The 69,545-nt window shown below is 47.9% G+C and overlaps 20 non-coding genes across 20 annotated transcripts; all 20 read left to right on the top strand.

Moving 5' to 3' along the window:
• Positions 1-6,709: 6,709 nt before the first annotated feature.
• TRNAI-UAU (transfer RNA isoleucine (anticodon UAU)) lies at positions 6,710-6,801 on the top strand. The gene is given in 2 exon segments: positions 6,710-6,747; positions 6,766-6,801. It is a non-coding gene; the product is annotated as a tRNA-Ile (tRNA).
• A 3,628-nt stretch (positions 6,802-10,429) lies between these two features.
• Positions 10,430-10,521, top strand: TRNAI-UAU (transfer RNA isoleucine (anticodon UAU)). The gene is given in 2 exon segments: positions 10,430-10,467; positions 10,486-10,521. It is a non-coding gene; the product is annotated as a tRNA-Ile (tRNA).
• Positions 10,522-20,908: 10,387 nt separating this feature from the next.
• On the top strand, positions 20,909-21,000 carry TRNAI-UAU (transfer RNA isoleucine (anticodon UAU)). The gene is given in 2 exon segments: positions 20,909-20,946; positions 20,965-21,000. It is a non-coding gene; the product is annotated as a tRNA-Ile (tRNA).
• A 2,495-nt stretch (positions 21,001-23,495) lies between these two features.
• On the top strand, positions 23,496-23,587 carry TRNAI-UAU (transfer RNA isoleucine (anticodon UAU)). Its single transcript is given in 2 exon segments — positions 23,496-23,533; positions 23,552-23,587. It is a non-coding gene; the product is annotated as a tRNA-Ile (tRNA).
• A 5,189-nt stretch (positions 23,588-28,776) lies between these two features.
• TRNAI-UAU (transfer RNA isoleucine (anticodon UAU)) lies at positions 28,777-28,868 on the top strand. The gene is given in 2 exon segments: positions 28,777-28,814; positions 28,833-28,868. It is a non-coding gene; the product is annotated as a tRNA-Ile (tRNA).
• Positions 28,869-34,269: 5,401 nt separating this feature from the next.
• On the top strand, positions 34,270-34,361 carry TRNAI-UAU (transfer RNA isoleucine (anticodon UAU)). Its single transcript is given in 2 exon segments — positions 34,270-34,307; positions 34,326-34,361. It is a non-coding gene; the product is annotated as a tRNA-Ile (tRNA).
• A 106-nt stretch (positions 34,362-34,467) lies between these two features.
• On the top strand, positions 34,468-34,559 carry TRNAI-UAU (transfer RNA isoleucine (anticodon UAU)). Its single transcript is given in 2 exon segments — positions 34,468-34,505; positions 34,524-34,559. It is a non-coding gene; the product is annotated as a tRNA-Ile (tRNA).
• Positions 34,560-34,663: 104 nt separating this feature from the next.
• TRNAI-UAU (transfer RNA isoleucine (anticodon UAU)) lies at positions 34,664-34,755 on the top strand. The gene is given in 2 exon segments: positions 34,664-34,701; positions 34,720-34,755. It is a non-coding gene; the product is annotated as a tRNA-Ile (tRNA).
• Positions 34,756-39,010: 4,255 nt separating this feature from the next.
• TRNAI-UAU (transfer RNA isoleucine (anticodon UAU)) lies at positions 39,011-39,102 on the top strand. Its single transcript is given in 2 exon segments — positions 39,011-39,048; positions 39,067-39,102. It is a non-coding gene; the product is annotated as a tRNA-Ile (tRNA).
• A 105-nt stretch (positions 39,103-39,207) lies between these two features.
• Positions 39,208-39,299, top strand: TRNAI-UAU (transfer RNA isoleucine (anticodon UAU)). The gene is given in 2 exon segments: positions 39,208-39,245; positions 39,264-39,299. It is a non-coding gene; the product is annotated as a tRNA-Ile (tRNA).
• A 105-nt stretch (positions 39,300-39,404) lies between these two features.
• Positions 39,405-39,496, top strand: TRNAI-UAU (transfer RNA isoleucine (anticodon UAU)). Its single transcript is given in 2 exon segments — positions 39,405-39,442; positions 39,461-39,496. It is a non-coding gene; the product is annotated as a tRNA-Ile (tRNA).
• Positions 39,497-42,138: 2,642 nt separating this feature from the next.
• TRNAI-UAU (transfer RNA isoleucine (anticodon UAU)) lies at positions 42,139-42,230 on the top strand. Its single transcript is given in 2 exon segments — positions 42,139-42,176; positions 42,195-42,230. It is a non-coding gene; the product is annotated as a tRNA-Ile (tRNA).
• Positions 42,231-47,648: 5,418 nt separating this feature from the next.
• On the top strand, positions 47,649-47,740 carry TRNAI-UAU (transfer RNA isoleucine (anticodon UAU)). The gene is given in 2 exon segments: positions 47,649-47,686; positions 47,705-47,740. It is a non-coding gene; the product is annotated as a tRNA-Ile (tRNA).
• A 105-nt stretch (positions 47,741-47,845) lies between these two features.
• Positions 47,846-47,937, top strand: TRNAI-UAU (transfer RNA isoleucine (anticodon UAU)). Its single transcript is given in 2 exon segments — positions 47,846-47,883; positions 47,902-47,937. It is a non-coding gene; the product is annotated as a tRNA-Ile (tRNA).
• A 105-nt stretch (positions 47,938-48,042) lies between these two features.
• Positions 48,043-48,134, top strand: TRNAI-UAU (transfer RNA isoleucine (anticodon UAU)). The gene is given in 2 exon segments: positions 48,043-48,080; positions 48,099-48,134. It is a non-coding gene; the product is annotated as a tRNA-Ile (tRNA).
• A 105-nt stretch (positions 48,135-48,239) lies between these two features.
• On the top strand, positions 48,240-48,331 carry TRNAI-UAU (transfer RNA isoleucine (anticodon UAU)). The gene is given in 2 exon segments: positions 48,240-48,277; positions 48,296-48,331. It is a non-coding gene; the product is annotated as a tRNA-Ile (tRNA).
• A 105-nt stretch (positions 48,332-48,436) lies between these two features.
• Positions 48,437-48,528, top strand: TRNAI-UAU (transfer RNA isoleucine (anticodon UAU)). The gene is given in 2 exon segments: positions 48,437-48,474; positions 48,493-48,528. It is a non-coding gene; the product is annotated as a tRNA-Ile (tRNA).
• Positions 48,529-48,632: 104 nt separating this feature from the next.
• TRNAI-UAU (transfer RNA isoleucine (anticodon UAU)) lies at positions 48,633-48,724 on the top strand. The gene is given in 2 exon segments: positions 48,633-48,670; positions 48,689-48,724. It is a non-coding gene; the product is annotated as a tRNA-Ile (tRNA).
• A 9,415-nt stretch (positions 48,725-58,139) lies between these two features.
• TRNAI-UAU (transfer RNA isoleucine (anticodon UAU)) lies at positions 58,140-58,231 on the top strand. Its single transcript is given in 2 exon segments — positions 58,140-58,177; positions 58,196-58,231. It is a non-coding gene; the product is annotated as a tRNA-Ile (tRNA).
• Positions 58,232-58,336: 105 nt separating this feature from the next.
• TRNAI-UAU (transfer RNA isoleucine (anticodon UAU)) lies at positions 58,337-58,428 on the top strand. The gene is given in 2 exon segments: positions 58,337-58,374; positions 58,393-58,428. It is a non-coding gene; the product is annotated as a tRNA-Ile (tRNA).
• The last annotated feature ends 11,117 nt before the right edge of the window (positions 58,429-69,545 follow it).

Raw genomic sequence — 69,545 nt, forward strand, 5'->3', positions numbered from 1 at the left:
AGTTCCACGACATGTCATGATCAAAGAAAACACCTAAGGTTTTAATGGAATTCACGAGCATGATTTTTGAAGAGCCAAGTATAATGTCATCCTTCAGGAGACCATTCTTATTCTTTGGCTTGAAATAAAGTTGCTTTAGTTTTTTTCTGTGTTGATTTTCAACCCATTTTCGAGAGACCAAGTATATAATTTCTTAAGCACACAATTCGCAACTGTAAGCAGTGTTATAGCATTATTTGAGGAAAACAACGCGGTTGCATCATCAGCATATAAAATAAACTTGGTACACTGCAATATCAGGCAGACTCACTTGGGGAGCACTTTGAGAGCGTGTCAAGTCCAACAAATTATTCAGAATCCTTTCTCAAACACAAACAAATAGAAGAATGTAAGCCACTAATAAGGAAATGTCGAAAGAATGAACCATACAACTGTCCATTCAGTATTGCGGAGTTCAGAGCTGCCTTGAGATCATGCAAGAACTCCGCACCGGGTTCTGACAGAATCATGTATGAAATGATCAAAAACCTAAACAATGACACCCAAGTTACACTACTCACAATTTTCAACACTATTTGGGCTGCGGGATACTTTCCAACTGCATGGAAAGAAGCAATTGTGGTCCCTGTTTCGAAGCAGGGGAAAGACCCATCCATGGTGGCAAGCTATCGCCCAATAGCTCTTACAAGCTGCCTGTGTAAGGTTTTTGAAAAAATGATTAATCGCAGACTCATACACTTCCTTGAACTCAACAATATACTTGATCCCTACCAGTGCGGCTTCAGAGAAGGCCGGTCGACAACAGATCACCTTGTACGGATTGAAGGATATATTCGGGACGCATTTGTACATAAGCAGTTTTTCATGTCAATATTCCTTGACATGGAGAAGGCATATGACACAACATGGCGCTACGGCATCTTGCGATACTTGTCCGAAATGGGCATCTGTGGCAATATGCTGAAAATAATTGAAAGCTATTTGTTGAATCGCATCTTCCTAGTGAAAATCGACAACGTATTGTCGCGACCTTTCACACAAGAAACAGGTGTACCACAGGGAGGCGTGCTGAGTTGTACGCTCTTTTTCGTGAAGTTGAACACGCTTCGTGCTTCGCTACCACCTGCCATTCTTTATTCTGTCTACGTTGACGACATTCAAATCGGCTTCAAATCCTGTAACCTCTCAGTATGCGAGAGACAGGTGCAGCAGGGCTTGAACAAGATTTCCAAGTGGGCAGACAAAAACAGATTTAAAATCAACCCCCACAAAAGCTCTTGTGTTCTTTTTACAAGAAAGAGAGGCCTGTTTCCGGATCCTTCCTTAGAACTGTGTGGACACCAAATACCTGTCAACAAAGAGCACAAATTCCTGGGTATTATACTTGACTACATACTCACTTACATTCCACACATTAAATATCTGAAAGAAAAATGTCTAAAAACAATGAACTTAATGAAACTTCTATCCCATACTACATGGGGTAGTGACAGGAAGTGTTTAATGAACCTATACAAGAGCCTAATTCGGTCTCGATTGGATTATGGTGCTGTAGTATATAACTCTGCCGCCCCGAGCGCGCTAAAGATGCTAGATCCCGTTCACCATCTAGGTATCCGGTTAGCCACTGGCGCTTTCAGAACGAGCCCGATTCAAAGCTTATACGCGGAATCAAATGAATGGTCCCTCCATCTACAGAGAACTTACATCAGCCTTACATATTTCCTAAAAATCCAATCCAATCATCAACATCCATGTTTTAACACTGTTAACGATATGACCTGCACTACACTTTTCCATAATCGCCCCTCTGTAAGAAAGCCTTTCTCGCTTCGAGTGAGGGAGCTTAGTGATGAAGTGCGTGTCCCACTCCTCCAGCTTCGCCTAATGCAACCAACCAAGTTGTTACCGCCTTGGGAGTGGCAGGTCATAGAATGTGACATATCCTTTTTAGAAGTAACAAAACACGCACCAGAGATCGAAATACGAACTCATTTCCTAGAACTCCAGCACAAGCACTCCTGCGCAGAGTTCTACACAGACGCTTCAAAGTCTAATGCCGGGGTGTCGTATGCTGCCGTCGGCCCATCCTTCTCAGAATCCGATGTACTACATCCGGAAACAAGCATATTTACGGCCTAGGCCTACGCATTACTGTCTGCTGTGAAGCATATAAGAAAATCAAAACTCCGAAAGTCAGCGATATATACAGACTCCCTTAGTGTCGTGAAGGCCCTGATGTCACTCTATACACACAAAAATCCAGTACTTAATGAACTATATTCTGTCTTGTGTATAGCGTACCAATCTAACCAGCGTATCACTATATGCTGGGTGCCTGGCCATAGGAGCATTGAGGGTAACGTTCTTGCGGACGAGATGGCCACGTCAATCGCATCGCAAGCTGTTAACCCTACCGCTCAGGTGCCTGTCACAGATCTGAGGCCTTTCTTGCGAAGGAGGCTGCGAGATCACTGGCAACACATGGGGGACGCGGAAACGGATAATAAGCTCCACCTGATAAAACCACACTTAGGATTCTGGCCCTCTACTTCAAAATCGCGCCGAACAGATGTCCTATTCTGTCGACTCAGAATAGGACACACTTTGGCACCCATAATTATCTGCTTACTGGAAGTGAACCTCCATCCAGTGGTAGATGTGGGGAGAGGCTGACCGTGCTCCACGTCCTTCTGGAGTTTCGGGAAGCCGAATCTGAAAGAATGAGACATTTTTCCCTAGCATACAGGCAGCACATTCCTCTTCATCCTGTAATGTTCCTCGGTCCAGAACCGTTTTTAATACAGACACAGTCCTAGGTTTCCTAAGAGATGTGGTCTTACATCTTATTAGTCCCATGTATTCGTAGCGCTTCCTCACCTTAGAGAATGCCGCTGCGATAATTGTTTTGCATAGCACATGCCTCCACGCCCTTGTTCCTCAAGGGCTCTCAGGAGGCAGCAGTGCTCTAGCATATCTTATAACCATATGTATTTTTACACATCGTATCATTCGTTTTAAGTGCACGTTAACTGTTCATAGTACACGTCATAAGACATCGCCATAATCTTATTATACAGATTTTGCGCACATTAGCGCAACCATTTTTAAGGCCCCTCTACAGCCACGTCACACCAACTTCATCGAACTCATGATTTCACTGCAAACTCATTAACACTGACATGGCGCTCATTGGCCATACTTGGCCCTTGCGCCATAAAACATCAAACATTCATTCATTCATTCAGAGTCAAGTGTATAGACTGCTAGTGGAGCACGACCTCGACGTTTTAACAGTGAAAGAAACCAAGGTAGACGGCGAGGAGGAGACCGGGAGCATGGTGCAAAGGTTCACGTACAACTACTATACGGTAGTGAGCCACGCCTTAGGGACTTCGGCGGGGTGTGTCTTGTTCGTGAGGAAGCTTCCAGGCTTGGTTATAGACGGTTACTTCTCGTGCTCTTCCGGTCGACTTGTCGTTTGTGATTTCAGCTATTGCGATGTCCATGGCGCGTGCTGTGCATTTATGCACCTAATACAGTGCAAGGAAGGGTAAATTTCTTTTTGAACTTGAAGCACCACTTCTCTGTGCACAAAACGATAGCCTGTGTTGGAGACTTCAATTGTGTATTGAACATCGAGGATAGGTCTACGCGACGCGTAATTTACGACAAAAGCAGCGATATCATGGCGCAGATCATGCACGAGTTTGAATTAGAGGATATCGCGTAGTGTTTCGGGGCTGACCGAGAAGTGAGGTACACCCACTTCCAGGGAGAAGGCATGCACGATCAGACCGTATCTATCATATCGTTCAGTAGAACAATGCCAGTGCTATGCAGTTACTGCCGTATCCTTTTCTGACCATTGCCTGGTAAAATGCAGGGTGGTCCGCAATAAAGAACGAAAAGAATTCGTCTGGGAACTGTGGTAAATGAATGCTGAGATCCTACGGGATGATACTTTTAATGAAACGGTAGTGAATGCTCTGAATTCTTTTGGAAAAGACAATGAAGTTGATCGAGGAAAGGGAGTTGCTGAAACAAACTATTAAAATCAAGAAAATTGAAAGAAGTAGCGTACTACGATATGAAGACAACGCAAGAGAAAGGGATTGAAAAACATTTCTGCGAAAATTTGTGACGCTCGGCGCTTATCAAGAAGATATGCGTGCTATTAAGAAAAAGCTCGAGGTTTTCGATGAAGAGCGTTATCGAGGCGCGCTCGTGCGTGCGAGAGCAGAAAGACTAGCATGCGGGGAAATGCCTTCGAAAAGAGCACTGAGATTAGAAAAAAAGCACTCCAGACGCAAACAGATTAAAGCCATCGAATATAACGGGGTGGTAGTAACTGATATGAAGAATATAGGTCGCGCCTTCTTTGAACATTTCCAAAAGCTTTTCGCATTCAGGCCCGTCAACATGCAAAGTTTCAAGCACTTATTTTTGCAGCGAATGCCACAGCTGTCGAGTGACGTTAAAGAAACGTTGGAAGGACGAATAACTGAACAGGAAGTGATAAAGGCCATCGAAGACCTGAACCCTGGCAAGTCACCAGGTCCAGACGGTCTTTGTGCCGCTTGGTACAAATCGTTCAAAAGCCACTTAGCTCCTATCTTGACCGCAGTTTTCAATGAATATTACGAAATGAAAATATTTCAACCATCCTTCGGCCTGTCCCATACAGTACTAATACCTAAAACAGAAGAGACCGAGAAGCTCAAGCAACTTTCCTCCTATAGACCCATAGCGCTTACTAAATGCGACTACAAAATACTGATGAAGGTGCTGGCACGGCGTATGCAGTCAGTCATTAAGGAAGTAGTCGGCCCACACCAGACGTGTGGCATTCGCGGAAGAACCATCTTCACTAACATCCATAGGTTGAAGTGTGTTCTGGAGTGTTGTGATGCCATGTGTGATGCAGTTGCGATCCTCCAGCTTGACTTGGAGAAAGCGTTTGATTGCGTTTCTCACGAGATATTGCTCACCATCCTAGAACATGTTAATTTTGGCCACATAATCACTGAGGGGGTGACCATGGCGTACCGGAGTTGCTATACCAGACTTATAGTTAATCAAATGCTGGGGGCCCCCATTAACGTGAAGCGCTCCGTACGCCAGGGTTGTCCACTTAGCCCACTCCTGTTTTGTGTTTACATAGAAACGCTATGTCAGGCTATCATTGAAAATGAATACATTAAGGGATTTTGCCTCCAAGCAGCAGAGGTGAAGTTATTGTCATGCTGACGATGTGGCTGTATGTTGTAAAGATACGCAAAGTGTATTGAACGCCGTGAGTATTGTCAGACAGTTTGGTAATGCCACTAATAGCTTCGTGAACTGGCAGAAATGTTTGGGGTTTTGGCACGGGGGATGGGCGTCCACACCAGACCACTTTTCGAACGTCACCTGGGTCACGACGCCAGTTAAGTACCTAGGCGCACCCCTTGATGCCTACAAGGACAGTAGCGAGTACTGGAAGGAGCGGACAAAAGAAATAAAAGAAAAAGCCGACCGATGGAACGCCGGTCACCTGTCAATGTTCGCGAAAGCAACAGCGTGCAACATGTTTCTCGTGACAAAAATCTGGTACGTAATGCAGGTCCTACAGTGCTCCCGGATTAATGTGCAGAAACTGCACCGCGCGTTCGCTGTTTTCGTGTGGGCATCGAGCTGGGAGCGATGTAGCCGAGATAATCTCTTCCGGCGCGTGAAGGATGGTGGTCTGGGGTTGGCGCACCTCTTCTTGCGTCAACTACTAAACAGGTTCTTCTTTTTTCGAGACACAAACGACCTATTTCTACGCACCGTTATCCAAATGAGGTTGTCAAGATCACTTCCCGAATTCGTTGTAGGTACGGAAATAATGCCAGGACCAGTCCGTGGTTTCTTTCGGGAAATAGTTCAGAGTGTTTCCTTTTTGCGTGTTCGTTTTTCAAGTGCATATTTGTGGAGTGTAAAACGGCAAAAGTTATATCGTGATTTATGTGACAGTGTTTTGCTGGTACCCATGTACAGAGCCCCGTACAGTGGAGGCCCAGGCCTAGATGTATTGAAAAGGGTGAAGAAGATGCCAGTTCAACCAGCCACTAAATCGTTCTTCATTAAATTACACACCGGTACTCTACCTGTTAAAACCTTCCTTCAACAACGTGGGTTCTACATGCCAAGGGGAACCCACTGCCTTGTATTAAAAAAACAGAAAGCATAGATCATGTCTTCATCCACTGTTGGGAAGGGGTCTTTTTCTGGGACGTCTTACAAAGGACTCTAAAAAGGGAGCTACCTATAGATCCCCACGGAATCAGGTTTCTGCCAGTATACCACGACGAAGGTTTCCCGTACGACTTGATTATGCTTACGGGCCTCCACTGTTTATGGCGCTCAAGAATGTCGGGTTACGATTGTGACCCGGATGCCCGACCGGCGCGTCTGTACTTTTGTGAATCCATGCAACGGTATGTGGAAGTGATCAAGATGCAACAGCCTGTTCCTGAGTGGCTGTCGAGGGTTGAACCCCTTACAGCACTAAAGGAATTTTAATCCGACAACATCGTGCCACAGTAGCGGACGGCAACGAATGTAAATATTACTGTTCTTTGTTTCGTTTGTGTATTCATTCCTTTTTGCTTCTTTGTTCTTTGTTTATATCATTTAGGAATTTGTGTTGTGATATGTCGAGAACTGGCTATAAAGAAAAAGAAAGTCCCCAGTGGCGCAATTGGTTAGCGCACGGTACTTATACGACAGTTCTCGTGAGCCATGCCGAGGTTGTGAGTTCGAGCCTCACCTGGAGAATGTTCTTTTATATTCGAGAAAAAAGTCCTCATACGCCCGCCAATTTATCATTCCATTGTTACCCGATATATGCTCACTTAGGTTTCTGCTGCACTCAATCCCCAGTGACACCGCAGTTGACGAGAGGACTGTCTTTTTTGAATTTATTAAGCAACACCTGAACACGGAAAGGCAGCTCATTCTGTTGGGTGACTTCAATTGTGTTCTGAGCGCTGATGACAAAACTAGTGCGCGTACTTTCAGGGATAGTAGTAATGTCGTTCTTATTCGGTTAATTGATGAATTTGCTTTAGAGGACGTGGGAGAATGCCTGGTAAGCAGGTGCCCAGTTAAGTACACTCATTTCCAAGGTACCAGCCACACCCGACTCGACAGGATTTACGTGTCTCCATGTTTGGTCCCAAAGTGTCATGGCTATGACGTAGTGCCCGCGCCCTTCTCGGATCACTGCATGGTTCAATGTTTCATATGTGCAAAAAAGCGAAGCAGCTGTTTTCAGTGGGGTCTTTGGAAGTTAAACAACAAACTGCTCAATGATCAAGAATTCGGTAAGGGAGCGGAGGAAGAAATTAGTAAAGTCACTGGAGGGGGAATACATTAATTGGGCCAGGAATGGGAACTGTGCAACCAACAGATCAAAATAAAAGGAATTGAAAGGGTGAGCTGCACACGGTACCAAGAAAAACTAAATGAAACGCAGCTAAAGTCTATGCTAGAAAAATTATTAGCTCTGCAGTGCAAGGCACCGGGGTTATACATGGTCGACGTTAGGAAAATAAAACAAAAACTAGAAATTAATGAAGAAGAACGCTGTCGTGCAGCACTTGTGCGCGCGAGAGCTGCACATCTTGCCGTGGCGGAGACGCCCACAAAACGGGCGCTAGGGATGGAAAAAGCGTACGCATGAAGGAACCATGTCACTGAGGTACAATGGGCGGGTCGCACCGCAACAGATAAGAGAAATCGGGCAAGCTTTCTTTGAGTATTACCAGGCATTGTTCGATTTGCGCTATGTCGACCTGGACCTGTTTAAAGAATCGTATCTGCGGGCTATGCCACGACTAGACGAGGAACAAAAAGCAAGACTGGACACGCCCATTAGCGAGCAGGAAATAGAGCGTGCAATAGATAATTTAAACCCTGGTAAATCGCCTGGGCCTGATGGCTTGAGTGCAGCGTTCTACAAAGCTTTCAAGCAACACCTAGCTCCATTGCTGACTGTGGTATTCAATGAGGCATATGGAATAAATGTTTTACCTGTGTCGTTTGGAACGTCACATACTGTACTTATTCCGAAAACCGACAAAGTAGATAAACTTAAGCAGGTATCGTCATACAGACCTATCGCTCTGACAAACGTAGGCTACAAAAACTACATGAAGGTTCTTGCCAGCAGATTACAGAGTGTTTGTTATAGGCGAAATAGTTGGCCCTCATCAAACGTGTGGGATCAAAGGCCGTTCCATCGTTTATGACATTCACAAGGCGAGGTGTGTACTTGAATGCTGTGACGCCACATATGCACGTGTCGCACTACTACAATTAGATTTGGAAAAGGCATTTGATTGTTTGCCACATTGTATTTTGTTTTGTATCCTGGACTACATCAATATAGGGTCGGTCATCCGGGAGGGAGTGAGCTTGGCGAACCGTGACTGCACTACGAGGCTACTTGTTAATAAGTTGCTGGGGGCCACCATAAACGTACGACGTTGGATTCGCCAAGGTTGCCTCCTCAGCCCTCTGTTGTTTGATATATATATTGAGGCACTGTGTCTGAACATAATGCAAAGCGTTGAAATTCATGGATTTAGACTACAAGCAACCGAAGTGAAATTGCTTGCGTATGCAGACGATGTTGCAGTTCTTTGCAGGGACAAGGAAAGTGTTAGTAAAACAGTTGAAAGGGTGCAGTGTTTCAGTGAGCATACCGGAAGTCGGGTGAATTGGGATAAGTGCCTGGGAATTCGGCACGGAGAATGGCCTTCAACCCCAGAAACTTTTGCCAACGTGGCTTGTGTGACAACGCCTCCGAAGTACTTGAGGGTGCCGCTGCAATTTTATAGAGACACTGATCCGTACTGGGGAGCGCAGCGGCAAGAGACGCGAGAAAAAGCGGACAAATGGACAAGCGCTCATCTATTAGTGTTCGCAAGAGCTACGGTGTGCAATATTTTTTTTATTAGTAAGTTGTGGTATGCAATGCAAGTGCTACATTGTTCCCGAGTAAACGTGCAGAAGCTGCACCGTGTATTTGCTGTCTTTGTTTGGGCTCCATATGGGAGAGGTGCAGCCGCACGAACTTGTTTCGGCAGGTGAAGGCCGGTGGTTTAGGACTGGGACATTTGTTTGTGCGACAGATTGTAAACAGGTTTTTATTTTTCCGTGATGTTAGAGACCCATTCCTGCGCACCGTGTGTCAACAACGACTCCAGGAAGTTTTGCCTGAGTATGTTGTTACAGCGCAATGTATTTCAAGAAGTGTTTGTGGTTTCTTTAGAGAAATTGTTCAAAGTGTCAAATTTCTAAGTGTACGTTTTTCGATGCAGCATTTAAGTAGCGTTAAAAGGAAAACATTGTATAGGAATGTTTGTGACGCGCTGTTTCCAGTGCCTTTGTACAGGATCATACACTCTGGAGGCCCAGGTTGCAGTGTTCTAAAAAGAGTTAAAAGAATGCAGGTGTCGCCGGGAGCCAAATCTTTCTTTTTCAAGTTACACACTGGAACTTTAACTGTTAAGTCCTTTCTAAAGGAAAGGGGTATACTTCTACCGTGGGGTTCCCACTGCCTTATATGCAAGCAGCTTGAGACAATAGACCACGTTTTTCTTCATTGCTGGCAAAGGGTATTTTTCTGGGATGAGCTCCAAAGAAACATTAAAAAAGAATTACCGCTAGACTCTCACGGGATCCGGTACCTGCCAACCGATAATGAGGATGGCGTCCCCTTTGACTAGATTATGCTGATGGGTCTCCACAGTATATGGCGCTCCCGAATGGCTGGCTATTTTTGTGATTCGGACGCGCGACCAACACGTATGTATTTTCGCGAAGGCGTACACAGATTCCTGGAGACTTTGAAAGTGCAAACAGATGTTCCTGAGTGGATGTCAAGGCCTTTGGTAGAGCTCCGGGAATTTTAAAGATGACAACGCCAGGCCTCAGTGGCCGTTAGGCCACTTGTGCTTTCTGGCGCACTATATATTTTGTGTACTTTTGTCGTATTCTGTGTCGAAGACCGGCAATAAAAAAAAGTGGTGCAATTGGTTAGCGCACGGTATTTATACGACAGTTCTCGTGAGCCATGCCGGAGTTGTGAGTTCGAGCCTCACCTGGGGAATGTTCTTTTATATTCGAGAAAAAAGTCCTCATACGCACGCCAATTTATCATTCCATTGTTACCCGATATATGCTCACTTAGGTTTCTGCAGCACTCAATCCCCATTGTCGCAATCGGTTAGCGAACGGTACTTATACGACAATTCTCGTGAGCCATGCCGGGGTTGTGAGTTCGAGCCTCACCTGGGGAATGTTCTTTTATATTCGAGAAAAAAGTCCTCATAGGCACGCCAATTTATCATTCCATTGTTACCCGATATATGCTCACTTTCGTTTCTGCTGCACTCAATCCCCAGTGGCGCAATTGGTTAGCGCACGGTACTTATACGACAGTTCTCGTGAGCCATGCCGGGGTTGTGAGTTCGAGCCTCACCTGGGGAATGTTCTTTTATATTCTAGAAAAAAGTCCTCGTACGCACGCCAATTTATCATTCCATTGTTACCCGATATATGCTCACTTAGGTTTCTGCTGCACTCAATCCCCAGTGGGATTCCACTTCCGGCCACCACAGCTGCGGACGCGGAATGTCGGCTCCCGCAAGGGCGGTGTTTGCGGCCCAAAAGGGCCGCGGTATCAGGTTTATGGATGCTGCTACACAGCAGTACCAGATTATTTTGCCGCAATTGCCGAAAGGTGCGACCGTCTCTAATACCGTCTTCTTGCACGGGGATGTCAAGGCGAGGCCCTATCGCGTAGAACATTTTCGAGACGCGCTAGCTCGTCTGCAGTTGATGTCGGAAGTGTTGGCTTTAGGAGCCTATCAAATGAATCACGCATGGGCCTTCAAAGGACCTTCAAAGATGAAAAAGGAAAGCAGAAGTTGCTGTCTACGGAAGCGTTAACTGTGAAGGGTGAGCGATGTTTGGTGATTGAACAACGCAACCAAGACGTACGCATGAAGCTCTACTGGCTGCTGCACACCATACCAGATGAGGACGTGTGAGCGGCGCTGGCACCCTTCGGAACAGTGACCGAGATGTCAAAGGAAAAGTGGCGTGTAGCCGGATGCAGTGACAAAGGGTCGCACACAAGACTCGTGTCCTTATGCTTGAAACCTGGCCTCACCAGAGAAGATCTTGCGCCTCAGCTACGTGTCAGCGAGGACCATGCACTCGTGTTGGTGCCTGGCAGAGCAGCGCTCTGCCTCCGGTGTCACGGCACGGGTCACATACGACGCCAGAGCCGCGTTTTACGTTACGGGATCTGTCGTCGCTTCGGCCACGAAGATACCCAGTGCGTGCGAAGTTACGCGAATGTGACAGGGTTTGGCAAGAGCGACGTGATAAACGAACACCTAATGGACCAAGCTGACGCAGAGTACACAGCTGGGGAGGGCGAGGTCCAGCCTAACTCTAGACGAGGCGCCAGCCGCTACGAGCCATGACAAAGAGCAGCAGGAGGAAGCCAGCAAAGAAGAAAATATGGCACAGAAGCAGGCGACAGAAAGCAGCAAAGAAGGCGAAGCTGTGCTCGGAACCGCCGAGGAGACCATGGACGACAGCCCTGGAATCATTGGGAGCAGGGCAGAGGCGCTGAATAGCGGCCACTCTACCGCTGTCTCAGAAAAAAACCCCGAGACGAAAGCGTTGGAAATATTTGAAAACGAGAAGACCTGAGTGCAGCTGAAGGACCACCTGCCACGACTACCACCTCTCGGCGGCTTTCGCTGAAGCCCTAACCGAACGTGCCACCGGACAAGAGGTCACCGCCGGCAGTGTCCCTCCCTTAGGGGGCCCGCTGGTTGGTAGTAAAGAACGAATGAACTGAGGTTGGACGTGTTGGTTGCAGTTTCCATGATGTGTGCCGACAAGGAGGACGCGACGGCTTCGACCAGTGTGGCGGAGCCATTTAACGATGTCGTCCAGTCCAGGGCTGTAAGTCCGTTAGCAGTAAAATTGCATCAGGTGCCAAGTAGTCCGTCTGTCCCTCAGCTTTCTAAACATGGTTTCAAAATAGGTACACTCAATGTGCCTGGCCTGTCGACGAGAAAGCGGCAAGCTCAGCTTAAAAGGCTGTTAATTGACCATGACATTGATATTCTTGCAGTTCAGGAAACAAAAATTGAAGGTGAGGAACAGACGGATAGAATGGTTGAAGGGTTTAAACCCAATTACAATGTTTGTGTTAGTCATGCTAATGAGAAGTCTGGAGGATGTGTTATTGTTCTGCGTAACACTGTCGGTATTATTGAGGAGACTGTAGTAGCAATCCATAATGGCCGATTAGTTATGTGTGACCTGTCTTGCAATGAAGTAGACTGGAGAATTATCTGTATTTACGCCCCGAACAAAGCAAGCCAGCGAAAAGTGTTTTTTGAATATATGGCCACCTTCATAAGTTGTGATTGGAGAATTCTTTTATTAGGTGATTTTAATTGTGTATATTTGCCTTAGTACACCTCTACAGATGTGTTCATGAACGACAAGAGTGCAGAAATGCTCAGATCCACCGTTCAGGAGTATGACCTTGTTGATGTGGGTGATGTACTACGTGAAAAACAAGTAATGGTCACTCATTTTCAAGGGTGGAGTCACGCAAGGTTCGATAGGGCGTATGTGTCCGCGGAACTGGTACCCACTTGTAATCAGTACACGGTTAAACATGTTAGCTTTAGTGACCACAGTTTAGTGATGTTCACAATCGGTTCTAAAGTGAAGGAGTGTCGTTTTAATTGGCAGCTGTGGAAGTTCAATGAAAAGTTGCTACAGGACGAAAGATTCGTCGACGAAGTAACGGAAAGAATTAAAGAATTGCGCGCAAGAGAACCTAAACATTGGTTCTATGCGTGGGATCAATTTAAAAGCGAGGTTATAAATATAGCAATTCAAAGGGCGCGTGTATTAAGCCGCCAGGCTAAACAGCGCGAAAAAGAACTAAACAGTACGCTGAAGTATCTGGTAGATGTTGAAAGCGCAGTCCCTGGGCATTTTACAACTTAAATAAAAACAAAAACAAAAGAGCAGCTGGAAGCCATTCAGACTGAAAGATACGAGGCAGCGGTAGTAAGATAACGCGCCGAGCGAATTTGGTTAGATGAAGCCCCGACGAAACGGGCACTCGCAGACGAGAAGAGATATGCGACAAAGAAACAAATTAAGGAAATTTGCTATCGCGGCGTTCTTTCACGTGATCAAGAAACCATTCGAGGCGCTTTCGACGAAAGGTACTCTAATTTGTTTAACAGTAAGGCAGAAATAATTGAGGAGTGCAAGACATCTTTTGCCACTCGTGCCAGTACTGCAGGACGAAGTAAAGACGGAACTCGAGAAACCTATAAGTATTGAAGAGTTAGAACGAGCAATCGATGAGCTTAGTTAGACAAAGGCTCCGGGGCCCGACGGCCTAGGGCCTAGCTTCTACAAGTTTTTCAAGCGTCAAATGGCGGAAATACTCTACACCATCATAACTGAAGCGTACGAAGTTAAACGACTGCCTCCATCTTTCAGTTCCAGCCATATCGTCCTGATACCAAAGACTGATGAGCCTGCCAAGTTGCAGTCGACGGAAGCATATCGACCAATTAGTCTCACGAACGTTGATTGTAAGATGCACATGAAGGTCCTGGCCAAAAGGCTTCAGTCAGTTATTACATCTGTTGTTGGCCCACATCAGACATGTGGTGTTAAGGGGAGAACGATATTAACAAACATCCACACAGCCAGAAGTGTTCTCGAGTGCTGTGACGTAACCCTCGGACACGAGGCAATGGTACAGTTAGACCTCGAGAAAGCCTTCGATAAGGTTGCCCACAGTATATTGTTTCCTCTGCTCGAACACATCAACATCGGAAAAGTTCTTCAAGAAGGCGTGCGAATGGCATACGCAGACTACAGTGCAAGGCTGATAATTAACAACAAGCTGAGTTCTAGTATACCGGTTCGGTCGAGTGTGCGTTAGGGTTGCCCGGCCTCGCCCTTGCTTTTCGCAATATTTCTGGAGCCATTCTGTTTAAAGGTGTTGCACAACAAGAAGGTCAATGGATTCCGACTTCATATGCACGAAGTTAAAATCCGGTCATATGCTGATGGCATAGCCATTTTTTGTGGCGATCATGACAGCATTGTTGAGGCAGTGAAAGACGCAAAAATGTTCTGTAAACTTACTGGTAGTGCCATAAGCTGGTAGAAAAGCATGGGTTTTTGGCACGGAGAATGGGAAAGTACGCCTGCTTATGTGGAAAACATCAAATTCATTCAGAGGCCCTCTCGATATCTAGGAGTCCCATTGGAACACTACCGCGATGGAAAAACGCATTGGGTAGGTGAAATAGAACGAGTCAAACCACAGACGGTGAAGTGGGGAGGTCACAACCTGTCTATGCTCGGACGTGCAACTGTGTGTAATTTGTTTCTGGTTGCAAAGGTGTTCTACCTACTGCAAGTTTTATGTATGTCCAGAGTATGCGTGCAGAAGTAGCACCGAATTTTTGCTGTTTATATATGGGGATCACCATGGAAGCGCACAACTCGTTTAAATTTGTTCCATCCCATGCTCAAAGGAGGCTTGGGCCTATCTCATTTATTCCTAAAGCAGGTAGTTTCAAGTTTTTGTTTTTTACGAGACCAAAGAGATGGTTTTTTGCGGTCCGTAATTCAATGGCGATTGTGTGATGCGTTGCCCGATATCATTGTGACGTCACATGCTGGTCCTAAGGAAGCGATCAAAGGCTTCTGGTCAGAGGTGGTGAATGCTTATCGCCTCCTCAGTGCCCATTTTTACGCAGATTACTTGCATACTGCAAAACGAAAACGATTGTATAAAGACTTATTAGATATTATGTGCCCAGTGCCTGGGTACCAAGCTCTGTATAACTTAGGACACGAAAAGGACGTAATGAACCGGGTGAGAAAGATGCCTGTGCAGGCGACCACTAAATCATTTTTCTTTTGTTTGCACACTGGTCGCTCCCTGTCAAGCCGTGGCTCCAAGAGAAAGGATTCTTCCTTCCTTGCAGCGTTAACTGCAACATTTGCCAAAAGCCTGAAACAATAGAGCACATATTCCTAGACTGCTGGGATTCAGTATTTCTGTGGAACATTCTCCAGCGAACAATTAAGAAGGATTTACCGTTGACCACATTTGGTATTAAGTTCTTGCTGTTGACTGACTTAGAGGGAGTGCCGTGTGATATGGTGAGGCTCCTCTGCATGCACAGCGTATGGAAAACTAGGATGGCTGCAAGAATTGAGGAGGTGAATCCAAGACCAGCCAGGGACTATTTCATTGACAATATTATTTATGTGCGCGAAGTCTTAAAAACCCAAACAGAGCCACCAGACTGGCTACCTATCCTTGATCAGCTAGTGATGATCAAGCAATTTTAACTAAGCTCCACATTCGAATGCGCAGCGGTTCCTTTTTTGACATCACTGCATATGTGGAATTCAGAGATTGAATTTGTGCTTTATATATCCGTATATGTACAGTTCTCAAAACAGGAAATAAAGAAAAAAAGACTCAATTCCCAGTGGCGCAATTGGTTAGCCCACGGTACTTATACTACAGTCCTCGTGAGCCATACCGCGGTTGTGAGTTCGAGCCTCACCTGCGGAATGTTCCTTTATATTCGACATTCGCGAAAAAAAGTCCTCAAACGCACGCCAATTTATCATTCCATTGTTACCGGATGTATGCGCACTTAGGTTCCGGCTGCACTCAATCCCCTGTGGCGCAATTGGTTTGCGCACGGTACTTATATGACAGTTCTCGTGAGCCATACCGGGGTTGGGAGTTCGAGCCTCACCTGGGGAATGTTCTTTTATATTCGACATTCGAGAAAAAAGTCCTCATACGCACGCCAATTTATCATTCCATTGTTACCCGATATATGCTCACTTAGGTTTCTGCTGCACTCAATCCCCCGTGGCACCATTCTGCTTCCGGCTCCCGAGCTGAACGGATCGCGGGATCATGAGCTCCAGTGGAGCGGCTTATGCGGCTGTTAGCCGCAGCAACAGGCTTTCGACATCGGACGATCAGGATTACCAGATTATTTTGCCTCGGCTACCTACAGGACGCATCGTGTTAAACACAGTTTTTTTGCACGGCGACACTCGTGTTCCCCCGTTTCGCGTAGAGGATTTTCGGGACGCGCTTCAAGCTCTTGGTATGCTCTCTGGCGTCGTCGCCCTTGGAGCGTACGAAATCAACCACGTATGGGTGGTGACGACGAAGCCAGCCGAGGCGGCCCTAAAGCTGGCTGCACTGAAGGAGCTTCAGGTCAAGGGGCGTCGCTGCCTGGTCATTGACCCTAAAGAACAGCAGGTGAAGCTTCGTCTTCACTGGCTTCTTCATGGTGTGGATGATGAAGGGGTAAAGACTGCGCTGGCTTCCTTTGGCAAAGTCACGGAAGTAACCCGGGAGCGCTGGCGAGTGGATGGCGTTTCGGACAAGGGCTCGACAACCCGAGCTGTGCTGCTGCAGCTGAAGGCTGGACTGAAAGTCGACGACCTGCCCCACCAGATCCGCGTCGCCGGCGAGCTTGCGCTGGTCGTAGCCCCAGGTCGCCCCATGCAGTGCCTGCGCTGCCGGGGCTCTGGTCACGTTCGTCGAGAATGTAAGGTTCCCCGTTGCTCCCGGTGCAGGCTTTTCGGACACAGCGACACGGACTGTGTACGTTCATACGCAGTAGCCGCGGGGTCGGCGGAAAGAGAACCGTTGACATCAGACCACATGATGAAAGTGACCGAGGCCGAGGAAGCGGCCAAGAGAGCTGGAAACAGCAACGTGGCGGCAGAGATGAGCGGGACGACCATGCTGACTGAAGCAGGACCGAATAATGTCCCTCCCCCCGACGAGCCAGAAACCACACTAACCACCGTCAGGGCGGCCCAAAAAGAACATGAGAGCCGCCAGCCGGCTATTGATACTACTGAGGCAGCGGAAAACGACAACGTGACCCCTGCTAGTGCCCGCGTCGAAAGCGTCTCGGCACCGGTGAAGAGGTCCCTGCAGCAGGAGGAGAAAGTCGAGGGAAAGGCCAGCGGTGACTCCGAGGCGCCGCCGGCTAAGACGCTACCCGGAAGGCGCTCCACCCTCAAGCCTAAGCCTAACCTGGAGGCTGACCGTAGGCTCACCCCGAAGCCGACCAAAGACGAACTCGGACGACGGCCACCAGATGGCCACAGAGGCGTCTAGCGGTCAGCTAGACGTTAAAGTGAGCACCATGCTCCGGGCCTTCTCCCCTCCCGTTTAAATCAGTAATGGCTACCAACCCGTCGCTTAGCCTCGGCACGCTAAACGTTCGAGGTCTGGCCGCCAAAAGGAAACAGTGTCAGGTGTATAGACTGCTAGTGGACCACGACCTCGACGTTTTAGCAGTGCAAGTAACCAAGGTAGACGGCGAGGAGGAGACCGGGAGCATGGTGCAAAGGTTCACGTATAACTACTATACGGTAGTGAGCCACGCCTTAGGGACTTCGGCGCGATGTGTCTTCTTCGTGAGGAAGCTTCCAGGCCTGGTTATAGACGGTTACTTCTCGTGCTCTTCCGGTCGACTTGTCGTTTGTGATTTCAGCTATTGCGATGTCCAATGGCGCGTGCTGTGCATTTATGCGCCTAATACAGTGCAAGAAAGGGTAAATTTCTTTTTGAACTTGAAGCACCACTTCTCTGTGCACAAAACGATAGCCTGTGTTGGAGACTTCAATTGTGTATTGAACATCGAGGATAGGTCTACGCGACGCGTAATTTACGAAAAAAGCAGCGATATCATGGCGCAGATCATACACGAGTTTGAATTAGAGGATATCGCTCAGCGTTTCGGGGCTGACCGAGAAGTGAGGTACACCCACTTCCAGGGAATAAGTCATGCACGATTAGACCGCATCTATCTATCATATCAATCAGTAGAAAAATGCCAGTGCTATGCAGTTACTGCCGTATCCTTTTCTGACTACTGCCTGGTAAAATGCAGGGTGGGCCGCAAAAAAGAACGAAAAGAATTCGTCTGGGAACTGTGGAAAAAGAATGCTGAGCTTCTACGGGATGATACTTTTAACGAAACGGTAGTGAATGCTCTGAATTCTTTTGGAAAAGACAGTTCTATGAAGTTGGGCGAGGAATGGGAGCTGTTGAAACAAACTACTAAAATCAAGGCAATTGAAAGAAGCAGCGTACTACGACATGAAGAGAAGGCAAGAGAAAGGGATTTAAAAACATTACTGGAAAAATTTGTGACGCTCGAATGCATGCAACCCGGCGCTTATCAAGAAGATATACGTGCTATTAAGAAAAAGCTCAAGGTTTTCGATGAAGAGCGTTATCGAGGCGCGCTCGTGCGTGCGAGAGCAGGAAGACTAGCATGCGGGGAAATGCCTTCGAAAAGAGCACTGGGATTAGAAAAAAAGCACTCCACACGCAAACAGATTGAGGCCATCGAATATAACGGGGTGGTAGTAACTGATATGAACAATATAGGGCGCGCCTTCTTTGAACATTTCCAAAAGCTTTTCGCATTCAGGCCGTCAACATGCAAAGTTTCAAGCACTTATTTTCGCAGCGAATGCCACAGCTGTCGAGTGACGTTAAAGAAACGTTGGAAGGACGAATAACTGAACAGGAAGTGATAAAGGCCATCGAAGACTTGAACCCTGGCGAGTCACCAGGTCCAGACGGTCTTTGTGCCGCTTGGTACAAATCGTTCAAAAGCCACCTAGTTCCTATCTTGACCGCAGTTTTCAATGAATCATACGAAATGAAAATATTTCCACCATCCTTCGGCCAGTCCCATACAGTACTAACACCTAAAACAGAAGAGACCGAGAAGCTCAAGCAACTTTCCTCCTAAAGACCCATAGCGCTTACTAACTGCGACTACAAAATACTGATGAAGGTGCTGGCACGGCGTATGCAGTCAGTCATTAAGGAAGTAGTCGGCCCACGCCAGACGTGTGGCATTCGCGGAAGAACCCTCTTCACTAACATTCATAAGTTGAAGTGTGTGCTGGAGTGTTGGGATGCCACGTGTGATGCAGTTGCGATCCTCCAGCTTGACTTGGAGAAAGCGTTTGATTTTGATTGCGTTTCTCACGAGATATTGCTCACCATCCTTGAACATGTTAATTTTGGCCACATAATCACTGAGGGGGTGCCCATGGCGTACCGGAGTTGCTATACGAGACTTATAATTAATCATATGCTGGGGGCCCCCATTAACGTGAAGCGCTCCGTTCGCCAGGGTTGTCCATTCAGCCCACTCCTGTTTTGTGTTTACATAGAAACGCTATGTCAAGCCATCATTGAAAATGAATACATTAAGGTATTTTGCCTCCAAGCAGCAGAGGTGAAGTTATTGGCATATGCTGACGATGTGGCTGTATGTTGTAAAGATACGCAAAGTGTATTGAACGCCGTGAGTATCTTCAGACAGTTTGGTAATGCCACTAATAGCTTCGTGAACTGGCAGAAATGTTTGGGGTTTTGGCACGGGGGATGGGCGTCCACACCAGACCACTTTTCGAACGTCACCTGGGTCACGACGCCAGCTAAGTACCTGGGCGCACCCCTTGATGCCTACAAGGACTGTAGCGAGTACTGCAAGGAGCGGACAAAAGAAATAAAAGAAAAAGCCGACCGATGGAACGCCGGCCACCTGTCAATGTTTGCGAAAGCAACAGCGTGCAACATGTTTCTCGTAACAAAGATCTGGTACTTAATGCAGGTGCTACAGTGCTCTCGGATTAATGTGCAGAAACTGCACCGCGTGTTCGCTGTTTTCGTGTGGACATCGAGCTGGGAGCGATGTAGCCGAGATAATCTCTTCCGGCGCGTGAAGGATGGTGGTCTGGGGTTGGCGCACCTCTTCTTGCGTCAACTAGTAAACAGGTTCTTCTTTTTTCGAGACACAAATGACCCATTTCTATGCACCGTTATCCAAATGAGGTTGTCAAGATCACTTCCCGAATTCGTTGTAGGCACCGAAACAATGCCAGGACCAGTTCGTGGTTTCTTTCGGGAAATAATTCAGAGTGTTTCCTTTTTGCGTGTTCGTTTTTCTAGAGCATATTTGTGGAGTGTAAAACGGAAAAAGTTATATCGTGATTTATGTGACAGTGCTTTGCTGGTACCCATGTACAGAGCCCCGTACAGTGGAGGCCCAGGCCTAGATGTATTGAAAAGGGTGAAGAAGATGCCAGTTCAACCAGCCACTAAATCTTTCTTCTTTAACTTACACACCGGTACTCTACCTGTTAAAATCTTTCTTGAACAACGTCGGTTCTACATGCCATGGGGAACCCACTGCCTTATATGTGAAAAAACAGAAAGCATAGATCATGTCTTAATCCACTGTTGGGAAGGGGTCTTTTTCTAGGACGTGTTACAAAGGACTCTAAAAAAGGAGCTACCTGTAGATCCCCAAGGAATCAGGTTTCTGCCAGTATATGACGACGAAGGTTTCCCGTACGACTTGATCATGGTTACGGGCCTCCACTGTTCATGGCGCGCAAGAATGGCGGGTTACCATTGTGACCCGAATGCCCGACCAGCTCCTCTATACTTTTGTGAATGCATGCAACGGTATGTCGAAGTGCAGAAGTTGCAACAGCCTGTTCCTGAGTGGCTGTCGAGGGTTGAACCCCTGACAGCACTAAAGGAATTTTAATCCGACAACGTCGATCCACAGTTGCGGATGGCAACGAATGTAAATATTACTGTTCTTCGTTCCGTTTGTGTATTCATTCCTTTTTGCTTCTTTGGTCTTTGTTTATATCATTTAGGAATTTGAGTGGTGATATGTCGAAGACTGGCAATAAAAGAAAAAAAAAATCCCCAGTGGCGCAATTGGTTAGCGCACGGTACTTATACGACAGTTCTCGTGAGCCATGCCGGGGTTGTGAGTTTGAGCCTCACCTGGGGAATGTTCTTTTATATTCGAGAAAAAGGTCCTCATACGCACGCCAATTTATCATTCCATTGTTACCCGATGTATGCTCACTTAGGTTTCTGCTGCACTCAATCCCCAGTGGCACCGCAGTTGACGAGAGGACTGTCTTTTTTGAATTTATTAAGCAACACCTGAACACGGAAAGGCAGCTCATTCTGTTGGGTGACTTCAATTGTGTTCTGAGCGCCGATGACAAAACTAGTGCGCGTTCTTTCAGGGATAGTAGTAATGTCGTTCTTATTCGATTAATTGATGAATTTGCTTTAGAGGACGTGGGAGAATGCCTGGTGCGCAGGTGCCCAGTTAAGTACACTCATTTCCAAGGTACCAGCCACGCCCGACTCGACAGGATTTACGTGTTTGAATGTTTGGTCCCAAAGTATCATGGCTTTGACGTAGTGCCCGCACCTTTCTCGGAGCACTGCATGGTTCAATGTTTCATAGGTGCAAAAAAGCGAAGCAGCTGTTTTCAGTGGGGTCTTTGGAAGTTAAACAACAAACTGCTCTATGATCAAGAATTCGGTAAGCGAGCGGAGGAAGAAATTAGTAAAGTCACTGGAGGGGGAATACATGAATTGGGCCAGGAATGGGAACTGTGCAAGCAACAGATCAAAATAAAAGGAATTGAAAGGGCGAGCTGCATACGGTACCAAGAAAAACTAAATGAAACGCAGTTAAAGTCTATGCTAGAAAAATTATTAGCTCTGGAGTGCAAGGCACCGGGGTTATACATGGACGACGTTAGGAAAATAAAACAAAAACTAGAAATTAATGAAGAACGCTATCGTGGAGCGCTTGTGCGCGCGAGAGCTGAACATCTTGCCGTGGCGGAGACGCCCACAACACGGGCGCTAGGGATGGAAAAAGCGCACGGAAGAAGGAACCATGTCACTGAGGTACAATGGGCGGGTCGCACCGTAACAGATAATAGAGAAATCGGGCAAGCTTTCTTTGAGTATTACCAGGCATTGTTCGATTTGCGTTATGTCGACCTGGACCGGTTTAAAGAATCGTATCTGCGGGCTATGCCATGACTAGACGAGGAACAAAAAGCAAGACTGGACACGGCCATTAGCGAGCAGGAAGTAGAGCGTGCAATAGATAATTTAAACCCTGGAAAATCGCCTGGGCCTGATGGCTTGAGTGCAGCCTTCTACAAAGCTTTCAAGCAACAACTAGCTCCATTGCTGACTGCGGTATTCAATGAGGCATATGAAATAAATGTTTTACCTGTGTCGTTTCGAACGTGACATACTGTACTTATTCCGAAAACCGACAAAGTAGATAAACTTAAGCAGGTATCGTCATACAGACCTATCGCTCTGACAAACTGTAGACTACAAAATCTACATGAAGGTTCTTGCCAGGAGATTACCGACTGTTATAGGCGAAATAGTTGGCCCTCATCAAACGTGTGGGATCAAAGGCCGTTCCATCGTTTACAACATTCACAAGGCGAGGTGTGTACTTGAATGCTGCGACGCCACATATGCACGTGTCGCACTACTACAATTAGATATGGAAAAGGCATTTGATTGTGTGCCACATTATATTTTGTTTTGCATCCTGGACTACATCAATATAGGTTCGGTCATCCGGGAGGGAGTGAGCTTGGCGTACCGTAACTGCACTACGAGGCTACTTGTTAATAAGTTGCTGGGGGCCCCATAAACGTACGACGTTCGGTGCGCCAAGGTTGCCCCCTCAGCCCTCTGTTGTTTGATATATATATTGAGGCAATGTGTCTGAACATAATGCAAAGCGATGAAATTCATGGATTTAGTCTACAAGCAATCGAAGTGAAATTGCTTGCGTACGCAGACGATGTTGCAGTTCTTTGCAGGGACAAGGAAAGTGTTAGTAAAACAGTTGAAAAGGTGCAGTGCTTCGGTGAGCTAAACGGAAGCCGGGTCAATTGGGATAACTGCCTGGGATTTTGGCACGGAGAATGGCCTTCAACCCCAGAAACTTTTGCCAACGTGGCTTGGGTGACAACGCCTCCGAAGTACTTGGTGGTGCCGCTGAAATTTTATAGAGACACTGATCCGTACTGGCGAGCGCAGGTGCATGAGACGCTAGAAAAAGCGGACACATGGACAAGCGCTCATCTATCAGTGTTCGCAAGAGCTACGGTGTGCAATATTTTTTATTAGTAAGTTGTGGTATGCAATGCAAGTGCTACACAGTTCCCGAGTAAACGTGCAGACGCTGCACCGTGTATTTTCTGTCCTTGTTTCGGCGTCCACGTGGGAAAGGTGCAGCCGCACGAACTTGTTTCGACAGGTGAAGACCGGTGGTTTAGGACTCGGATATTTGTTTGTGCGACAGATTGTAAACAGGTTTTTATTTTTCCTTGATGTTAGAGACCCATTCCTGCGCACCGTGTGTCCTCAAAGTCCTCATACGCACGCCAATTTATCATTCCATTGTTACCCGATATATACTCACTTAGGTTTCAGCTACACTCAATCCCCAGTGGCGCAATTGGTTAGCGCACGGTACTTATATGACAGTTCTCGTGAGCCATTCCGGGGTTGTGAGTTCGACCCTCACCTGGGGAATGTTGTTTTATATTCGACATGCGAGAAAAAAGTCCTCATACGCACGCCAATTCATCATTCCATTGTTACCCGATATATGCTCCCCCCTTAGCTTTCTGCAGCACTCAATCCCCAGTGGCGCAATTGGTTAGCGCACGGTACTTATACGAAAGTTCTCGTGAGCCACGCCGGGATTGTGAGTTCGAGCCTCACCTAGGGAATGTTCTTTTATATTCGACATTCGAGAAAAAAGTCCTCATACGCACGCCAATTTATCATTCCATTGTTACCCGATATATCCTCACTTAGGTTTCTGCTACACTCAATCCCCAGTGGCGCAGGATTCTGCTTCCGGCAGCCGAGCTGAGCGGTCACCGCAATCATGGGCTCCAGTGGAGCAGCGACAGCGGCCACTTTTGGCCGTGGAAACAGGTTTAGCAGCGACGAAGAAACCGACTACCGGTTTATTTTGCCTCAGCTGCCAAAAGGACGAATTGTTAATAACACCGTGTTTCTACATGGTGATGTACGAGCGAGGCCGTATAAGGTCGAGGACTTTAGGGATGCTCTTACGCCCACGGGCCTGCTATTGAAAGTTATGTGCCTTGGCGCGTACCAAGTGAATCATGTCTGGGCAGTGACCCTCGGTGATGCTGCTGCAACAAAGCGACTGTTGGCCTTGAAATAGATTCAGGTTAAGGGGCGGCGATGTGTTATCGCCGACCCACAGGACCAGCAGGTGAAGCTCCGGCTTCACTGGCTGCTACACGGCGTGGAAGATGAAGATGTGCGGACTGCGTTGGCGGCCTTCGGCAAGGTGGTTGAGGTGAGCCGGGAGAAGTGGCGTGTTCAAGGTGTTGCGGAGAAATGTTCGAACACGAGGGCCGTTCTTCTCAAGCTGAAGGGCGGACTGAAAGTCGAAGATATTCCTCACCAGATACGCGTTGCCGGAGAGTTGGCCTTGGTGGTGGTACCCGGTCGTCCGATGCAATGCCTACGCTGCCAAGGCACGGGACACGTCAGGCGGGACTGTACGGTGCCGCGCTGCTCGCGTTGCAGACGCTTCAGGCACGTCGACGCCGACTGCGTCAAGACTTACGCTACTGCGACTAGCCCAGTCGCGGGTGAGGAGGCGGCAGTACACGTCATGGATGCAGTTGAGACCGAAGACGCTGCTAAGGGAGCCGGAGAACAAGTGCCCCCAGCGAAGACAAGTACCACGACGGGGCTGGAGGTCGCTGACGCCAAGGTCGTCCAAGTCGCTGAGCAGGTTACTGGGCCTGCAAGGGTCGACAAGGACAAAGATCCTGCGAAGGCAGGCGCTAGTGAAGCTGAACGGGACGACGACGAGTCAGCGATGCAACAGGGCGAGTACGCTCACGATGGGGACCGTGCCGCTGGTCTCGGTGCCGCATCCAAGCGCCCCCGTGACGAGGCCGGGGACAAGAACAACGCGGCATCCAGCACTAGTGATGGGCCGCCGGCGAAGACGCCTCAAGGGAGGCGGTCGGTCTTCAAGCCTAAGCCAAATGTACCGCTCGAGAGAAGGCCTGGTGACAAAGTGCAGCAGACGAACACCACCGGGAAGACCGCCGGTCCCGGAGGCGGCTAGGCGAGGGCTGGTCGTGAAGGGTAAGCACCATGCTCCGGGCCTACCTTATACTTTAGCTCAGCATGGCTTCTAATCCGTCACTCGCTATTGCCACACTAAACGTAAGACGGTTGGCGGCTAGGCGTAGGCAAAGTCAAGTCCTATGGCTGGCCACTGACCACGACCTAGACGTTCTAGCTGTCCAGGAGACAAACGTTGATGGAGAGGACGAGACCGGGGGCATGGTGCGGCGTTTCACGACTAGATATTATGCGGTCGTGAGCCACGCAGTAGGGACGTCCGCCGGTTGTGTTCTGTTTGTTAAAAAGTTTCCTGGCCTTCTTGTTAAAAATGTATTTTCATGTCAATCCGGAAGGATTGTTTTTTGTGATTTTGGTTTTCGTGACCTTGAATTCAGAGTCTTGTGCATATATGCGCCGAATGCTGTGGAAGAGCGCGCCTTATTTTTTGCGAACCTTTTCCAGTATGTTAGCACTGATAAGTGCATGGTTTTGTTGGGGGATTTCAGTTGTGTTTTGAGGGCTCGGGATAGAGTCAATAATGCTGGTATTCGCGATAAAAGCAGTAGTGTGTTGACAAAGCTAATTAGGGATAATGAACTGGACGATGTCTGTGAGTGCCTGGAAGGGGAGCGGGAAGTCATGTACACGCGATTTCAAGGTAGTAGTCATGCGCAGTCAGACCGCATATACGTATCGCAAGGCATGATTCCAAAGTTTCATAGTTATTCTGTGACACCAGTATCGTTTACAGATCACTGCTTGGTGAAATCTCATATAGGCACGGAGAGGAAGAAAGGAGATTTTAATTGGAACCTATGGAAAATGAATGCCTTATTACTAAAAGACAAGCCATTTGTAGAGGCAGTGCATGAGGCCGTCAGGAAAGTAAATGAGGAAAATAGTGAAACAATAGCAGAGAAATGGGAATGCTTCAAACAAAACGTAAAAATGAAAGCTTTAGAAAGATCGAGCTGCTTAAAGTATGAGAAGAAAACGAAAGAAAGGGGCTTACGAAAGACACTTAAGCAGTTGATAGCGCTTGAGTGCGAAGAGCCAGGGGCGTATAAAGAAGACGTGCGAACCATTAAAGAAAAAATCGAGCAGCTTGACAAGGAACGGTATGAAGGAGCGATTGTGCGCGCAAGAGCAAATGCAATAGTAGCTGGGGAGATGCCCACGAAAAGGGCGCTTGGACTTGAAAAAGCGCATGGTCGAAGGAATCACGTCGATAAAATTCTATGGAACGGCACAATTCCTGAAGACAGTAAGAGCATAGGCTAAGCGTTTCTATAGTATTATCAGTCGCTCTATGCGTTTCAAGAAGCGAATGTAGACGAGTTTAAAAAGGTTTTTCTCGGTCGCATGCCGCGATTGAGTGACGACACGAAAGAACGAATAGAAGGGAAAATAACAGAAAGCGAAGTTCAAAAGGCGATTGATGGCTTGAACCAAGGCAAATTGCCTGGACCTGATGGCCTGGGCGCTTGTTTATATAAAGTTTTCAAGAAAGAACTGTCGGAGGTCCTAACAAACCTGTTTAATGATACGTATGTTAACAAAGCTTTGCCGCCTTCCTTTGGCAAAGCGCATACCATACTCATCCCTAAGAGTGATCAAGTGGACAAACTTAGGCTGGTGACATCTTACAGGCCGATATCATTAACCAATATTGATTATAAGATTTTTATGAACGTTTTGGCAGCCAGACTTCAAAGCGTCATAAAGGAAATAGTTGCTGGTCATGAAACGTGCGGTATCAAGGGAAGGTCAAATTTTTCAAATATTCACACGATGCGATGCGTGCTCGAGTGCTGTGACGTCACCGCGGGCGGAGTCGCAGTGCTCCAGCTCGACCTTGAGAAAGCCTTTGATTGTGTCTCTCGTGATATTTTGTTTGCCATTTTCGACCAAGTTAATGTTGGTTCCATAATCACTGAGGGAGTGGCGTTGGCGTACCAGAACTGCACTACACGCTTAATTGTGAATAAATCATTGGGGGCCCCCATTAACGTCATGCGTTCTGTGCGTCAGGGCTGCCCCCTCAGTCCTCTTTTGTTTGGGATGTACATAGAAACTATGTGTTTGGCCATAATTGAAAATGATCAAATACGCGGTTACAGCTTGGCAGACACAGAAGTCAAGCTCTTGGCATATGCAGATGACATCGCAGTGTGTTGTACAAGCAAACAAAGTGTGACGGAAACGATAAGGGTAGTGAAAAATTTTTGCGATGTGACGGGCAGTAGAGTAAACTGGGGCAAGTCGCTTGGTTTGTGGCACGGAGAGTGGTCTTCGGCCCTGGACAATTTTGCAAATGTGAGATGGATAAGAACCCCGACCAGATATCTAGGTGTTCCCATGGACAGTTACAAAAATAGCGATGAATACTGGACGAATCAAGCAAAAGAAACTAGAGAAAAAGCGGAAAGGTGGAACGGCATCAACCTGTCAATTTTTGCAAAGTCAACAGTGTGTAACATGTTTTTAATTACGAAGTTGTGGTACGTCATGCAAACGATGTACTGTTCAAGAGTAAACGTGCAAAAGTTGCACAGAGTGTTCACGGTTTTTATCGGGGGCTCTACCTGGGAAAGGTGTAGCCGAACCAATCTGTTCAGGCACGTGAAGGAAGGGGGGCTGGGCTTGGCGCATCTTTTTGTACGACAGCTCGTCAACAGATTTTTGTTTTTTCGGGATGTGAGTGATCCATTTCTGCGTACGGTATGCCAGCTAAGGTTGAGAGACGCTTTGCCGGCACTTATCGTTAGTTCTGATAGTATGCCGGGAACGCTTCGGGGCTACCTTAAAGAAGTTGTGGATAGCGTGCGCTTTCTTTCTCTTCGTTTTTCGTTTGATTATTTATGTGAAGTTAAAAGGAAAGCATTATATAAATATGTTTGTGGCATTGTATTTCCAGTGCTATTGTACAGAGCGCTATACAGTGGAAGATCAGGACTGGATGTCCTTAAGCGAGTGAAAAATATGGAGGCGCCTACTGGGGTAAAGACGTTCTTTTTTAAATTACACACAGGAACGCTCTCAGTGAAGACATTCATGGAAGAACGTGGCTTGCTTGTACCCTGGGGCTCGCACTGCTTGATTTGCAAGCAACCCGAAACAATAGACCATGTCTTTTTGCATAGCTGGGCCGGGGTGTTGTTCTGGGATGTCCTACAAAGAACAATGAAGAAGGAGTTACCGTTAAATCCGCATGGCATCAGGTACTTAGCGGTAACGAATGACGACGGGGTTCCCTTCGACCTAATAATGCTCAAAGGCCTTCATAGTTTATGGCGTGCAAGGATGTCTGGGTACTACTGCGACCCGGACGCTAGGCCTGCGCGTATTTATTTCAGAGAAAGCATGTCTAGTTTCATTGAAATGAAGAAAATACAAGAATGTGTACCCGAATGGCTGTCGAGAATAGAACCTCTGACAGCTTTGAAAGAATTTTATACCGACAACGCCAGTCCTTATAGGACTGATGGCACGTATATCCTTTCAAAAGGTATTGTATTTGTTAAGTGTGTATTGTGATTTTGTTCTGTATTATGTGCTTTGTACAATGTCGAAGATCGGCAATAAATAAAAAAAAATCCCCAGTGGCGCAATTGGTTAGCGCACGGTACTTATACGACAGTTCTCGTGAGCCATGCCGGGGTTGTGAGTTCGAGCCTCACCTGGGGAATGTTGTTTTATATTCGACAATCGAGAAAAAAGTCCTCATACGCACGCCAATTTATCATTCCATTGTTACCCGATATATGCTCACTTAGGTTTCTGCAGCACTCAATCCCCAGTGTCGCAATCGGTTAGCGCACGGTACTTATACGACAGTTCTCGTGAGCCATGCCGGGGTTGTGTGTTCGAGCCTCACCTGGGGAATGTTGTTTTATATTCGACAATCGAGAAAAAAGTCCTCATACGCACGCCAATTTATCATTCCATTGTTACCCGATATATGCTCACTTAGGTTTCTGCTGCACTCAATCCCCCGTGGCACCATTCTGCTTCCGGCTCCCGAGCTGAACGGATCGCGGGATCATGGGCTCCAATGGAGCGGCATATGCGGCTGTTAGCCGCGGCAACAGGCTTTCGACGGAAGAAGATAAAGATTACCAGATAATTTTGCCTCGCCTACCTACAGGACGTATTGTTTTGAACACAGTTTTTTTGCACGGCGACGCTCGTGTTCGCCCGTTTCGTGTAGAAGATTTTCGAGACGCGCTTCAAGCTGTTGGTATGCTCTCTGGCGTCGTCGCCCTTGGAGCATACCAAATCAACCATGTATGGGCGGTGACGATGAAGACAGCCGAGGCTGCCGAAAAGCTGGCGGCCCTGAAGGAGCTGCAGGTGAAGGGGCGTCGCTGCCTGGTCATCGACCCCAAGGAACAACAGGTGAAGCTTCGTATCCACTGGCTTCTGCATGGGGTGGACGACGAAGACGTCAAGACCGCGCTGGCCTCCTTCGGCAAGGTGACGGAAGTGACCCGGGAGCGCTGGCGAGTGGATGGCGTTTCCGACAAGGGCTCGACGACCCGAGCAGTGCTGCTGCAGCTGAAGGCAGGAATGAAAGTCGACGACCTGCCCCACCAGATCCGCGTCGCCGGCGAGCTTGCGCTGGTGGTAGCCCCAGGACGTCCCATGCAGTGCCTGCGCTGCCGGGGCTCTGGCCACGTTCGTCGTGAATGCAAGGTTCCCCGTTGCTCGCGGTGCAGGCTTTTTGGACACAACGACGCGGACTGTGTGCGTTCATACGCAGTAGCCGCGGGTTCGGCGGAGAGCGAGCCGTCGACGTTAGACCATGTAATGGACGTGACCGAGGCGGAGGAAGCGGCCACGGGAGCTGGAAACGGCAAAGTGGCGGCAGAAACCGGCACGACGACCAAGCAAGCCGAAGGAGGAAGGAATATCCCTCCCCCCAAAGAACCAGCGGCTACAGTCGAGAGCGTGAAGACGGCCCCGCAAGAAAATGAGAGCCACCAGCCAGCTACGGATGCAACGCAGCCAGAGGCGGACGACAACGCGACCCCTGCTAGCGCCCGCGTCGAATCCGTCTCGGCACCGGTCAAGAGATCCCTGCAGCACGAGGAGAAAGTCGACGGAAAGGCCGGCGGTGACTCCGAGGCACCACCCGCTAAGACGCTACCTGGAAGGCGCTCCACCCTCAAGCCCAAGCCGAACCTGGAGACTGACCGTAGGCTTACCCCGAAGCCGACCAAAGAGGAACCCGGGCGACGGCCGCCGGATGGCCACGGAGGCGTCTAGCGGTCAGCTAGACGTGAAGGTGAGCACCATGCTCCCGGCCTTCTCCCCTCCGGTTTTCACCAATAATGGCTACCAACCCGTCGCTTAGCCTCGGCACGCTAAACGTTCGAGGTCTGGCCGCCAAAAGGAAACAGAGTCAGGTTTACAGACTACTAGTGGACCACGACCTCGACGTTTTAGCCGTGCAAGAAACCAAGGTAGACGGCGAGGAGGAGACCGGGAGCATGGTGCAAAGGTTCACGTATAACTACTATACGGTAGTGAGCCACGCCTTAGGGACTTCGGCAGGGTGTGTGCTGTTCGTGAGGAAGCTCCCTGGTCTTGTTATAGATGGTTACTTCTCCTGTACTTCTGGTCGACTTGTCTTTTGTGACTTCAGCTATTGTAATGTCCAATGGCGCGTGTTTTGCATTTATGCGCCTAATACTGTGCAAGAGAGGGCAAATTTCTTTTTGAGTTTAAAGCATCATTTACATGTGCAAAAAATGATAGCCTGTGTAGGCGACTTCAACTGCGTATTGAAAGCTGAGGATAGGTCTACGCGTCGCGTGGTTTGTGACAAAAGTAGTGATATCCTGGCGCAGATCACACACGAATTCGAATTAGAAGATATCGCAGAATGTTTTCGCGGTCACGGAGACGTAAGCTACACTCACTTTCAGGGCACAAGTCACGCACGCTTAGACCGTATCTATCTTTCATATGATTTAGTTGAAAAATGCCAGTGCTACACAGTTACGGCCATATCATATCCTGACCCCTGCCTGGTAAAATGCACAGTGGGCAGGAAGAAAGAACGAAACAAGTTCGTCTGGGAACTGTGGAAATTGAATGCAGAGCTGTTACGGGATGAAACTTTTAACGAAAATGTAGTGGCTGCTCTGAATTCTTTTGGAACAGACAGTTCTACGAAATTTGGTGAGGAATGGGAGTTGCTGAAGCAAAGCATTAAATTGAAGGCAATTGAAAGAAGTAGCGTACTGCGATATGAACAAAAGGCCAGAGAAAAGGATTCAACAACATTGCTAGAAAAATTTGCGAATCTTGAATGCATGCAACCTGGCGCCTATCAACAAGATATGCGCGCCGTTAAGAAGAAGCTCGAGGTATTCGACGAAGATCGCTTCCGAGGTGCGCTAGTGCGCACCAGAGCAGAAAGGCTATCATGCGGGGAAACGCCAACGAAAAGAGCACTGGGGTTAGAAAAAAAGCACTCGAGACGTAAGCAGATTGAGGCTATCGAATATGAAGGGGTGGTATTAACGGATAACAATAATATAGGGCGTGCTTTCTTTGAGCATTACAAAGAACTTTTTACATTCAGGCCTGTCAACATGCACGATTTCAAGAAGTTATTTTTGCAACGAATCCCACAGCTGTCGAGTGAGGTTAAAGAAACCTTAGAACGACCATTAACAGAACATAATGTGATGAAAGCCATCGAAGACCTGAATCCTGGGAAGTCGCCAGGTCCAGACGGTCTTTGTGCCGCTTGGTACAAATCGTTCAAGAGCCACCTAGCTCCTATGTTAACAGCAGTTTTCAATGAAGCATATGAACTGAAAATACTTCCACCATCCTTTGGCCAGTCCCATACAGTACTAATACCGAAAACAGAAGAGACCGAAAAGCTCAAGCAACTTTCCTCCTACAGACCCATAGCGCTTACTAACTGAGACTACAAAATATTGATGAAGGTGTTGGCACGACGGGTCCAGTCAGTTATTCAGGAAGTAGTCGGCCCACACCAGACGTGTGGTATTCGTGGAAGAACCATTTTCACTAACATCCATAAAATGAAGTGTGTGCTGGAGTGTTGTGACGCCATGTGCGATGCAGTAGCCATCCTCCAGCTAGACATGGAGAAGGCGTTTGATTGTGTTTCTCACGACATATTGCTTACCATCCTTGAACACGTTAATTTTGGCCACATAATCGCTGAAGGGGTGACCATGGCGTACCGGAGCTGCTATACCAGACTTATAATTAATCAGATGTTGGGGGCCCCCATTAACGTGAAGCGCTCCGTTCGCCAGGGTTGTCCACTCAGTCCACTCCTGTTTTGTGTCTACATAGAAACGCTATGTCTGGCCATCATTGAAAATGAATGTATTAAGGGGTTTAGTCTTCAATCAGCAGAAGTGAAGCTACTGGCATACGCTGACGATGTGGCTGTGTGCTGTAAGGACAAACAAAGTGTATTGAATACTGTTAACATCGTCAAAAAGTTTGGTAACGTTACTAACAGCTACGTTAACTGGCAGAAATGTTTGGGGTTTTGGCATGGAAGATGGGCGTCTACACCAGACCACTTTTCGAACGTAAACTGGGTCACGACGCCAGTTAAGTACCTTGGAGCACCCCTTGATGCCTACAAGGACAGTAGCGAGTACTGGAAGGAGCGGACAAAACAACTAAAAGAAAAAGCCGACCGATGGAACGCCTGTTACTTGTCAATATTCGCGAGAGCTACAGCGTGCAACATGTTTCTCGTGACAAAGATCTGGTACGTAATGCAGGTACTACAGTGCTCCCGGATTAATGAGCAGAAAATGCACCGCGTGTTCGCTGTATTCGTGTGGGCATCGAGCTGGGAGCGATGTAGCCGAGATAATCTCTTCCGGCGCGTGAAGGATGGTGGTCTGGGGTTGGCGCACCTCTTCTTGCGTCAACTGGTGAATAGATTCTCCTTCTTTCGAGATACAAACGACCCATTTCTGCGCACGGTGATCCAAATGAGGCTGTCAAGATCACTTCCCGAATTCATTGTAGGTACGGAAATAATGCCAGGACCAGTCCGTGGTTTCTTTCGGGAAATAGTTCAGAGTGTTTCCTTTTTGCGTGTTCGTTTTTCAAGTGCATATTTGTGGAGTGTAAAACGGCAAAAGTTATATCGTGATTTATGTGACAGTGTTTTGCTGGTACCTATGTACAGAGCCCCGTACAGTGGAGGCCCAGGCCTAGATGTATTGAAAAGGGTGAAGAAGATGCCAGTTCAACCAGCCACTAAATCGTTCTTTTTTAAATTACACACTGGTACTGTACCTGTTAAAATCTTCCTTGAACAACGTGGGTTCTACATGCCATGGGGAACCAACTGCCTTATATGTAAAAAAACAGAAAGCATAGATCACGTCTTCATCCACTGTTGGGAAGGGGTCTTTTTCTGGGACGTGTTACAAAGGACTCTAAAAAAGGAGCTACCTATAGATCCCCACGGAATCAGGTTTCTGCCAGTATATGACGACGAAGGTTTCCCGTACGACCTGATCATGCTTACGGGCCTCCACTGTTTATGGCGCGCAAGAATGGCGGGTTACCATTGTGACCCGGATGCCCGACCGGCGCGTCTGTACTTTTGTGAATCCATGCAACGGTATGTGGAAGTGATCAAGATGCAACAGCCTGTTCCTGAGTGGCTGTCGAGGGTTGAACCCCTTACAGCACTAAAGGAATTTTAATCCGACAACGTCGTGCCACAGTAGCGGACGGCAGCGAATGTAAATATTACTGTTCCTTGTTCCGTTTGTGTATTCATCCCTTTTTGCTTCTTTGGTCTTTGTTTATATCATTTAGGAATTTGTGTTGTGATATGTCGAGGTCTGGCAATAAAGAAAAAAAAAATCCCCAGTGTCGCAATCGGTTAGCGCACGGTAATTATACGACAGTTCTCGTGAGCCATGCCGGGGTTGTGAGTTCGAGCCTCACCTGGGGAATGTTCTTTTATATTCGACATTCGGGAAAAAAGTCCTCATACGCACGCCAATTTATCATTCCATTGTTACCCGATATATGCTCACTTAGGTTTCTGCAGCACTCAATCCCCAGTGGCGCAATTGGTTAGCGCACGGTACTTATACGACAGTTCACGTGAGCCATGCCGGGATTGTGAGTTCGAGCCTCACCTGGGGAATGTTCTTTTATATTCGACATTCGAGAAAAAAAGTCCTCATACGCACGCCAGTTTATTATTCCATTGTTACCCGGTATATACTCACTTAGGTTTCTGCTACACTGAATCCCCAGTGGCGCAATTGGTTAGCGCACGGTACTTATATGACAGTTCTCGTGAGCCATGCCGGGGTTGTGAGTTCGAGCCTCACCTGGGGAATGTTTTTTATATTCGACATTTGAGAAAAAAGTCCTCATACGCACGCCAATTTATCGTTCCATTGTTACCCTATATATGCTCACTTAGGTTTCTGCTGCACTCTATCCCCAGTGGCGCAATCGGTTAGCGCACGGTACTTATACGACATTTCTCGTGAGCGACGCCGGGGTTGTGAGTTCGAGCCTCACCTGGGGAATGGTCTCTTATATTCGAGAAAAAAGTCGTCATACGCACGCCAATTTACCATTCCATTGTTGCCCGATATATGCTCACTTAGGTTTCTGCTGCACTCAATCGCCAGTGGCGCAATTACTCATTCTGCTTCCGGCTCCCGAGCTAAACGGATCGCGGAATCATGTCGCTCCAATGGAGCGGCATATGCGGCTGCTGGCCGCGGCGACAGGCTTCTGACGGAGGAAGGTAAGGATTTCCAGATTATTTTGCCTCGGCTACCTACAGGACACATTGTGTTAAACACAGTTTTTTGCACGGTGAAACTCGTGTTCGCCCGTTTCGCGTAGAGGATTGTCCGGACGCGTTTCAAGCTCTTGGTATGCTCTCTGGCGTCATCGCCCTTGGAGCGTGCCAAATCGGTCACGTATGGCCAGTAATGATGAAAACAGCCGAGGCGGCCTAAAAGCCGGCTGCACTGAAGGAGCTTCAGGTCAAGGGGCGTCGCTGCCTGGTCATCGACCCTAAAGAACAGCAGGTGAAGCTTCGTCTCCACTGGTTTCTTCATGGTGTGGATGATGAAGACGTAAAGACTGCGCTGGCTTCCTTTGGCAAAGTGATGGAAGTAACCCGGGAGCGCTGGCGAGTAGACGGCGTTTCCAATAAGGGCTCGACGACCCCAGCAGTGCTGCTGCAGCTGAAGGCTGGAATGAAAGTTGACGACCTGCCCCACCAGATCCGCGTCGCCGGCGAGCTTGCGCTGGTCGTAGCCCCAGGTCGTCCTATGCAGTGCCTGCGCTGCCGGGGACCTGGTCACGTTCGTAGAGAATGCAACGTTCCCCGTTGGCACCCGGTGCAGGCTTTTCGGACAAAACGACGCGGACTGTGTACGTTCATACGCACTAGCCGCGGGGTCGGCGGAAAGCGAACCGTTGACATCAGACCACATGATGAAAGTGACCGAGGCCGAGGAAGCGGCCAAGAGAGCTGGAAACCGCAACGTGGCGGCAGAGATGAGCGGGACGACCATGCTGACTGAAGCAGGACCGAATAATGTCCCTCCTCCCGACGAGCCAGAAACCACACTAACCACCGTCAGGGCGGCCCAAAAAGAACATGAGAGCCGCCAGCCGGCTATTGATACTACGGAGGCAGCGGAAAACGACAACGTGACCCCTGCTAGTGCCCGCGTCGAAATCGTCTCGGTACCGGTGAAGAGGTCCCTGCAGCCGGAGGATAAAGTCGACGGAAAGGCCGGCGGGGACTCCGAGGCACCGCCCACTAAGACGCTACCCGGAAGGCGCTCCACCCTCAAGCCTAAGCCGAACCTGGAGGCTGACCGTAGGCCCACCCCGAAGCCGACCAAAGACGAACTCGGACAATGGCCACCGTATGGCCGCGGAGGCGCCTAGCGGTCAGCTAGACCTTAAGGTGAGCACCATGCTCCGGGCCTTCTCCCCTCCGGTTTAAATCAGTAATGGCTACCAACCCGTCGCATAGCCTCGGCACGCTAAACGTTCGAGGTCTGGCCGCCAAAAAGAAACAGAGTCAGGTTTACAGACTACTAGTGGACCACAACCTCGACGTTTTAGCCGTGCAAGAAACCAAGGTAGACGACGAGGAGGAGACCGGCAGCATGGTGCAAAGGTTCACGTATAACTACTATCCGGTAGTGAGCCACGCCTTAGGGACTTCGGCAGGATGTGTACTGTTCGTGAGGAAGCTCCCTGGTCTTGTCATAGATGGTTACTTCTCGTGCACTTCTGGTCGACCTGTCTTTTGTGACTTCATCTATTGTAAGGTCCAATGGCGCGTGTCTTGCATTTATGCGCCTAATACTGTGCAAGAGAGGGCAAATTTCTTTTTGAGTTTCAAGCATCATTTCCATGTGCAAAAAACGATAGCCTGTTTAGGCGACCTCAACTGCGTATTGAACGCTGAGGATAGGTCTACTCGTCTCGCGGTTTGTGACAAATGTAGTGATATCCTGGCGCAGATTACACATGAGTTCGAATTAGAAGACATCGCTGAGTGTTTTCGCGCTCACGGAGATGTAAGGTACACTCACTTTCAGGGCACAAGTCACGCACGCTTAGACCGTATCTATCTTTCATATGATTTAGTTGAAAAATGCCAGTTCCATACAGTTAGGGCCATATCATATGCTGACCACTGCCTGGTAAAATGCACGGTGGGCAGCAAGAAAGAACGAAACAAGTTCGTCTGGGAACTATGGAAATTGAATGCAGAGCTGTTACGGGATGAAACTTTTAACGAAAAGGTAGCGGCTACTCTGAATTCTTTTGGAACATATAGTTCTATGAAATTTAGTGAGGAATGGGAGTTTCTGAAGCAAAGCATTAAATTGAAGGCAATCGAAAGAAGTAGCGTACTGCGATATGAAGAAAAGGCCAGAGAAAAGGTTTAACAACATTGCTGGAAAAATTTGCGAAACTTGAATGCATGCAACCTGGCGCCTATCAACAAGATATGCGCACCGTTAAGAAGAAGCTCGAGGTGCTCGACGAAGAGCGCTTCCGAGGTGCGCTAGTGCGCGCGAGAGCGGAAAGGCTATCATGCGTGGAAACGCCAACGAAAAGAGCACTGGGGCTAGAAAAAAAGCACTCGAGACGTAAGCAGATTGAGGCTATCGAATAAGAACGGGTGGTATTAACGGATAACAATAATATAGGGAGTTACAAAAAATTTTTGTAATTGCAAGATTGAAATGTAATCTCCATCAGGCCACCTTCTGTGTCACGTTTAAAAAAGCGAATTCCTTACTTGAAAGATCTATTGAAGGCGCGCTAACACAAGCGCTCCCTAAACTAGCAATCTTTTTTGCAACTAGCAAATTTTTTTGGCTATGCATGGTCGTTCTTTCATCTTTGATAAGATCTTAACTTTCCATAACACGTGTCTCGTTGCAGTCTCATTTGACTAGAAATCAGTACATATGCGCATGCGTACGGTTGTGTGTGTTACCTATATATATGTGTGTACCGCTTTGTGCCATAAAACCATTGTTGGAAGTTGGCGCTGTGTCCTCGTCTCGCCACTGTCTTTCGTCCCTTCTCGTGCGCTAAAAAACCTCAGTTTTGGAATACCAACACGCCCTAACCTACGCTCTTTCAAAGGATGGCGGTTTGGGGTTGGCGCACCTCTTCTTGCGTCAACTGATGAACAGGTTCTTCTTTTTTCGAGACACAAATGACCCATTTCTGCACTCCGTGATTCAAATGAGGCTGCCAAAAGCACTTCCCGAATTTGTAGTAGGTACTGAAATAATGCCAGGATCTGTCCGTGGTTTCTTTCGGGAAATTGTTGATAGTGTTTCTTTTTTGCGTGTTCGTTTTTCAAGTGAATATTTGTGGAGTGCAAAACGGAAAAAGTTACACCGTGATTACTGTGATAGTGTTTTAGTTGTACCCATGTATAGAGCAGTGTACAGTGGAGGCCCAGGCCTAGACGTATTGAAAAGGGTGAAGATGATGCCGGTTCAACCAGCCACGAAATCTTTCTTCTTTAAATTACATACCGGTACCTTACCTGTTAAAATCTTCCTGGAACAACATGGTTTCTACGTGCCATAGGGAACCCACTGCCTTATTTGTAAAAAACCGGAAAGCATAGATCATGTCTTCATCCACTGTTGGGAGGGTTTTTTTTTTCTGGGACGTGTTGCAAAGGACATTAAAAAAGTAGTTACCGATAGGTCCACACGGAATGAGGTTTCTGGCAGTAAATGATGACGAAGGATTGCCGTACGACCTTATCATGGCGGGCTACCATTGTGACCCGGATGCCCAACCGGCGCGTGTATACTTCCGAGAATGTATGCAGCGATATGTAGAAGTGCAGAAGTTGCAACAGCCTGTTCCTGAATGGCTGTCGAGTGTTGAACCCCTGACAGCGCTCAAGCAATTTTAATACGACAATGTCATGCCACAGTAGCGGACGGCAACGAATGTGCACATTACTGTTTCTCGTTCAGTTTTTGTATTCCTTATTTTTTTCTTTCGTTTTTGTGTATATCATTTAAGGAATGTGTGTTGTGGTGACATGTCGAGGACTGGCAATACAGAAAAAGCAGCTTAATTGGTTAGCGCATGGTACTTACACGACAGTTCTCGTGAGCCATGCCGGGGTTGTGAGTTCGAGCCTCACCTAGGGAATGTTCTTTTATATTCGACATTCGAGAAAAAAGTCATCATACGCTCGCCAATTTATCATTCCATTGTTACTCGATATATGCTCACTTAGGTTTCTGCTACACTCAATCCCCAATGGCGCAATTGGTTAGCGCACGGTACTTATATGACAGTTCTCGTGAGCCATGCCGGGGTTATGAGTTCGAGCCTCACCTGGGGAATGTTCTTTTATATTCGACATTCGAGAAAAAAGTCCTCATACGCACGCCAATTTATCATTCCATTGTTACCCGATATATGCTCACTTAGGTTTCTGCAGCACTATATCCCCAGTGGCGCAATTGGTTAGCGCACGGTACTTATACGACAGTTCTCGTGAGCCATGCCGGGGTTGTGAGTTCGAGCCTCACCTGGGGAATGTTCTTTTATATTCGACATTCGAGAAAAAAGTCCTCATACGCACGCCAATTTATAATTCCATTGTTACCAGATATATGCTCACTTAGGTTTCTGCTGCACTCAATCCCCAGTGGCGCAATTGGTTAGCGCACGGTACTTATACGACAGTTCTCGTGAGCCATGCCGGGATTGTGAGTTCTAGCCTCACCTGGGGAATGTTCTTTTATATTCGACATTCGAGAAAAAAGTCCTCATACGCACGCCAATTTATCATTCCATTGTTACCCGATATACGCTCACTTAGGTTTCTGCAGCACTCAATCCCCAGTGTCGCAATCTGCCTGGACCAGACGGCCTAGGAGCAGCTTTCTATAAAACTTTCAAGGCCGAAATAAGCGAGATACTGCACTGTGTAATATCAGAAGCTCATGAAGCTAAGCACTTGCCGCCATCATTCAGAAAAAGTGATGTTGTGCTTATACCGAAAACCACCGATACGGTAAAGCTGAAATCTGTCGCTGGATACAGGCCCATAAGTCTTACGAATTCGGATTATAAAATCTACATGAAGGTGCTCGGAAAAAGGATGCAGTCAGTTATTAAATCCATAGTAGGCCCACACCAAACATGCGGTATCAGGAATAGAACAATATTGTCGAATATTCACATCGCTAGGAGTATATTGGAATGCTGTGATGCGAACCTCGAATGTGCAGCAATGGTTCAGTTAGACCTAGAAAAAGCTTTTGACAGGGTTGCTCACAGCATACTTCTTGCCCTGCTAAAACACATTAATGTAGGCGAAGTGATTCAGGACGGAGTAGCCATGGCTTATGAGAACTGTTCCGCTCACCTTATAATCAATAAAAGACTCAGCGAAAATATACCAGTATTATCCATTGTGCGCCAGGGGTGCCCTTTGTCGCCCTTACTTTTTGCGATTTTTCTTGAACCTTTCTGTTTGGAGGTACGAGAAAACGAAAACATTCGCGGCTACCGTCTTTTAACTCAGGAAGTAAAAATACTAGCTTACGCAGATGACATCGCACTTTTTTGCGTTGACCAAGAAAGCATTCGGGAGGCAGTCAAGGATGCAAGAAAGTTTAGCAGTCTAACGGGGAGTGCCATAAGCTGGCCAAAAAGCTTAGGCTTCTGGCACGGTGAATGGGACAGCCGGCCTGCAGTGTTAGAAACAGTACCGTTCACAGATACGCCAACCAGTTATCTTGGTGTTCCTTTGGAATACTATCGCGATACCACGACGCAATGGACTGAACAAACTGAGCGGGCTAAAGCACAAACAACGAAGTGGGGAGGCAAGAATCTGTCAATATTCACGAGAGCCACTGTCTGCAATTTATTTCTTGTCGCAAAAGTGTTTTATATGTTGCAAGTTTTATGTATATCCCGAGTGTGTGTACAAAGGTTGCACAGGGTTTTTGCTATGTTCGTGTGGGGATCAGGATGGGAGCGCACGAGTCGTCTGAATCTGTTTCACGCTGTGCAGAAAGGAGGGTTGGGTTTGTCGCATTTATTTTTGAAACAAGTAGTGTCGCGTTTCATGTTCTTGCGCGACGAAAGCGATTGTTTTTTGCGGTGCGTTATGCAGACGCGATTATGTGACGCACTGCCAGAATATGTTGTGACGTCGTATGGCATACGTCAAGTGGTTGTCCGAGGTTTTTTGTTTGAAGTGATAAGCTCTTTCCGTTTTCTAAAAGTACACTTTTCTTTGGAATACCTGAACACAGTCGCAAGAAAGCGATTATACCGAGATTTAGTTAATATCATGTGTCCAGTACCAATATACCGTGCAGTATATGCACTGGGGCGTGAGCAGAATGTCTTAAAAAGAGTTAAGAAAATGCCTGTAAGAGCAACAACAAAAACTTTTTTTTTCATGCTACACACTGGCACGCTTCCTGTCAAGCCATGGCTGCAGGAGAAGGGGATCTTTGTACCCTGGAGTGTGAATTGCCAGATATGTCAGAAACCGGAGACAATGGAGCATATTTTTCTGGAGTGCAGGGACTCAGTCTTCCTTTGGGACATTCTACAAAGGACACTAAAAAAAAGAATTTCCTTTAACACCTTTTGGAATCCGTTTTTTACCGTTTGAAGAGACAGAAGGCGTGCCATGTGATATGGTGATGTTACTCTGCATGCACAGCGTGTGGAAAACACGAATGGCGGTGCGTAATGAGGATGTTGACGCAAAACCGGCCAAAGAATATTTTGCTGAAAATGTATTGTACATTCGCGAAGCGTTTAAAGCGCTCAGCGAACCACCTGAGTGGTTAACAGCATTTGAACAGCTTGCAAACATTCAGCCTTTTTAAACCAAAATTAAACGACAAGGTACACCCGAACATTGAACTGTCTTTTTTGTTTTGTAATCGCAGCGGAGAATAGCTGTGAATCGTGTATTTGTTATAAAACAGGCAATAAAGAAAAAAAAAATCCCCAGTGTCGCAATCGGTTAGCGCACGGTACTTATACGACAGTTCTCGTGAGCCATGCCGGGGTTGTGAGTTCGAGCCTCACCTCGGGAATGTTCTTTTATATTCGACGTTCGAGAAAAAAGTGCTCGTACGCACGCCAATTTATCATTCGATTGTTACCCGATAAATGCTCCCCCACTTAGGTTTCTGCAGCACTCAATCCCCAGTGTCGCAATCGGTTAGCGCACGGTAATTATACGACAGTTCTCGTGAGCCATGCCGGGGTTGTGAGTTCGAGCCTCACCTGGGGAATGTTCTTTTATATTCGACATTCGAGAGAAAAGTCCTCATACGCACGCCAATTTATCATTCCATTGTTACCCGATATATACTCACTTATGTTTCTGCTACACTCAAGCCCCAGTGGCGCAATTGGTTAGCGCACGGTACTTATATGACAGTTCTCGTGAGCCATGCCGGGGTTGTGAGTTCGAGCCTCACCTGGGGAATGTTCTTTTATATTCGACATTCGAGAAAAAAGTCCTCCTACGCACGCCAATTTATCATTCGATTGTTACACGATAAATGCTCCCCCACTTAGGTTACTGCAGCAATCAATCCCCAGTGTCGCGCCATTCTGCTTCCGGCTCCCGAGCTGAACGGATCGCGGGATCATGGGCTCCAATGGAGCGGCATATGCGGCTGTTAGCCGCGGCAACAGGCTTTCGACGGAAGAAGATAAAGATTACCAGATAATTTTGCCTCGCCTACCTACAGGACGTATTGTTTTGAACACAGTTTTTTTGCACGGCGACGCTCGTGTTCGCCCGTTTCGTGTAGAAGATTTTCGAGACGCGCTTCAAGCTGTTGGTATGCTCTCTGGCGTCGTCGCCCTTGGAGCATACCAAATCAACCATGTATGGGCGGTGACGATGAAGACAGCCGAGGCTGCCGAAAAGCTGGCGGCCCTGAAGGAGCTGCAGGTGAAGGGGCGTCGCTGCCTGGTCATCGACCCCAAGGAACAACAGGTGAAGCTTCGTATCCACTGGCTTCTGCATGGGGTGGACGACGAAGACGTCAAGACCGCGCTGGCCTCCTTCGGCAAGGTGACGGAAGTGACCCGGGAGCGCTGGCGAGTGGATGGCGTTTCCGACAAGGGCTCGACGACCCGAGCAGTGCTGCTGCAGCTGAAGGCAGGAATGAAAGTCGACGACCTGCCCCACCAGATCCGCGTCGCCGGCGAGCTTGCGCTGGTGGTAGCCCCAGGACGTCCCATGCAGTGCCTGCGCTGCCGGGGCTCTGGCCACGTTCGTCGTGAATGCAAGGTTCCCCGTTGCTCGCGGTGCAGGCTTTTTGGACACAACGACGCGGACTGTGTGCGTTCATACGCAGTAGCCGCGGGTTCGGCGGAGAGCGAGCCGTCGACGTTAGACCATGTAATGGACGTGACCGAGGCGGAGGAAGCGGCCACGGGAGCTGGAAACGGCAAAGTGGCGGCAGAAACCGGCACGACGACCAAGCAAGCCGAAGGAGGAAGGAATATCCCTCCCCCCAAAGAACCAGCGGCTACAGTCGAGAGCGTGAAGACGGCCCCGCAAGAAAATGAGAGCCACCAGCCAGCTACGGATGCAACGCAGGCAGAGGCGGACGACAACGCGACCCCTGCTAGCGCCCGCGTCGAATCCGTCTCGGCACCGGTCAAGAGATCCCTGCAGCACAAGGAGAAAGTCGACGGAAAGGCCGGCGGTGACTCCGAGGCACCACCCGCTAAGACGCTACCTGGAAGGCGCTCCACCCTCAAGCCCAAGCCGAACCTGGAGACTGACCGTAGGCTTACCCCGAAGCCGACCAAAGAGGAACCCGGGCGACGGCCGCCGGATGGCCACGGAGGCGTCTAGCGGTCAGCTAGACGTTAAGGTGAGCACCATGCTCCGGGCCTTCTCCCCTCCGGTTTTCACCAATAATGGCTACCAACCCGTCGCTTAGCCTCGGCACGCTAAACGTTCGAGGTCTGGCCGCCAAAAGGAAACAGAGTCAGGTTTACAGACTACTAGTGGACCACGACCTCGACGTTTTAGCCGTGCAAGAAACCAAGGTAGACGGCGAGGAGGAGACCGGGAGCATGGTGCAAAGGTTCACGTATAACTACTATACGGTAGTGAGCCACGCCTTAGGGACTTCGGCAGGGTGTGTGCTGTTCGTGAGGAAGCTCCCTGGTCTTGTTATAGATGGTTGCTTCTCCTGTACTTCTGGTCGACTTGTCTTTTGTGACTTCAGCTATTGTAATGTCCAATGGCGCGTGTTTTGCATTTATGCGCCTAATACTGTGCAAGAGAGGGCAAATTTCTTTTTGAGTTTAAAGCATCATTTACATGTGCAAAAAATGATAGCCTGTGTAGGCGACTTCAACTGCGTATTGAAAGCTGAGGATAGGTCTACGCGTCGCGTGGTTTGTGACAAAAGTAGTGATATCCTGGCGCAGATCACACACGAATTCGAATTATTAGATATCGCAGAATGTTTTCGCGGTCACGGAGACGTAAGCTACACTCACTTTCAGGGCACAAGTCACGCACGCTTAGACCGTATCTATCTTTCATATGATTTAGTTGAAAAATGCCAGTGCTACACAGTTACGGCCATATCATATCCTGACCACTGCCTGGTAAAATGCACAGTGGGCAGGAAGAAAGAACGAAACAAGTTCGTCTGGGAACTGTGGAAATTGAATGCAGAGCTGTTACGGGATGAAACTTTTAACGAAAATGTAGTGGCTGCTCTGAATTCTTTTGGAACAGACAGTTCTACGAAATTTGGTGAGGAATGGGAGTTGCTGAAGCAAAGCATTAAATTGAAGGCAATTGAAAGAAGTAGCGTACTGCGATATGAACAAAAGGCCAGAGAAAAGGATTTAACAACATTGCTAGAAAAATTTGCGAAGCTTGAATGCATGCAACCTGGCGCCTATCAACAAGATATGCGCGCCGTTAAGAAGAAGCTCGAGGTATTCGACGAAGATCGCTTCCGAGGTGCGCTAGTGCGCGCCAGAGCAGAAAGGCTATCATGCGGGGAAACGCCAACGAAAAGAGCACTGGGGTTAGAAAAAAAGCACTCGAGACGTAAGCAGATTGAGGCTATCGAATATGAAGGGGTGGTATTAACGGATAACAATAATATAGGGCGTGCTTTCTTTGAGCATTACAAAGAACTTTTTACATTCAGGCCTGTCAACATGCACGATTTCAAGAAGTTATTTTTGCAACGAATCCCACAGCTGTCGAGTGAGGTTAAAGAAACCTTAGAACGACCATTAACAGAACATGAAGTGATGAAAGCCATCGAAGACCTGAATCCTGGGAAGTCGCCAGGTCCAGACGGTCTTTGTGCCGCTTGGTACAAATCGTTCAAGAGCCACCTAGCTCCTATGTTAACAGCAGTTTTCAATGAAGCATATGAACTGAAAATACTTCCACCATCCTTTGGCCAGTCCCATACAGTACTAATACCGAAAACAGAAGAGACCGAAAAGCTCAAGCAACTTTCCTCCTACAGACCCATAGCGCTTACTAACTGCGACTACAAAATATTGATGAAGGTGTTGGCACGACGGGTCCAGTCAGTTATTCAGGAAGTAGTCGGCCCACACCAGACGTGTGGTATTCGTGGAAGAACCATTTTCACTAACATCCATAAAATGAAGTGTGTGCTGGAGTGTTGTACCGCCATGTGCGATGCAGTAGCCATCCTCCAGCTAGACTTGGAGAAGGCGTTTGATTGTGTTTCTCACGACATATTGCTTACCATCCTTGAACACGTTAATTTTGGCCACATAATCGCTGAAGGGGTGACCATGGCGTACCGGAGCTGCTATACCAGACTTATAATTAATCAGATGTTGGGGGCCCACATTAACGTGAAGCGCTCCGTTCGCCAGGGTTGTCCACTCAGTCCACTCCTGTTTTGTGTCTACATAGAAACGCTATGTCTGGCCATCATTGAAAATGAATGTATTAAGGGGTTTAGTCTTCAATCAGCAGAAGTGAAGCTACTGGCATACGCTGACGATGTGGCTGTGTGCTGTAAGGACAAACAAAGTGTATTGAATACTGTTAACATCGTCAAAAAGTTTGGTAACGTTACTAACAGCTACGTTAACTGGCAGAAATGTTTGGGGTTTTGGCATGGAAGATGGGCGTCTACACCAGACCACTTTTCGAACGTAAACTGGGTCACGACGCCAGTTAAGTACCTTGGAGCACCCCTTGATGCCTACAAGGACAGTAGCGAGTACTGGAAGGAGCGGACAAAACAACTAAAAGAAAAAGCCGACCGACGGAACGCCTGTTACTTGTCAATATTCGCGAGAGCTACAGCGTGCAACATGTTTCTCGTGACAAAGATCTGGTACGTAATGCAGGTACTACAGTGCTCTCGTATTAATGTGCAGAAACTGCACCGCGTGTTCGCTGTATTCGTGTGGGCATCGAGCTGGGAGCGATGTAGCCGAGATAATCTCTTCCGGCGCGTGAAGGATGGTGGTCTGGGGTTGGCGCACCTCTTCTTGCGTCAACTGGTGAATAGATTCTCCTTCTTTCGAGATACAAACGACCCATTTCTGCGCACGGTGATCCAAATGAGGCTGTCAAGATCACTTCCCGAATTCATTGTAGGTACGGAAATAATGCCAGGACCAGTCCGTGGTTTCTTTCGGGAAATAGTTCAGAGTGTTTCCTTTTTGCGTGTTCGTTTTTCAAGTGCATATTTGTGGAGCGTAAAACGGAAAAAGTTATATCGTGATTTATGTGACAGTGTTTTGCTGGTACCTATGTACAGAGCCCCGTACAGTGGAGGCCCAGGCTTAGATGTATTGAAAAGGGTGAAGAAGATGCCAGTTCAACCAGCCACTAAATCGTTCTTTTTTAAATTACACACTGGTACTGTACCTGTTAAAATCTTCCTTGAACAACGTGGGTTCTACATGCCATGGGGAACCAACTGCCTTATATGTAAAAAAACAAAGCATAGATCACGTCTTCATCCACTGTTGGGAAGGGGTCTTTTTCTGGGACGTGTTACAAAGGACTCTAAAAAAGGAGCTACCTATAGATCCCCACGGAATCAGGTTTCTGCCAGTATATGACGACGAAGGTTTCCCGTACGACCTGATCATGCTTACGGGCCTCCACTGTTTATGGCGCGCAAGAATGGCGGGTTACCATTGTGACCCGGATGCCCGACCGGCGCGTCTGTACTTTTGTGAATCCATGCAACGGTATGTGGAAGTGATCAAGATGCAACAGCCTGTTCCTGAGTGGCTGTCGAGGGTTGAACCCCTTACAGCACTAAAGGAATTTTAATCCGACAACGTCGTGCCACAGTAGCGGACGGCAGCGAATGTAAATATTACTGTTCCTTGTTCCGTTTGTGTATTCATCCCTTTTTGCTTCTTTGGTCTTTTTTTATATCATTTAGGAATTTGTGTTGTGATATGTCGAGGTCTGGCAATAAAGAAAAAAGAAAAAAAAAATCCCCAGTGTCGCAAACGGTTAGCGCACGGTACTTATACGACAGTTCTCGTGAGCCATGCCGGGGTTGTGAGTTCGAGCCTCACCTGGGGAATGTTCTTTTATATTCGACGTTCGAGAAAAAAGTGCTCGTACGCACGCCAATTTATCATTCGATTGTTACCCGATAAATGCTCCCCCACATAGGTTTCTGCAGCACTCAATCCCCAGTGTCGCAATCGGTTAGCGCACGGTAATTATACGACAGTTCTCGTGAGCCATGGCGGGGTTGTGAGTTCGAGCCTCGCCTGGGGAATGTTCTTTTATATTCGACATTCGAGAAAAAAGTCCTCATACACGCACACCAATTTATCATTCCATTGTTACCCGATATATACTCACTTAGGTTTCTGCTACACTCAATCCCCAGTGGCGCAATTGGTTAGCGCACGGTACTTATATGACAGTTCTCGTGAGCCATGCCGGGGTTGTGAGTTCGAGCCTCACCTGGGGAATGTTCTTTTATATTCGACATTCGAGAAAAAAGTCCTCATACGCACGCCAATTTATCATTGCATTGTTACCCGATATATGCTCACTTAGGTTTCTGCAGCACTCAATCCCCAGTGTCGCAATTGGTTAGCGCACGGTACTTATACGACAGTTCTCGTGAGCCATGCCGGGATTGTGAGTTCGAGCCTCACCTGGGGAATGTTCTTTTATATTCGACATTCGAGAAAAAAGTCCTCATACGCACGCCAGTTTATCATTCCATTGTTACGCGGTATATACTCACTTAGGTTTCTGCTACACTCAATCCCCAATGGCGCAATTGGTTAGCGCACGGTACTTATACGACAGTTCTCGTGAGCCATGCCGGGGTTGTGAGTTCGAGCCTCACATGGGGAATGTTCTTTTATATTCGACATTCGAGAAAAAACTCCTCATATGCACGCCAATTTATCATTCCATTGTTACCCGATATATGCTCACTTAGGTTTCTGCTGCAGTCAATCCCCAGTGGCGCAATTGGTTAGCGCACGGTACTTATACGACAGTTCTCGTGAGCCATGCCGGGATTGTGAGTTCGAGCCTCACCTGGGGAATGTTCTTTTATATTCGACATTCGAGAAAAAAGTCCTCATACGCACGCCAGTTTATCATTCCATTGTTACCCCGTATATACTCACTTAGGTTTCTGCTACACTCAATCCCCAGTGGCGCAATTGGTTAGCGCACGGTACTTATATGACAGTTCTCGTGAGCCATGCCGGGGTTGTGAGTTCGAGCCTCACCTGAGGAATGTTTTTTACATTCGACATTTGAGAAAAAAGTCCTCATACGCACGCCAATTTATCGTGCCATTGTTACCCTATATATGCTCACTTAGGTTTCTGCTACACTCTATCCCCAGTGGCGCAATTGGTTAGCGCACGGTACTTATACGACAGTTCTCGTGAGCCACGCCGGGGTTGTGAGTTCGAGCCTCACCTGGGGAATGGTCTCTTATATTCGAGAAAAAGGTCGTCATACGCACGCCAATTTACCATTCCATTGTTGCCCGATATATGCTCACTTAGGTTTCTGCTGCACTCAATCCCCAGTGGCGCAATTAGTCATTCTGCTTCCGGCTCCCGAACTAAACGGATCGCGGAATCATGGCGCTCCAATGGAGCAGCATATGCGGCTGCTGGCCGCGGCAACAGGCTCCTGACGGAGGAAGGTAAGGATTTCCAGATTATTTTGCCTCGGCTACCTACAGGACACATTGTGTTAAACACTGTTTCTTGCACGGTGAAACTCGTGTTCGCCCGTTTCGCGTAGAGGATTGTCCGGACGCGTTTCAAGCTCTTGGTATGCTCTCTGGCGTCGTCGCCCTTGGAGCGTGCCAAATCAGTCACGTATGGCCGGTAACGATGAAAACAGCCGAGGCGGCCCAAAAGCTGGCTGCACTGAAGGAGCTTCAGGTCAAGGGGCGTCGCTGCCTGGTCATCGACCCTAAAGAACAGCAGGTGAAGCTTCGTCTCCACTGGTTTCTTCATGGTGTGGATCATGAAGACGTAAAGACTGCGCTGGCTTCCTTTGGCAAAGTGACGGAAGTAACCCGGGAGCGCTGGCGAGTAGACGGCGTTTCCGATAAGGGCTCGACGACCCCAGCAGTGCTGCTGCAGCTGAAGGCTGGAATGAAAGTTGACGACCTGCCCCACCAGATCCGCGTCGCCGGAGAGCTTGCGCTGGTCGTAGCCCCAGGTCGTCCTATGCAGTGCCTGCGCTGCCGGGGACCTGGTCACGTTCGTAGAGAATGCAACGTTCCCCGTTGGCACCCGGTGCAGGCTTTTCGGACAAAACGACGCGGACTGTGTACGTTCATACGCAGTAGCCGCGGGGTCGGCGGAAAGCGAACCGTTGACATCAGACCACATGATGAAAGTGACCGAGGCCGAGGAAGCGGCCAAGAGAGCTGGAAACAGCAACGTGGCGGCAGAGATGAGCGGGACGACCATGCTGACTGAAGCAGGACCGAATAATGTCCCTCCTCCCGACGAGCCAGAAACCACACAAATCACCGTCAGGGCGGCCCAAAAAGAACATGAGAGCCGCCAGCCGGCTATTGATACTACGGAGGCAGCGGAAAACGACAACGTGACCCCTGCTAGTGCCCGCGTCGAAAGCGTTTCGGCACCGGTGAAGAGGTCCCTGCAGCCGGAGGAGAAAGTCGACGGAAAGGCCGGCGGGGACTCCGAGGTACCGCCCACTAAGACGCTACCCGGAAGGCGCTCCACCCTCAAGCCTAAGCCGAACCTGGAGGCTGACCGTAGGCCCACCCCGAAGCCGACCAAAGACGAACTCGGACAATGGCCACCGTATGCCCACGGAGGCGTCTAGCGGTCAGCTAGACCTTAAGGTGAGCACCATGCTCCGGGCCTTCTCCCCTCCGGTTTAAATCAGTAATGGCTACCAACTTGTCGCTTAGCCTCGGCACGCTAAACGTTCGAGGTCTGGCCGCCAAAAAGAAACAGTCAGGTTTACAGACTACTAGTGGACCACAACCTCGACGTTTTAGCCGTGCAAGAAACCAGGGTAGACGACGAGGAGGAGACCGACAGCATGGTGCAAAGGTTCACGTATAACTACTATCCGGTAGTGAGCCACGCCTTAGGGACTTCGGCAGGGTGTGTACTGTTCGTGAGGAAGCTCCCTGGTCTTGTCATAGATGGTTACTTCTCGTGCACTTCTGGTCGACCTGTCTTTTGTGACTTCATCTATTGTAATGTCCAATGGCGCGTGTCTTGCATTTATGCGCCTAATACTGTGCAAGAGAGGGCAAATTTCTTTTTGAGTTTCAAGCATCATTTCCATGTGCAAAAAACGATAGCCTGTTTAGGCGACCTCAACTGCGTATTGAACGCTGAGGATAGGTCTACTCGTCTCGCGGTTTGTGACAAATGTAGTGATATCCTGGCGCAGATTACACATGAGTTCGAATTAGAAGACATCGCTGAGTGTTTTCGCGCTCACGGAGACGTAAGGTACACTCACTTTCAGGGCACAAGTCACGCACGCTTAGACCGTATCTATCTTTCATATGATTTAGTTGAAAAATGCCAGTTCCATACAGTTACGGCCATATCATATGCTGACCACTGTCTGGTAAAATGCACGGTGGGCAGCAAGAAAGAACGAAACAAGTTCGCCTGGGAACTATGGAAATTGAATGCAGAGCTGTTACGGGATGAAACTTTTAACGAAAAGGTAGCGGCTACTCTGAATTCTTTTGGAACATATAGTTCTATGAAATTTAGTGAGGAATGGGAGTTGCTGAAGCAAAGCATTAAATTGAAGGCAATCGAAAGAAGTAGCGTACTGCGATATGAAGAAAAGGCCAGAGAAAAGGTATAACAAAATTGCTGGAAAAATTTGCGAAGCTTGAATGCATGCAACCTGGCGCCTATCAACAAGATATGCGCACCGTTAAGAAGAAGCTCGAGGTGCTCGACGAAGAGCGCTTCCGAGGTGCGCTAGTGCGCGCGAGAGCGGAAAGGCTATCATGCGGGGAAACGCCAACGAAAAGAGCACTGGGGCTAGAAGAAAAGCACTCGACACGTAAACAGATTGAGGCTATCGAATATGAACGGGTGGTATTAACGGATAACAATAATATAGGGTGTTACAAAAAAATTTTGTTATTGCAAGATTAAAATGTAATCTCCATCAGGCGACCTTCTGTGTCACGTTTAAAAAAGCGAATTCCTTGCTTGAAAGATCTATTGAAGGCGCGCTAACACAAGCGCTCCCTAAACTAGCAATCTTTTTTGCAACTAGCAAATTTTTTTGGCTATGCATGGTCGTCCTTTCATCTTTGATAAGATCTTAACTTTCCATAACACATGTCTCGTTGCAGTCTCATTTGACTAGAAAACAGTACATATGCGCATGCGTACGGTTGTGTGTGTTACCTATATATATGTGTGTACCGCTTTGTGGAATAAAACCATTGTTGGAAGTTGGCGCTGTGTCCTCGTCTCGCCACTGTCTTTCGTCCCTTCTCGTGCGCTAAAAAACGTCAGTTTTGGAATACCAACACGCCCTAACCTACGCTCTTTCAAAGGATGGCGGTTTGGGGTTGGCGCACCTCTTCTTGCGTCAACTGATGAACAGGTTCTTCTTTTTTCGAGACACAAAAGACCCATTTCTGCGCTCCGTGATTCAAATGAGGCTGTCAAAAGCACTTCCCGAATTTGTAGTAGGTACTGAAATAATGCCAGGATCTGTCCGTGGTTTCTTTCGGGAAATAGTTGATAGTGTTTCTTTTTTGCGTGTTCGTTTTTCAAGTGAATATTTGTGGAGTGCAAAACGGAAAAAGTTACACCGTGATTTCTGTGATAGTGTTTTAGTTGTACCCATGTATAGAGCAGTGTACAGTGGAGGCCCAGGCCTAGACGTATTGAAAAGGGTGAAGATGATGCCGGTTCAACCAGCCACGAAATCTTTCTTCTTTAAATTACATACCGGTACCTTACCTGTTAAAATCTTCCTGGAACAACATGGGTCCTACGTGCCATAGGGAACCCACTGCCTTATTTGTAAAAAACCGGAAAGCATAGATCATGTCTTCATCCACTGTTGGGAGGGTTTTTTTTCTGGGACGTGTTGCAAAGGACATTAAAAAAGTAGTTACCGATAGATACACACGGAATGAGGTTTCTGGCAGTAAATGATGACGAAGGATTGCCGTACGACCTTATCATGGCGGGCTACCATTGTGACCCGGATGCCCAACCGGCGCGTGTATACTTCCGAGAATGTATGCAGCGATATGTAGAAGTGCAGAAGTTGCAACAGCCTGTTCCTGAGTGGCTGTCGAGTGTTGAACCCCTGACAGCGCTCAAGGAATTTTAATACGACAATGTCATGCCACAGTAGCGGACGGCAACGAATGTGCACATTACTGTTTCTCGTTCAGTTTTTGTATTCCTTATTTTTTTCTTTCGGTTTTGTGTATATCATTTAAGGAATGTGTGTTGTGGTGACATGTCGAGGACTGGCAATACAGAAAAAGCGGCTTAATTGGCGCATGGTACTTACACGACAGTTCTCGTGAGCCATGCCGGGGTTGTGAGCTCGAGCCTCACCTAGGGAATGTTCTTTTATATTCTACATTCGAGAAAAAAGTCCTCATACGCACGCCAATTTATCATTCCATTGTTACTCGATATATTCTCACTTAGGTTTCTGCTGCACTCAATCCCCAGTGGCGCAATTCGTGGGATTCCACTTCCGGCCACCGCCGTGAACGGTCGAGGAATGTTTCGCTCCTATGGGGCGGTGTCAGCGGCTATGTCTAGCCGTGGAAACCGGAATGCAGCCAGTGCCAACCAGGATTCTGAAATTATTTTACCTGCTCTACCATCCGGTCGTATTGTTTTAAACACTGTATTTTTTCATGCGGATGTTCGTGGAAGGCCCTACCGTGTCGAAGATATTCGTGATGTACTAGGGGCTTTGGCAATGCTCCCTGGCGTTGAAGCATTAGGGGCATACCAAATGAACCATGTGTGGGCGGTCACGCTGAAGACTACGGAGGCTAACAATAGGTTGTTTTCTGCAACTGAAGTGACCACGAAGGAGCGCCGTTGTCTCGTCGTAGATCCAAACAACCAAGATGTTCGACTAAAACTGCATTGGGTCCTTCATGATGTTGACGACGAAGACATACGGACCGCGTTTGCTCCCTACGGAAAAGTCACCGAAGTCGCAAGAGAGCGATGGCGAACGGAAAGGTTATCTAACAAAGGCTCTACAACGCGTATTAGCAGTCTTCAGCTCAAGGCAGACTACACGAAGGAAGACATCCCACATCAACTACGAGTAGCAGGTGAGCTGACATTAGTCGTAGTGGCTGGAAGAGCTCCACTCTGCCTACGGTGTAATGGGACTGGCCCCATACGACGCGAATGTCGTGTTCCTCGGTGCGCGCTGTGCAGACGTTTTGGCCACGCTGAGGAAGAGTGCGTGAAGACTTATGCGAAGGTTACAGGCCGATCTGCGTGGGACGACAATGCAGAGCTACAAATGGATGAACCGGAAGCTGAGGATGTTTCTACCAGCAAGACCAGAGAACCTGAACAAAAGGAAACGCCCCCTTCGTCGCATTCGCCCAACGTAAACAAAGTGAAAGAGGATAACGGTGAGCAAGTTGTACAACCTGCGCTGCCTCCTGCGACGAATACCAGTGCGTCCAACTGTTCAGGGAAAAAAAAACATATCAAGAGTCAGTCAACGCCTCTGGAGAAATCCTAAGATGTCGACATGAAGGACTCGAATACCGGTGCAGGGAAGAGAACACGCGAGGAAACAGCAGCAGCGAACGTGGCCACAAACGAGCGCACTGCCGGCGAACCACCCACTAAAGCGGCCCAAGGGCGCCGCACGAGCTTCCAGCCAAAGCCCAACGTAACACTGGACCGTCATATTCCTGGGGGCACGTAGCTCCCTGGTTCAGTGAAGCCCGGGTCAGCCTCCTGGTTCCGACGCTACACATGCTAAAAGTGGGCGAGGACAAGCTAAGGGGCTGGAACCTCAGTTCCTTCTGTCTGAGGCACTCATAGTGTGTTTGCACGTGGCAACTGAAGATAGAAAAGTTTCCAGTCAAAAATTTCAGCCTCGCAGAGAACAAGGTGAGCGCCATGCGACCTGTTAAATCATTCTCATAAATGGCAGTAAAACTTGACGCGCCGCTTAGCATAGGCACGTTAAACGTGCGGGGCCTTTCTGCAAGGCGTCGACAGCACCAAGTAAGCCGTCTTTTACAGGAAAATGACCTTGACATTGTAGCAATTCAAGAAACCAAAGTTGAAAGCCAAGATCAAACAGATCGCATGGTAGAACCTTTTACTCGACGCTACTATGTATGTGTGTGTCACGCAGTAGGCTCATCCGGAGGGTGGGCCTTGTTGCTACGCAGCTCTTTGGGAATTGTAGTAGAGACCGTGACTGTGTGTAAAACTGGGCGGTTAGTTGTGTGTGATTTTCTTTTCTCTGCTTTGAAGCTGCGCGCAATATGTTTGTACGCGCCTAACAGAGAAACGGAGCGCTCGGCTTTTTTTGAAAGCCTTGGATCCTTTTTAAATTCTGAAAGAATGATTCTAATGCTTGGCGATTTTAACTGTGTGTGTGCTTCTGCCGATAGAATAAAGAACGAACCGGTACGCAATAATGGTGCCATGAAATTAAGCGCGATAGTTCAGGATCACTGCCTAGAAGATATTGGTCATATTGCAGCTGGCGGAAAACGGCCACAGTTCACTCACTTCCAACGCACAAGCCATGCACGCTTGGACAGATTATACGTATCTGCAAATATAGTGCCGCTATGCCAAGATTATAAGGTAAAACATGTTTCATTCAGTGATCACAGTTTGGTTATGGTTTCCTTAGGAGCAAAGCACAAAGGGTCGTCATTCAGTTGGACACTTTGGAAGTTTGATGATAAGCTTCTGGACAATGATAACTTTGTGAGCAACGCAAAAGAATGCATAGAATGACTACTGTCTAAAACAAATAGTTTCATCGCTGAATGGGAGCTGTTCAAACAAGAGATTAAGATCATTGCAATCGAGAGGGCATGCGCACTACGCCGCAGTGAAAGAAACGAAGAAAATGTGCTGCGTAGTCAATTAGACTATTTGCTGAACGCAGAAAGCACACAACCAGAGGCATTAAATAATGAAATGAAAGATGTCAAAAACAAACTGAAAGCAATAGATGCCGAAGGATATAAGGGAGCCATTGTTCCCGCTCGTGGCGAAAGACTGTGGTTGGGAGAAACGCCTACTAAGCGCTCACTAGCGGATGAGAAAAGTTATGCCGTCAAAAATGATATAAAAGAAATACAGTACGAGGGCGATATTACAGAAGACAAACGGATAATTGAACTTGCTTTTGTAGAGTACTTTAAGAATATGTTAGGTCATAAAATTGATATTGCAACCGGCTTTGAAAATGAGTACCTTCACTTAATGCCAAGGTTAGATGATAACGAGAAGACCCGCCTTGAAGCAGATATTACCGTACGCGAAATTGAAGACGCAATTGATGAGTTATCCGTAGGCAAATCTTCAGGCCCGGATGGTTTAAGCAGTTGTTTTTACAAAGCTTTTAAAGTGGATCTGGCAAAAGCCCTGCATCATATAATAACCGAAGCATATAATGAAAATGCAGTGCCCCTATCTTTCAACTGTTCTCACGTTGTATTAATACCCAAGACAGATGACCCAGTTAAACTTCTATCGGTCTCGTCCTATCGACCGATAAGCTTAAGCAATGTAGATTACCAAAATATATATGAAAGTACTGGCAAAAATATTACAAACCGTGATCAGAGTTTTGGTAGGACCCCACCAGACATGTGGGATCAGGGTACGCTCGATATTTACCAACATTCATGTTACCAGAAGTGTACTTGAATACTGCGATGACTTTTCAGAACGGGTAGCAATGTTACTGCTTGATCTAGAAAAAGCTTTCGATCGTGTATCACATCAAATTCTTTTTAGTCTTTTGGAATATATTAATGTGGGGTTTGTGATTGCGACTGGTGTGAAAATGTGTTACACTCACAGTTCAGCTAGCATAATCCTAAACAAAAGTGTCAGCGAAAGTTTCAAAGTTCAGTGTAGTATTAGGCAAGGGTGTCCATTATCATCATTATTGTTTGCAATTTTTCTCGAACCTTTCTGCTTAAAAATTCTTAATAATGACACAATACATGGTTTCAAATTACTCGCAAGTGAACTTAAAATACTGTGCTATGCTGACGACATAGCAGTCTTCTGTGGCGATAAGGAAAGCGTTAAGGAGACCGTTAAAGAAGCAGAACTTTTTTGCTCGCTCACGGGCAGTATGATAAATTGGAACAAATGTTCAGGCTTCTGGCATGGGCCGTGGGAAAACACGTTAAATTATTTCGCTAACATGAAATGGACTGTGACACCTGTCAAATATCTCGGAGTGCCCTTAGAACATTATCGCGATACCACGCAATACTGGAACGAGGAAACCAAACGTGTTGGGGAACAAACAGATAAATGGGGCGGGCGGGATTTCTCCGTTTTCGCGCCTGCTACAGTTTGCAACGTGTTTTTAGTCGTGAAAGTGTGGTATGTTCTTCAAGTGCTTTGTACGTCTCGTACCAACGTGCAGAAGTTGCACAGTCTTTGCAGTGCTCGTGTGGCGTTCAACATGGGAAAGATGCAGCAGAACTAAGTTATTTCGATCAGTCCGTAGCGGCGGACTAAGTTTATGTCATTTATTATTCAAACAATTTCTGTCAACATTTATTTTTTGCGCGACCAAAATGACGGATTTCTGCGAACAATTTTACAGTTACGAATGAGTGATGTAATTCCTGAATATGTTCTATCAAATGTCACAAAAAAAGGGAGTGTTCGCGGCTTTCTTCGTGAGGTCCTTATGTCTTTTCGAGTCCTAAAAGTGAGATTCTCAACGGAGTACCTAAGTAATGTACCTAAAAACCGTTTATACAGGGATTTGATTGATATTATGTTGCCAGTGCCCATATATCGTGCCATTTATTGTGTAGGCTCTGAAGCGGACGTGTTGAAACGTGTTAAAAGAATGACAGTCCGCTCCTCAATTAAGACGTTCTTCTTTCAGCTCCATACCAATACCTTGCCAGTTAAACCATGGTTGCAAGAGAGAGGACTGTTCGTACCATGGTCAGTTAATTGTCTCATTTGTTCAAAGCCTGAGACAATCGAACGCATTTTCTTAGGCTGCAGGAATGCAGTATTCCACTGGGATGTCTTACAGAGAACGCTGAAAAAAGAGCTCTCTATATCACCCACGGTATCCGCTTTCTCCCAGTTGAAAAAGAAAACGACGTGCCCTATGACATGATCATGACGCTGAGCCTACACAGCATATGGAAAACACGAATGGCCGTACGAAATGCTGATGTGGACGCCAAACCAGCCAGACAATATTTTATTGAAAGCGTTTCACAAATAAGAGACGTGTATAAATCTCAGGCTGAACCACCGGAGTCGTTACCTGTATTGGATACACTGGAGACTTTAAAGCGTTTTTGACACGTGCATTTCGAGAAGTATATGTAATGACTATGTAACACTTTGTTTTGTTCTTACCTTAGTATGGTCAAAGTCCTGTATCTGTGATTATCGGGCAATAAAGAAAAAAAAAAGTGGCGCAATTCGTTAGCGCACGGTACTTATACGACAGTTCTCGTGAGCGATGCCGGGGTTGTGAGTTCAAGCCTCACCTGGGGAATGTTCATTTATATTCGAAATTCGAGAAAAAAGTCCTCATACGCACGCCAACTTATCATTCCATTATTACCCGATATATGCTCACTTAGGTTTCTGCAGCACTCAATCCCCAGTGGCGCAATCGGTTAGCGCACGGTACTTATACGACAGTTCTCGTGAGCTGTGCCGGGGTTGTGAGTTCGAGCCTCACCTGGGGAATGTTCTTTTATATTCGACATTCGAGAAAAAAGTCCTCACACGCACGGCAATTTATCATTCCATTGTTAACCGATATATGCTCACTTAGGTTTCTACTGCACTCAATCCCCAGTGGCGCAATTGGTTAGCGCACGGTACTTATACGACAGTTCTCGTGAGCCGTGCCGGGTTTGTGAGTTCGAGCCTCACCTGGGGAATATTTTTTTATATTCCACATTAGAGAAACAGTCCTCATACGCACGCCAATTTATCATTCCATTGTTACCCGATATATGCTCACTTAGGTTTCTGCTGCACTCAATCCCCAGTGGCGCAGATTCTGCTTCTGGCAGCCGAGCTGTACGGACGTGTGAATCATGGGCTCCGAAGGAGCGGCTTTTGCGGCCACTGGCTGCGGTAACAGGCTTATCGACGATGACGAAGAAGCGAGCTACCAGTTTATTTTGCCACCACTGCCCAAGGGACCTGTCGTGAAAAACACCGTGTTTTTGCATGGCGACGTGCGAGCAAGGCCCTATAAGGTCAAAGACTTCCGAGATGCACTCGTCCCGACTGGATTGCTGCAGGAGATGATGGCCCTTGGAGCCTACCAGATCAATCACGTATGGGCAGTCACCTTCTCGAGTGACGAGGCAACGAAAAGGATGCTCGCGTTGAAAGAGCTCAACGTGAAGGGGCGTCGCTGCGTTACCGTCGACCCTCAAGACTAACAGGTACGCCTCCGCCTTCATTGGCTGCTGTATTGGGTGGCGGACGAAGATATAAAGGCAGCGCTAGCAGCCTTTGGCAAGGCCGGGGAAGTGACGAGAGAACTATGGCGTGTCAGAGGCGTAGGCGACAAGGACTCAACGTCGCGGACCGTTCTGTTGAAGTAGAAGAGCGGGATGAAAGTCGATGACCTCCCGCACCAAATCCGCGTTGCCGGTGAACTGGCCCTTGTCGTAGCGCCTGGACGGCCGATGCAGCGCCTACAATGCAAGGGTGTCGGACACGTCCGTCGCGAGTGCAAGGTACCGCGTTGCGCTCGATGTCACAGCTTTGGACACTCCGAAGATCAGTGTGTGCGCACGCTGCAGCTGTTGGGCCACCAGCGAACGAGGTCGTCGCGCAGATGAGGATGGACGCTGCTGAAGCCGAGGACGCTGCCAGGGGGGCTGATGACAAGGAGAGCGCCAGCAATGCAGAGGCGACATCGAAGGCAGCGAAAGATGTAAAAGATGTATTTGTTACCCTCGAAAAGAAAGATGGGACGACAACGGGTCCTGCAGAAGAGCGGGTGAAAAGCAAGGAAAACTGCCTTGTAGTTGATGAAGCCGCATGCGAGAGAGAAGGTGGGAATCCGCCTCCAACCAGCGACCCTATGGATACGAGCGGCAACGCTAACTTTAAGAGGCCGCTAGACGCTACCGACGAGAAAACAGCTGCAAAGAACCATGCCGACTGGCCACCTGCAAAGACAACTTTGACGAAAAGGAGCAGCTTCAAGCCCTCTCCAAACATTCACCGGGTTAGGAAGGCCGGCGACAAGCCACAGCCATCTGCAGACCACACCACACCACCGGACGGTCCCGGAGGCGTCTAGCCGCTGGCTAGATGTTGTGGTGAGCACCGTGCTCCGGGCCTCTCTCACTTTCCCGTATTAGCAATGGTAACCAACCCAACGCTTAGCTTAGGCACGCTAAACGTGAGAGGTCTGGCCGCCAAGCGTAAACAAAGCCAAGTGTACCGGATGATGGTGGACCAAGACCTCGACGTTCTGGCCGTGCAGGAGACAAAGGTTGAAGGGGAGGAGGAGACCCGGGGCATGGTGCTAAGGTTTACGTCTTTGTACTACGCGGTAGTGAGCCATGCTAAAGGTGCGTCGGCGGGTGTTATTTTATTTATTAGGAAACTTCCCGGCTTATCTACCGAAAATAATTTTCATGCCCTTCAGGCAGGTTAGTGTACGTTGACTTTAATGTTGGTAATGATTCGTGGCGTGCTCTGTGTGTATATGCACCCAATGTTTGTGAAGAGCGCACTCTGTTTTTTTTTTCATCCTTAAGGACGCACATTTGCATGAACAGAAAAGTGATAATTCTGGGGGATTTTAATTGAGTACTCCGTGATCGGGACAGAACAGGCCGAAGAATAAATGACAAAAGCGGCCATGTCCTTACTGAATTATTAGCCGAGTTCGACCTAGACGACGTGGCTGACTGTCTGGTTGGAACACGCGACGTTCATTACACACACTTCCAGGGCAACAGTCACGCTCGTCTAGACAGAATGTACGTGTCACTAGACGTAATACCCCTGTGTAACAGCTACGGTGTCACGCCTCTTTCATTCCCTGATCACTGTTTGGTCAAGCTGTATGTTGGACGCAAAGCAAAACACCACCCTTTCACGTGGGAGATGTGGAAAATGAATTCCAAATTGCTAACTGACGAGCTTTTTCTAAGCAAAGTACAGGAATATTCGAAAGAAGTGGGAAATAACAACGTGTTGCGAGTCACCGATAGGTGGGAAAATTTTAAACAACGAATTAAACTAGCCGCCATCGATCGCTCCTGCAAAATAAAGTACGAAGAAAGAGTTAAAGAGAAAGAACTAAGGGTGGTTTTGGAAAAGTTAACGGCCTTAGAGTGCAGCCAGCCGGGCGCATACAAAGACGATTTGCGTAGCATCAAATCGAAATTGGAGCTATGCGATGAAGAGCGATATCGGGGAGGGATAATACGCGCAAGGGCTGAGGCATTGACAGCAGATGAGGCTCCAACTAAACGTGCGCTCGGTCTTGAAAAGAGGCACGCACGGCGTAACCACGTAGACGTACTTGAAGTAGATAATCACGAAGTAACCGACTGTGAGGACATAGCACAAGTGTTTTTCCAGCACTTTCAACAGCTTTTTGCATCGAGTCCTGTTGACGTAGATGCCTTTAGAGCCACTTTTTTGGGACGCATGCCGCAACTCAGCGACGACACGAAGGACAGACTAGAGGCACCGATATCAGCACGTGAAGTGGAAAAGGCAATTGATGATTTAAAAACTGGAAAATCGCCGGGTCCGGATGGCCTTTGCGCCGCTTTTTATAAACAATTTAAATCAGATTTGTCGCCTTTTCTCGCTGACGTCTTTAACGAAGCGTATGAAGTAAATTCATTGCCATATTCTTTCGGGGAAGCACACACCGTGCTCATCCCTAAGACCGACGAGCCTACGAAACTAAAACATGTAACGTCGTACAGACCGATATCCCTTACCAACAATGATTACAAAGTATTCATGAAGATCATCGCTGGCAGGTTGCAATCAGTAACGGAAACCATAGTGGGTAGTTACCAAACATGCGGCATCAAGGGACGTACTATTAGCACAAACATACACATAATAAGATCAATTCTAGAATGTTGTGACGCCTTAAGGTCGCGAGTTGCTATTCTCCAATTTGATTTGGAGAAAGCTTTTGACTGTGTTGCTCATGTTATTTTAATTGCCATTCTAAAGCATATAAATGTCGGGTCCATAATTACTGACGGGGTGGCCATGGCGTACCGGAACGGAAGTACTAAGCTTATAATTAACAATTCACTGGGGGCCCCCATCAGCATTCAACGTTCCGTGCGTCAGGGCTGCCCAGCCAGCCCACTCCTGTTCTGCATTTATCTAGAGACTCTGTGTTCGGCAGTGATTGAGAACAAATGTATTCACGGGTTTACAATGCAAGCATCAGAAGTTAAACTTCTGGCCTATGCCGATGACGTAGCCGTGTGTTGCAATGACAAGGAGAGCGTTTTTCAAACGATAAATGTTAAAAAATTTGGCGAAATCACTGTAAGTAGAGTAAACTGGAGCAAGTGCCACTGTATTTGGCATGGGGAGTGGCCTAAGACCCCCGCTATCTTTGCGAATGTCATGTGGTCGACAACGCCAGCAAAATACCTGGTTGTACCACTTGAAGCTTATAAACAGAGCGATGAATACTGGCAGTGCGAGCTTAAAAGGGTTAGAGAGAAGGCTGAGGCGTGGAAAGCCAAACACCTTTCAGTATTTGCCAGGGCTACTGTCTGCAACTTGTTTTTCGTAGCTAAGCTATGGTACGTTATGCAATTCATTTTTTGTAACAGAGCCAATGTACAGAAATTGCACAGAGTTTTTGCCGTGTTTGTGTGGGGTTCTGGATGGGAGAGATGCAGCCGCAACAATCTGTTCAGACGGGTGAAAGATGGAGGGCTAGGGCTGGCCCACCTGTTTGTGAGGCAATTAGTCGGACGGTTCTTTTTCTTCAGGAACAATGATGATCCATTTCTTCAATCGGTTTGCAAGGCTAGACTTGCGCATTTGTTACCAGAGTTTATTATAAGCTCTCAAAGTGTACCGGGGGCAGTGTTCGGTTTTTATAAGGAAATTGTGCTGAGTGCTCGTTTCCTTGCTGTACGGTTTTCCAAAACATACTTGTTTACGGTCAGAAGAAAAAAGGCTGCGCAATCATCTATTGGACAGCCTTTTTCCCTCGCCTCTGTACCGAAATATATACAGTCGAGGTCCAGGCCAGAATGTTTTGAAACGCGTTAAATAAATGCAGATACCGCCTGGTATGAAAACTTTCTTTTTCAAACTACACACAGTTACACTCTCAGTTGCAACGTTTTTAGAAGAAAGGGGCTTTTACATGCCATGGGGCTCACATTGCTTCATATGCAAACAACCAGAAACAATAGACCATGTTTTCTTGCACTGTTGGGCGGGAGTTTTCTTTTGGGATGTTCTACAGCGAACAATAAAGAAAGAATTTCCTCTTGATCCACATGGCATAGGGTATCTACCGATAGATGACGAGGACGGAACACCTTTCGATCAGATAATGTTAACTGGCCTCTACTGTATATGGCGAGCCCGCATGGCTGGCTTCTATTGCGATCCCGATGCAGGACCAGCCCGTGTTTTCTTTCGAGAACAAATAACACGTTTTCTTGATGTGCTTGCTACACATGAGTGTCCTCCGCCTTGGATGGCCAGGATAGAACCCCTGGCTAATCTTAAAGAAATTTAAACAACGCCAGCTCACATATAACAGGCGGCTTTTACTTATTAATTTTTCTTAACGGATGAGAAGTTCATCTGTCTATGTATATATGTTCCTTATGTTGCCCTTCCGATGTACTGCTGATTACCGGCAATAAAGAAAAAAAATCCCCAGTGGGGCAATTGGTTAGCGCATGGTACTTATACGACAGTTCTCGTGAGCCGTGCCGGGGTTGACTTCGAGCCTTCCTTGGGGAATGTTCTTTTATATTCGACATTCGAGAAAAAAGTCCTCATATACGCACGCTAATTTTATCATTCCATTGTTACCCGATAATGCTCACTTAGGTTTCTGCTGCACCCAATCCCCAGTGGCGCAATCGGTTAGCGCACGGTACTTTTTTTCTTTAATGCCGGTCTTTGACATAACACAGGATATTGTCGCGGTACAACGCGGACAGAACACAGGGAGACGTTCAAGAACAACAGGACAACCTGTTCACTAACAAACGGAAACGAGACACGTCTTCTTCGTCCTCTCCCAAATCTGAGCCGCCCACTAGACGGAGTCGGTTATTGCCCCCATCGTCGTTGTCTTCTAAGTAGAACATACGCGTCATTTGTCCCTCCCTAAAGGACCATCGCCCCGATGCTAAACCAGAAATGTCACTCGCGGAAGCAATAGTCTCTCGCATAGTTATTTGGTCACATACGGCTTCATGTGGACAACGTGCACAAGTTCAGGACAATGCGTGTGGCGCCGCGTACAACTGGCACTATCGGGGACGACCTCGTACGTGACATCACTGAGTCGGCGCAATACTCGATATGGTCCGAAGTATCGTCTTAACAGCTTCTTGGAGAGGCCTCGTTTCCGTATGGGTGTCCAAAACCACTCAGTCGCCGACGTCACAGATGACCAGTCGACGGTTAAGATCGTAGCGCCCTGAGTCGTAGTCTTGCTGCTGGCAGATCCGCAAGCGTGCTAGCTGCCGAGCCTCTTCTGCGCGTTGCGTAAACACATCGGCGTCCGTATCAGTGTCGTCAAAGTCGTGTGGAAGCATTGCATCCAACATCGCTCGTACATCCCATCCGTGAACAAGGGTGAACGGACTCATTCGCGTTGTCCCTTTTTTCACCGTGTTGTATGCAAAGGTGATATAAGGTAGGATGTCCCAATTTTTCTGTTCAACATCCACGTACATGGAGAGCATGTCTTCAATTGTTTTGTTTAGGCGTTCTGTTAATCCATTGCTTTGTGGATGGTAGGCGGTTGACTTCCGATGAGACGTTCCACTTAGCAGCAAGACGTGATCTAACAGTGCAGCCGTGAATGCAGTTCCTCCGTCTGTGATTACGAAGGTTGGTGCGCCGTGTCGCAACACCACATGCTCAATGAAAGAGCGCGCCACCTCGGCTGCTGTACTTCTCTGGATTGCCTTTGTTTCAGCGTAACGTGTGAGATAGTCAGTTGCGACGATAACAAAGCGATTCCCTGCAGTAGAAGTAGGAAGTGGGCCATATATATCCATTCCGATTTGGTCAAACGGTCTTCCAGGAACCTGCACGGGTTGTACGAGGCCGGCTGGTTTCGACGGAGGCGACTGGCGCCTCTGGCAGTCGACGGAAGTGCGAACGTGATGTTTCACGGTGGTGGTAAGTCTCGGCCAGTAGTACCTCTGCTGCACTCTGGCCATCGTTCTCGCGTAGCCTAAGTGAACAGAAGTCACTTCGTTGTGACAGGCTTCAAGTAATTCCGTAGGAAGAGCTGCAGGAATGACGAGCAGATAGGGGGACCCGGTCGAAGAAATGTTTCGTTTGTCAAGTGCTTTCGCCCGCAAACAAAACGACAACAGTCCTCTTGCGAAAACTCTAGGCGGTTTCGAAGGTCTTCCCTCTAAGTAAATGATGAGTTCAAGCAACTCAGGGTCATCCCGCTGTTGTTGCGCGATGGTGGATGTGTCCAGAACACAAAGAAATGCCGAGTCTTCTTCGGGTGTAGCAGACGACTCTATCGGCGATCGAGACAGGCAGTCAGCATCCGTATGTCGTTTCCCCGACTTGTACTTGACAGTCATGTCAAACTCTTGCAACCGTAGGCTCTAACGCGCCAGTCGTCCCGAAGGATTTATAAGGTTTGTCAACCAACACAGTGAATGGTGGTCGCTTATAACTGTGAAGTGGCGGCCAGACAAACATGGGGGAAATTTCATAACCTCCCATACTACGGCGAGGCATTCTTTCTCAGTCGTGGAGTAATTAGCCTCTGTGCGTGAGAGTGTACTGCTTGCATAGGCAAGTACTCTTTCTGTGCCCTCCTGCCGCTGCACAAGAACAGCTCCCAAGCCAACATTGCTGGCATTAGTGTGGAGCAGCGTACGAGCGGTCTCATCAAAGTGAGCAAGCACTGGAGGTGTCTGGAGACGTTCCCGCAAGTCATTGAATGCACCTTGCTCTTAGTCACCCCATACAAAAGCAACGTCGTCTCTCGTCAGGCGAGTTAACGGCGACGTAATATGAGCGAAGTCTGCAATAAACCGCCGGTAATAGGCACAGAGGCCGAGGAAGCGCCTGACAGCCTTTTTATTGGATGGTACGGGAAACTGTGCGACTGCGGCAACTTTTTCGGGATCCGGACGGACACATGCGTAGCTGACGACGTGTCCAAGAAACTGCAGTTCCGCAAAGCCAAAGTGGCACTTCTCCGGTTTCAGGTTAAGGCCGGCGGACCGGATGGACTGCAGAACCGCTTCAAGCCGTTCGAGATGTTCTTCAAATGTTGCGGAGAACACGATGACGTCGTCGAGGTATACTAAGCAGGTTTTCCACTTCAGGCCTAAAAGCACAGTGTCCATGAGGCGTTGGAACGTAGCAGGGGCAGAGCACAAGCCGAAAGGCAGGACCTTAAATTCGTATAGGCCATCTGGTGTCACAAAAGCAGTTTTTTCACGGTCTCTCGGGTCTACATCGATTTGCCATTATCCGCTTTTTAAATCCGTTGAAGAGAAGTAACGCGCGTGTCGAAGCCTGTCGAGTGAATCGTCTATACGGGGAAGCGGGTACACGTCTTTCTTTGTCACCTGATTTAGTTTTCGGTAGTCCACACAGAAACGCAAGCTGCCGTCCTTTTTCTTGACTAGAACTACAGGAGATGACCAGGGACTCATTGATGGTTGAATCACGTCGTCTTTAAGCATTTTTGTCACTTGATGTTGTATGGCTTCACGTTCTCTGGGAGCAACACTATAAGGATTTTGGTGAATCGGTCTTGCTGTATCCTCTGTAATTATTCGGTGCTTTGCTAGAGGTGTCCGACCGACGCTGGACGTTGACGCAAAGCAGTCGCTGAATTTGGCCAGCAGCGTAAGAAGCCGTTCTCGATCCTGTGGCGACAAAGCAGTGCTGACGTCAAATACAGGAGCTGGGTCGTGCGTAGCTGCTTCTTCGAGTAGTGAACCGCAGCCGCGGACATCCGCAACACCGTCAAAATAATCCACAGCCGTGCCCTTTGGAAGGCGCCGTCACTCTGGGCTAAAATTTGTTAGCAACAGGTTCGTGCGCCCGTCGGTGACATTTACGATTCCTCGTGCGACCGAGATACCATGAGTGAACAACAACGTGGTTATTTGGTCGGCAACGCCTGCGCAATGAAACGGTGCGTCACATTCTACCGAAACAAGGGTACATGATCGAAGTGAGATGACAGCGTCGTCTTCTGTTAGAAGAAAGGAGTGGTGTTGCGACGATAAGCAATAGACTAAACCAGGAGTCTTATAAAACGTCACCATACGATCCGGGATGTTAGTTACGGCGCCATTTTCTTTCAGAAAATCCATTCCAATAATCAAATCTTTACAGCACACAAGCAGAACGATGAAAGCGGCGACGAAAGAAGAATTCCCGATATCAATTCTAGAAGTGCATCTTCCAGTAGGCATCAGTAATTGACCGCCTGCCGTCCTTATGTGAGGTCCCGTCCATGGCGTCTTTACTTTCTTCAGGCGGAGGACGAGTTCCTGACTCATTATCGAGAAGTCGGTACCAGTGTCGACTAACGCTGTCATCGGCTGTCCATCCACAAAAACATCAATGTCGGCGCTCACAATTTCTTCGGTGTCGGGGTTTATCGGCTTCACGTCGTTCTGCGACGGGAGTGTCGGGGGCTTTTTATTGTCTTGCGGTGGGCCTGCAACCTTACCCCCAGAGGTCGCCGCCTTCAGTTTGCCCGGCGTGGGCTGGGCGACCTTCGTCCTCGGAGGTCAGCAAAAGTACGTTCTGTAGGGGAAGGCATCTGACGTGGAGGGGTTGGAGAGCGCGGCCGACGCCCGAAATCGGGCTGAACATGCTGCACAGATTCGTCGTTCGGGTGCGCTGTTGGAGGTCCCTGAAAAGCAGTTTCGTCACGGCGTAGCATGGAGTCGCCATTTGCAAGTCGACCATAGGACCACGGACGAAAACGTCGAAATGGTGTGTCGCGATGCCAGCAATGACGCGAAATGTGGCCAGCGCCTCCGCAATAAAAACAAAGTTGGCGCCTATCGACGGTGCGCCATGCGTCGATTCTCCGAAATTGTGGCCGTCCCGTAGTGTCGTTTTGCGGCGTTGACCAAGGCGCTGTGAACGGCAGCTGGTGGTATGACTGTAGCTGCGTAACGGGTGCCCGCCTCGAAGCCTCCTCTTGCGGCGGCGACCAAGGAGTGACTGTTGGAGGCTGGTGGTATGGCGGTGTAGTTGTAACGGGTGGTGGACATCGGACAGCGGCTGCGTAGGTCATGGGACGCTGGTGATCTTGAAGATCTGCGGTAACGCCTGCCTGACTTCTTTACGCACCACGCCGGCGATTGACGCTACGGGTCTATCCACTGTCGGTGTCAGAATCTTTTGAATTTCGTCTCTGACGAGTTCTCTGATCAATTCCTGCAGGGCGTTCTGATACTCGATAGTCACTGCGGCGGCATTGATTGTGGTGCTGGTGGACAGTCGATCGTACTGTCGGCATCTCTGATGAAGGGCCCGCTCAATAGCCGTAGCCTCTTTGATAAAGTCAGCAACGGTGACTGGTGGATTCCGCGCAAGTCCCGCGAACAACTGCTCTTTTACACCTCGCATGTATTGCAACTTTCTTTCTTCACTCATGTTCGGCTCGGCTCTACGAAAGAGGCTGGCCATGTCCTCGGCGAACATTGTGACCGACTCATTAGGTTGTTGTACCCGTAGCTCCATCATCTGCTGGGCATGGTCGCGTCGGTCGGCACTCGCACAACTATCCGTGATTTTCTGACGAAAGTCATTCCATGTCGTTAGGCTAGCTTCGCGGTTTTCGTACCAAGTACGGCCACTGTCGTCAAGGGCGAAATGGACGTGGGAGAGCTTTTGCTGCTCAGTCCACTGATTAATCTGCGCGACGTGTTCATATTTGTCAAGCCAGTCTTCAATGTCTTCGAAGACTGCTCCGCCATACCGATCGGGAACCAGAGGATGCCGAACGGTTACTTTCTGTGGACTGGAAAACCGGCTGCTTTGGGGTGCTTGCGGTGGGCTCGTTTCAGCCATTGCGAGATGTGTGGAGCTCCTGAAGACAGGTGGTCGAAGGGGGGAGAACTCCGGGGCAAGGCCTAGCAGTCGACGACTAAAGCGATGCACGGGTGTCGTAACTGGTGATAACGCGTCCGGGCTAGAGGAACGACTCCCAGAAGGACTCCGACGCATCAGACGCTGTCGGTACCCCGCACCTCCACCAGTGTCGCAGTACAACATGGACAGTAGACAGGGAGACGTTCAAGAACCGCAGGACAACTTGTTCAAATACAAAACGGGCTAGAGACACGTCTTCTTCGTCCTCGCCGAATCCCACTGACCCACTAGATGAAGTCCGTTAATGTCCCTATCTTCGTTGTCGTCAGCATAGAAGAATAGACGCGTCAATATTAAGAAGAGTAGTGGCCCCAGGACTGTGCCTTGTGGCACGCCTGAGATAGCGGGCGATAAATTAGACGAGCATTGGTTAGCGTAAACGAACTGTTGACGGTTAGTCAGAAAGTTGCATATCCATTGGAGAACACAAGGGTTAACATTAAGACGTGATAGTTTTAGGAGTAGCCGTTCATGAGGAACCTTGTCCAAAGCCTTTTGGAAATCTAGGAAGAGGGCGTCTATGGGTATGGTTTGATCAAGATGCGAGCTGATGTCATTAATGAATAGAGCTAGTTGAGTCTCGCAGGACATGCCTTTCTGAAAACCGTGTTGATTAGGATTAAAGAAATTAGAGGATGTTAGGCAGTTTACAATATGAGAATAAATTATA

The sequence above is a fragment of the Dermacentor variabilis genome, unplaced genomic scaffold, assembly GCF_050947875.1.
Source record: "Dermacentor variabilis isolate Ectoservices unplaced genomic scaffold, ASM5094787v1 scaffold_17, whole genome shotgun sequence".
In the NCBI taxonomy this organism is placed as follows: Eukaryota; Metazoa; Arthropoda; class Arachnida; order Ixodida; family Ixodidae; genus Dermacentor; species Dermacentor variabilis.